This window comes from Anser cygnoides, chromosome Z, assembly GCF_040182565.1.
Source record: "Anser cygnoides isolate HZ-2024a breed goose chromosome Z, Taihu_goose_T2T_genome, whole genome shotgun sequence".
In the NCBI taxonomy this organism is placed as follows: domain Eukaryota; kingdom Metazoa; phylum Chordata; class Aves; order Anseriformes; family Anatidae; genus Anser; species Anser cygnoides.
In genome coordinates, this window is record NC_089912.1 from 957,255 (window position 1) to 1,029,343 (window position 72,089).

The 72,089-nt window shown below is 42.8% G+C and overlaps 2 protein-coding genes across 2 annotated transcripts; both read left to right on the forward strand.

Annotated features, from left to right (window-relative positions):
- Positions 1-3,342: 3,342 nt before the first annotated feature.
- Positions 3,343-6,011, forward strand: LOC136789117 (E3 ubiquitin-protein ligase Topors-like). Its single transcript, XM_066988858.1, has 2 exons — positions 3,343-4,264; positions 4,398-6,011. Exon 2 carries the CDS (start codon positions 4,485-4,487, stop codon positions 5,514-5,516), a length of 1,032 nt encoding a protein of 343 aa, XP_066844959.1. The 5' UTR covers positions 3,343-4,264; positions 4,398-4,484; the 3' UTR covers positions 5,517-6,011.
- Positions 6,012-12,879: 6,868 nt separating this feature from the next.
- Positions 12,880-42,925, forward strand: PCSK1 (proprotein convertase subtilisin/kexin type 1). The gene is made up of 14 exons (XM_048054738.2): positions 12,880-13,182; positions 14,334-14,438; positions 18,170-18,280; positions 20,517-20,663; positions 21,094-21,170; positions 23,269-23,357; positions 27,096-27,268; positions 29,596-29,808; positions 31,018-31,118; positions 32,121-32,354; positions 33,853-34,010; positions 35,767-35,900; positions 37,773-37,934; positions 39,538-42,925. Exons 1-14 carry the CDS (start codon positions 13,003-13,005, stop codon positions 39,898-39,900), a joined length of 2,247 nt encoding a protein of 748 aa, XP_047910695.2. The 5' UTR covers positions 12,880-13,002; the 3' UTR covers positions 39,901-42,925.
- The last annotated feature ends 29,164 nt before the right edge of the window (positions 42,926-72,089 follow it).

Here is a 72,089-nt window from a genome sequence, read left to right on the forward strand (position 1 = left end):
AGCATTAATACGCAGCATGGTTCATCAGCTTACTCTTTGCAATAAAGATCCAGAATCGCTATTCATTCTTACGAACAGGGAGAGAGAGGGAGATCTTGTGACTTGCCAAAGATCATGTAGCAAGTTGGACAATGTGTAGGCCTCCCAAAATTTGGGCCTTGGTTCTATCCAGACAATGAGTTAAAATGAAAATTCAGAGTGGTTTGCATTCCTCTTATCCATTTTAAGTCAGCTTTCAAGCACTGAAATAGCTTACTTAAATTGTTCTTATTGTTTCCTCTTAAAGCAAACTATCTCTGCCCTCCAAGAGGAGGACAAGGTGGATGAGATATAAACTGATAAGGACAGTCACCATTGTTGAGAGCTTTTAAATCTCGTTCTCCACAGTGCACTTTGCCAATACTGAACAAAAGTGAACATATGTCTGTGAAACAGCAGCAGTAAATTCCATCAGGAGTTTGGAAAAAAAAGGATTGGTACCTACTAAAAGTGTTAAGGGACAATTTTGTTTGCAGAAAGGCATGGACATGTCATTAGCATAAATTCCACCACTCCTTTGCATTTACCCTGAGGTTCACTTCTCATTGAGGTAAATAATTGGCAAAGACCTTGCAAACCTTGCTGTTGCAGTTTTAGGCACTGTGGCTTGCTATCCACCTGCCCTGGTCTCCCTGTCACAGAGCTGGCACCAGGGAATGTGTATTGCTCCAGGGCCAGGCTGAATGTCTTGGATTAAATGTCCAGTAAAATTGTCTCTCAGTGAAATGCTGGACTTTGCATGTACATGGACAAGGATCCCTGTAAATTTTCCCTGCTGATTATGCAGTCAAAGCCATGGAGAAGAGGCAGGATAACATGTTCTAAGCCTATTAATATATCTTACTGCTACGGCTCTTTGTAAAGGGAGAGCGAGTCAGAGATCCAGCTTTTGAGACGACCATGATAACCTAGGTCACTAAAGCTCCTTCTTCCTTGTGTCACAATAAACAGATGCGCTCGAGAACCACAGAAAATAGATGTCTGGTTGCATACGTAGGCTATTAATATAGAGATTGCTTTGCCAAAACACCAGTTCAGTTTTGATCCTATTTAAGTACATGTCCATTGTAACGTATAGGATCCTTTAAAAGTCTTCTTTAAGCTGTAACGAAGGCAAGAGGAAAAATGTTTTACAGAGGTTGAGTCTCATCTCTGTCTTTGATCGTGTAGGCCTCATTTCATGGAAAAAGATGAATGTGGTTTTTATTTGTTCTTCTAAATGTGTATTTGCCCTAAACAAAGGAAAATGGTAATCTAAAACCAGGGAAATTTGCAGTTGTGTCACTTTGATAGCAGTCGTGCTCTTTTATTTCTCGGGTGGCCTCAGGAGCAGCTGCTGGTGTGGGTCTATGCTCCAGAGGAGAGAACAGGGGCACCTGAGCCAGACCCCCCCCCGCCTAGCTTCTGGGGCACGTGGCTGGCTCCAGGTGCAGCAGGGAGGTGGGCAGGTTTTGAGGGGGGTGTGTGGTCCTTCACCTCGCCGAGCTGTGCTCGTTTCTCATTTCTGGGCTATGCTGCAGGGGCTGCCATGGAGTTATTTGCTACTCATTACCAGCATTGGTGTTGTGGGGCTAGGTCAGTTCCAGGTTAGAGGTCTCCTGCAGTTCCTTCTTGAGGCAGTTGCGTAATTGCCAGCCTGTTTTGTATCTGCTGCGCTCCTCTAACAAAAGGAGGTGCTTGATCCCACTGTTTGTTTCTCATTTTAAACTCCCCATTGTGCTCTCTCTGAGCTGTTCTCCTATTTCTTCTTTTTCTCTTTCCTTTGATCTGAAACAGATAAGAATCAAGATTGCACTCTGGCTCTTTCTGAGAGGACTCAACACTTCTATATTTATAAGAGCTTGAAAACAACACAGAAGTAGGAAAGAAGATAAAAAAAATGTGAAGGAGCAGAACCCCTTAAGGCAAGATTTTTATGTCAAAACACTTGTTGGCTGCTTGTTTTGAGGCTTTCAATTTAAACAATATATGAAAGGCAGTGGCCTGAATCTTTCCAGTTGAAATTTTAGGGAGATCAAGAAAAGTGCCATGGCTGCTGCTGAACTGTGCGCTCATGATGCCCTTGTTTGATTTTATTTTTAGAGTTGGAAACCTCTTCTCATCTATGATACTCAGCATTGTTGCACCAGGAAGACTGTCAGAAGGAATTTAGCTTATATGCCCCCTTTTTCTGTGACCTTAACTTCTACAGCTGTTAGCTCTGTTTGACATTTCCATCAAAACCTTCTTATCCAGATTGTCTTAATTTTTTTATTTGCATTGACGCCACTCATATAATTTCAGAAAAATATGATAATTAGTGCTGCTTGTAAGTAACTTTCAGGGAAATGTCAGCTGCTCTGCACTCAGCATATGCTGAAGCAGTATTCTTCAGACGCTTGAAATTTCATCTCCAGATTCCTGTGGATGAACAGGTCACTTCAAAGCTCTATTATGAATGAAGGTGGCATTAGAAAATTACAGATGCCGACTAACTTCAGAATGTGTTAGGTGTGAAAAATAAAATTACTACTGAAGGGAATAAGAAAAGTGAAGTGAGATTTCTGATTAAAAAAAAAAAAAAAGTGTTAGTGGACCATATCTCCTAACAATATTTTGGAAATAATTTATTTATAAAAAATGTTGCTAACGGAAGCTATCATCTCATTTCTCATGACACCTCCCAGCAGCCCAGGCTGCCCCCAGCCCCATCCAGCCTGGCCTCGGGCACTGCCAGGGATGGGGCAGCCACAGCTCCTCTGGGCAGCCTGGGCCTGGGCCTCACCCTCCATCAGAGTAGAGAGGTTCTTCTTTCTAGCTCACCTAATCTCCAACTTAGAGACATGGATATAGTGCAGGACTGTGTCAAATGCCTTGCAAAAATCCAGGTAGAGGACAGTTGCTCTTCCCCTATCCACCAGCTCTGTAACCTCATTGTAGAAGGCCACCAGATTTGTCAGGCATGATCTGCCAAAAACCTCAGCTGTGTTAATTGCTGGATAAGTACAGAAGATCTCAGAGAAGAAGCGTTTTTTACTTGCAATTGCAATGGTAGGCGTCCCTACTCAACGCTTCTTAATATGCCCTGAATGTACAATTTTGTTTTATTTGACCACCATAGTTTTTTTGTTTGTTTGTTTGTTTTTTTTTTTTTTTTTTTTTTGAGCCAGAAGGGCCCGTGATTTCGTAGCATCCTGTTCTTGATGATTCTGCGACTGCTTGTTTTTCATGGCCACCCTCCTTATTTTGGGACTTTGGGACCTTCCCTTGTGCCCTTATCTGTGTAACGAACCCCCCACTGTTATGACTGTGCAATCACTCCTGAATATGCAAGGTTAGAAGAATTTTCCATTGCAAAAACACAACACTAATTCCTACAATTCCCCCCTCTTCTTTTCTTATTCCTATGGCTGTTTTTGCACCTCTTCACATCCCCCACACTCGAGGTTTTCCAACGTTAAGGCACAATATTTTTCTTCTGATGTCAAGGGGGATGACAGATACGCAGTGCTGATATTACTACAATACTAACAAATCATTGCTTGAGCCAGTCCCACCCTGGCAACCACGAGGTAAAGGTACGAGGTCACCTGCTGGAGTGCTGTCCGACAATATACAAAAAGTATATATGTGGGGAAGAAATTATTTGTTGTGTCTTGAAACTTTGGAAACTCTTTTTGGAAGTTCAGATGGTGTTTTGGACTGGACAGTAGGAGGCACGAGGGCACCTGCTGGAGCACTGGTAAGACCGGGCCCAGGCCTGGGTGGCTGCTGGGAAGCACCAACATGGAGCAGAAGACAAAGGACGAGGGGAGGGAGCAGGCAGCAGCTTCGTGGCAGAGCCAGTGGGCATGCAGAGGCACGGTGCTGGTGCTGGCCATGGCCCTGCTGGGCTGAGCGCTGCGGGCCGGGGCAACGCAGCAGGTTGTGACTTCACCCAGCGATGGGCTCTGAGGTCACCCAGAGCGATGGGCTCTGAGGTCAGCCAGCAACGGACTGTGACTTCACGGCCCTCGCTGCTCATATTGGGGCGCAGGCAGAGCCCGCCCCAGCCTGGCTCGTGCCTGGACTCCCGCTGAGCGTTTGTGCGAGGCTTGGAGCGCCGAGCAAGGATTTGTTGGAGCTGTGCTGTGGGGCCGTCGGCAGCTGTTCTCAGTGCCCGTCCCCGCAGGCAGTGCCTGTGTTTCCCCGGCCCTGCCTGGCTCAGGCAGCCGGGGCCCTGTGAGGAGCACTTGCAGCAGCGCAGGTGAGCTGTGTGGGGACACGTGCCCCGGGGCGGCCCGCGGGGGACGTGGGACCACCCAGCCGTGGGGCTGGGGCCGGGGGGGTTCCTGCTGAGGGGCCGGGGCACAGCCAGTGACCTTCTCTCTTCCTCGCAGCGTGCGCGATACCCGCTGCTGCAGTGCCGGTGCAGGGGAGCAGCTCGTCACCATCAGCTCTCCCCAGCGCACCTTAACGAGAAGATCATGGCCACGGAGGAGGCGTGGACGTGTCCCGTGTGCCGGGAGGGGCGAAAGGACGTGGCCTACGCGACACCGTGTAACCACCGGTTCTGCCTGGGCTGCATCCAGCGCTGGGCAAAACTGAAGGCGAGCTGCCCACTCTGCAGGACGGGCATGAGGACCATCAAGGTTTCCGTGCGGGGAGACGAAGACTACCTGGAATGCATCGTCTCCCCTCCCGCAGTGCCCGTACCTGTTGGCTTCCAGGCAGGCAGCGCCACCGCCCCCCACAGCCCTGCAGCGCCGGCTGCGTCCTCTGTGCCAGCCGAGGAGAGGGATGCGGAGCCCGATCCCCGCGCTGCTGTGGGCGGCCTCCTGCCCGAGGACTGGGCCGTGCTGTTCAGGGAGCGCAGGGACATCCTCGACCCTGTGCTGCCCTGGCTTCGCCGCCAGCTCTCAGCCATCTATGGGACACGCTGGTGGCAGGCGAGAGCTGCAGAGAGCTTCCTCCTGCACTCCCTGTGTGTGATGGGGCTGGACAGGGACGCCATCATTCAGCACACACAGCCCGCCTTGGGGCCCCTCACCGTGCCGCTCATCGACGGGCTCGTCGGCACCATCGTGGCTCTCTGCGGCGAGGACGCACGGAGGCTGCTGGGCCTCGAGAGCAGCCGCCCTGCCAGGGCGCAGGAGGTCAGACCTGCAGCTGCTTCTGGGCACGCTGCTCCAGCGCAGGGAGCCTTCAGTACCAGCCCCGCGCCCTCCAGCAGCTCTGCAGACCCTGACACGAACCAGATCCCCGGCACATCCAGCGCTTTCCAGCATGGGGGTCCTGGCGAAGTCCCAGCTGCAGACAGCCCCAGGGAGCAGGAAGAGCCCCGTGAAGAGCTGGGGCAGGAGGCAGCAGCAGGTCCCTCTGCCCGGGCCTGCAGGCGCAGACCCTCCACTCCTCACCGCTCGACTCGGGGGTCCCGGCGCCCCAGGAAGCGCACCCGGGCGAGCAGTGCCCAAGACTCTCCCCAGCCCTGCAAGAGGCCGACCCCCCGGCGCTTCTAGCAGGGCTCCTGCGGGTGGTGAAATAAAAAACAATAAAACAGATTAAATATAGCATAGAAAAAGTCTCGGTGTGATTCAAACCAGAGCTGGCACAGCCCCGTGCATGCTGCTGCCTTCCCTCCCTTTTCCTGGTGCCGTCCCCATGCCCTGCTGGCCCCCACTGTCCCTTTGGTCATGGCTGATTAATGTGCTTTGAAATGCCATTGCTTTATCATAGCAGAACCTCAGCTCAAACAATGTTCTAAAACTCTTTTCCAGCAGCGAGTGCTGTTCTAGTAACTCACACTGCAGTACCTTTCCAGCTATTCGTTTGATATAAATCAGCATTTGACCTATTAGACAGGTAGCCCTTGAAAGCGGCCAGAAGCAGTCTGTGTGGCTTAATGTCACTCGGCAATACGGTCAGATAGCACAGGCATCTGAAGGCTGCCCTGAGGAGGAGCAGAGGGCAGGCACAAGCCTCGCCTATCCGCAGTCTGGGGCTGCTTTGGCTAAGTTGGTCAAAGCAACACGTGGGCAGTTTGATTCCAGATTAAGAATGGTTAGATTTAGATTTATTCTTCATTGACCTAATCCAAGCCTGAGTTAAGTGTTTCAAACGGAAACAAGGAAGGCCAGAGAGGAATTTGCCCTGTTTGAACAAACCAGCCTGATTCTTTGCAAGTTTTCTGGAGAGCCAGGTGCCTCTCCTGTGAGGGTGACCTCGGGCACTGGCATGGCCTCCACAGGGCAGCCAGGTGCCAGGACAAGCGGGGCTGGCATCAGGGCCTGGGTGTGTGGGACACACAGCGATGTGGTGGGATCTAAGTGGTGAGAATGGCTTGCTTCCACACCCCTGGCGTTCAGCTGCTCCAGCTTAATAACAAGCAGGTGTGAGCAGGTAGGTGATGGGCACTGCCCTCCCTCTCTGGAAGAGCTGGCCATGTAACAGCAGCTCTTACCTGCCGCCGAAACATCGTAGGAAGTGTGTCTAAAAGACATCTTTCTTACTTACCCTTTTTTTTCGGTAAACTCTGGGCCTAGTACTGATTTTGACAAGAAGAACTTGTAAGTTAGTTTCTCATAGTTCATTTCAGTGAGACTAGCTTTTCTCACACAAAACTTTTTTGAATTTTTAACCTAAAATCATTGCTTGTTGTCACTTATTGATACTTACTCAAATATCATATATGAAATTGCTTACAAATTAAGTTACCAAGACAGAAGAAACCGATAGGCTTTTTCTCTATATAGCTTCTAAATCCTGAATGTGCTTTAATCAGCTTACCTATGTATTTGTTCTCTTATCTCGTGCTTTCATGCTCTGTTCTTTCCTGTCTTTTCCCTTTTACAGCACATTTGAAATGGAACATGAAGAACCCTGTATAACAGCCATTTTAAATTAATTAATCAATGTAGTTAGTCTTCCAACAAGACTTCTACAGAACTGGCCCCTTTAAATTAAATGTGCAGTGAGAATAATGATTTAGAGTTCTCAGCAATGTTTTTACCAACACTGAATATTATTTATATTGTTATTAAAACATCTCAACAACGTATGAATGTGTTGGCCTTCAGTTAGGGATTTATTGCAGATCTTGCAAGTGAGGACAATTAAGTCCCTTACTGGAAGTAAAACATTGTTAAAGGTATACCTCCCCCAAAAGTAGAATTTAAAAATGAAGGGATTTATATCCATTTAGGTGAAATTAATAAAATATTTTCCTAAAATATTTCCCTTTTTCTGATCATCTCTGTTATCTGGATTACTAACAGGGTATGAACTTGCAACTGCTTCTTTCTATTGCCAGAAGAATAATTTGGGGTTTTCTTTGTCTCTTTCAAATATTCATATTATTGCTGTTTTTCTGGGCTTTTCTGTGTCTCCTACAGGTCTGCCTGTGCATTTTCCAGGCTTTTTGCTTGGATTAGTTAGAGACATAGAGTAAACAAAATTAGCCAGGTTTCTACAAATGGACGGTTGTTCACCAACTGCTTCCTGCTTGCATAAGTGCACGCAGCGGGTAATGCGTGGTGTCATTAGTCCCCTGTTTAACTGCACGTATGGCTGGGAGGGCATGTTTGCATTTCATTTGAACAGATATGATTAGCTGTTCTCAGTGTTCGTCTGCAGTAAAACTGAAAATGTGTCATGCGCTATTACCCAAGCAAATGTAATGCCCCCAAAATAAACATGCCCCACTAGTTTGCAGGCAGTAATTGAAGGAAAAACAGGTGTTTCCCATATTCTTTGCGATTGCCTACACATATGGCTTCTTTTATGTTATCCTTCAATTACTTTGTAGCATTGGCTCCCGCAGAAGAAGAAATAGTGTTACCGAAAAAGAGTGTGGTTCAAGAGTATTCTTTGGTCTAGAGCCAAATTGAATACGAGTGGCACAGCACTCTTTAGTATTTAAATAATTAAGCTACACCAGCTACCACATCCACTTTGGCCATCAAACTGTGTTTCCAGCAATTGTCATTTTCAAATTCGGTCCTCTGACTTAGCAAGTTAAAGCTAAATATAACACAAAATGCCACTGAATGTTGTTAAACTCCTCAAATTGGATCTTTCAAATATTCAATAGAATAATATGGACACTTGCATGTTGGATTGTTTTTATACTTTACAGCCTGATGTTTTATTTTGCAGAACTGTTCAGCTCCCAATAGCTGTCTAAGATCTAGTGACCTTGCAGCATTAACAACAGACAGGATTTTGTAATGAGATGCAGGTAGAAATACCAGCAGCCACTTTCTATAGAACGCAATTTACAAGGGATTGTTCTTCTAGGTTAATGCACTTGAATGAGAGACAGAAGGAGGTAGAAGGCATTGTTCCTAACGGATGATATCACAGAGCAGTTCCTCAGCGGTCAGGGTGAAAGTCAGAGGAATTCTGCAAATTTGGCAGCAAGCCTGGCCCTGGAGCCGCTCAATGGCAGCCTGAAAAGCCACTCTTAGATGACGAAAGCTTGTAATACATGAAGCAGTCAAAACACTTTAACTCAAATTGGGATGATCTTTGATCCTTATGCATTAACCTCTTCCCTCCAAACAAGCGTCTCTGCATTGGCATCACGATTTCCTTCAGAACAAGGCTTGCTGTGGACAGGCCACTGTTTGGGCTGTTGGTCACTGTAGGCCTCTCTAGTAGTGAGCTGTGGTCCTGTATTTCATCCTCAACTCAGCAGCAGAATGCAGAGAAGCAGCAACACCTTCAGGACGTGTTCCACCTGTTTCTTATACATGACTTTTCTAACTTACTGCATTGAAGGCTTACAGTTTACCCATGGAGAACTACCCATATTTTAACCTAGTTAAGTTCACATGTTGAAAGAAAATTATATAAGGAGCCAAAATCTCCAAGAATACTAGAATGGCTGAGGTTGGCAATGCCCTCTGGGTCTATCTGGTCCCACCCCTGCTCCAGCAGGGCCACCCACAGCATGGTGCCCAGCACCACGTCCAGGAGGCTTTTGAAGATCTCCAAGGAGACTCCACAACCTCTCCGGGCAGCCTGTGCCACTGCTCCATCACCCGCACAGCACAGAAGCGCTGCCTGGTGTTCAGGGGGAACCTCCTGTGCTCCAGTTTGTGCCCTCTGCCTCTCGTCCTGGCACTGGGCACCACTCAGAAGACCCTGGCTCCGTCCTCTTTGCACCCTCCATTCAGGTGTTTGTACACATGAATATGATCGCCCCAGAGCCTTCTCTTCTTCAGGCTGAACAGCCCCAGCTCTCTCAGCCTTTCCTCACAGAAGAGGTGCTCCAGCCCACCGAGCATCTTGGTTGCCCTACATCGGACTCTCTCCAGTATGTCCATGTCTCTTATGTACTGGGGAGACCAGAACAGGTCCCACCACTTGAGGTGCAGCCTCTCCTGCACTGAGCAGAGGAACAGGATAGCCTCCCTTGATCTGCTGGCAATTTCATTACCTACTGCAGCCCAGCGCACCATCAGCCTTCTGTGCTGCACATTGCTGGCTTGTGTTCAGCTTGGTGTCCACCAGGAACCCAGGTCATTTTCTGCCAGGCTGCTCTCCAGCTGGGTGGCTCCCAGCATGTCGTGGTTCTTAGCTTCATCCTGCAAAATCAAATGGGTCAGCTTTGTGAAGTGACATCAGAAATGACTTTGCTTTCTGGCTTTATCATGTAACTGATTCAAAATGAAAAGTGATTGCATAACACCATTCTTCATCAACAATATTCTTTTGAAATATTAAGATGATAAAATGATGCAGTTCCCCTGAAGCTTCATGATTATTATTTTTTTCTGCAGAAAGCCCAGCTGGGCTCAAAACTGCAGCAAGCTGGGCTCAAAAACATAGTCTTGAAGCTTGAATATGAACTACCAGTTTTCAATATTTCAGCCCTACTAACGAGCAAGGGAATAGGATGTTGTGTGTAAGCGCTTGGCTTTTCAAAACCAGTCTGTCTCCCTTTTTTGTGCATGTATATTTGAAGGATCAGAAATCAGAGTACAAAAAATACAGCTATAACTTAGAACTTATAGAAGCATCTTGACAAGGAGGAAGAAAAACAAACAAAAAAAAACAGTTAAGTTCCTAGGCACAAGAGAGTTGAAATAGTGTCTGTGGTTATAATGGGGCTAACGTCTCATGTGGGGTGTACGAGGACACTTCCAATAACACCTTCTCCAAATATCCTGGAGGAAGCTACAAAACCTCAACAGAAGTTCTTCAAAATATCCCTGTGAGGTAAGTGTGCTGAAGGGGAGGAATCTGGAACATAAACAGATGAAGATTTGTATTTATAATTGCTGAAGCAATTCAAGACTTCAGAACACTTGGCCTTGGGTCCTGATTTTGAGTTAATTTACACTGCTGTCATATAATTAAAAATAAAAATAAAAATAGAATAACTGCTGATTTACACTCATGTTATATGAAAATCAGGACTGGGGGGATTTATTGCTTGTCCTTCAATAGGTACAACTCTTCATGGGCTAGCATAATACAGACATTGTATCTTTGCTCAGGTGAACGTTTTGCACTTGGGCCATAACAAGACGCTTCCAGTTGGGAAATTTAATGATTCCCAATCAAATATCACACACTAAAAACAAACCCAAACATTTCTTTACCAACCTTTCTCCACAAGAAGAAAATAAATCCTTCTCAGAACCTATTTCCCCTACATAGGAGGAAGTCTGTGTTGAATACCACGCTAAACTGAAGTTATACAGTAGAAATCGTCTTTTTATAGTTGGTCTTGTGTTTGTTTCTGAGCTTACACTTAGGCAGAATACCATTAGGTGCACTAAATAAATCCTTCACTGATAAACAACAAATGTGAAGTGCTTATGGACCATGAAACAATTATCATTGACTCCACCTGATGCTGCTGAGCAAGCTGTTCTTTTCCATTGTGCTATTATTAGACGGGAATGCAGTGGGTTGCACAGCATCCTTCATTAATGGATAGGATAACCAAGTTTGTATAGCGCATAGATCATTTTCTATCAGAGCTCAGGACCTTGTACACAGGCCATCTAACCTAAGTCCTGAACAAAATGTTATCCCCATAAATAAACACATTGGAATAAACTAAGACTTTAGAAAAGAGAATGGAGATCTACAAGACAGTCTTAGGGATGTAAATGTTCTACACACCTCTTAAGACTTGGGAATATAAACTGTCACTATACATATACATGTCTTTTGTTTCATTTCTGCATGGAGATATTTCTGCAGAGTTGCTCAATACCGAATGTAAAATGTAAACCAAAGTACAATCTCCATGACATGAATTGAAAGGTAAAAAGCCCTTTGTGTTCTGAGCAGAACAGTACTGATAAAACCAACAGAGGAAAAATCTGCATGGCCCCAGAAACTGTTTGCCAAAACAACCACATTGAAAGGAAGCCTCAGAAACAGTGCTAAAAATGGAACAGAGGGATATTCAAGGCATCCGTCCAGGAAAGTGAAGAAAATACATTTTTGGCAGTAAACACTGAGGAAATCATGTATCGAATGCAATAAATTAAATTGAACAGAAAACACACCCTAGCCCCTGGCTTGACTTTGACAAACCCTGGAATGTCCTCACCATGTCTCTGAAAGTTAGCATTGGTGAATATCAGGATAGTGTTGTAGTGTCATTTTATTGGTAGCTAGGTTGTATACTGATATTTATCAAAATATTACAGGTGCTTCTGGTATACCTAAGACACTCATCCTTCTCCCCCCCTCCCTCGATCCATTCAAACTCTTGTTCTTTTGAGCCCCTGTAAATGTAATGCCCAATAGTTGAGCTGCAATGGTAACAACCCCCTGATCCCTATGGGAACACAGGAGTCCTCACGAGGCTCTCGGATCTGTACCTGTCCTGGTACAACGATTTCCAAGGCTGAGTTTTCATCTATTTCCTCAAAGGCTGGCTTTGTACAATTGCCATATTTTCCACTCCTCATTGTTTTGCATTTATGTTTTCCATCATCTTCCTATGTTAAAAGCTAGTGAAGAGTAGGCAGGCATGTTGGCCACACTATAACAAAGAGAGAGCACAACACCGACATTTAAAATGTCCAGTTCAACAGCTGGAATAAGGAAGCATTTAAATAGAGTTAACTATAAACTGAAACTGCTAAAAGGTTCAGTTTCAGAGGTAGAAGCAAGAACGTTCAGGGAATACTAGGAAATCTTTAGAGAACTTTTCTGACGTGAGGAGAGAAAAGACAACGAGAGGGCAGTAGGAAAGCTAAATAAAACAGAAGGAGCTGGGTAGTCACCCACGGAAAATGAAATTACAGAATTAAATGAGTATTTAGCAAAGCCCGGAATTTGCTGAGAAACAGCAACCCGAAGACCTCCTCCGGGTGCGACAAAAAGTTTGGTTAATGATTATTTTCGAGCGACAGCATTTTGGGGTGAGGGCACCTGCTACGTCAGGGCAGCGGGCGGCAGCGCCCGGCTGGAGGTGCGCGTTCATCAGGCGTTACCGCGCGGCGGGTCCGGCTAGTTGGTTACCCGAAAGAAGTAAAAAAAGGACGAGAAATGTTCCACCCTCCCAGCTCGCACCGACGCCGCGGCTCCTCCCAGCGACACCCGAGGGCCCGGCGGAGGGGTGTCGCCGACGGGGGACGGCGCCACCTTCGCTCCCACCGCCCCGGGGGCGAGCCGCGGGCACGGCCGCGCGCCCCTCGCCTCCCTCCGCGTGGAGGGGGCGGGAGCCCCGACGGAGCCGCCCGCCCCCCGCCCCCCCCCCTCCCTCGGGGAAGCACCCTCCCGGCCCGGGGGCCAGGTAGACTTTGACGTCAGGATGTCTGTCGTCGTTTTGACGTGCAAAACGCTCATTTCCATTCCGGAGACCGAGGGGGTCTGGGCGGCCGCGCGGAGCCGGGCAGCCGCGCAGCACCCATCCGTGCCGCGCCGCGCCGCGCCGAGCCGTGCCGAGCCGTGCCGTGCCGCGCCGATCCGAGCCGATCCGAGCCCCGCCGCCCCTCCGAGGCTCTCGCCTAGCAACGCCGGCCCGCTGCGGCCATGGACGGGCTCCGCTGGTGCGGGCGCTGCGCGGCCCTGGCGCTGCTGGCCGCCTGCTGCCTGCCCCGCGGCGGCGGCGCCGGGCGGCAATTCCTCAACGAGTGGGCGGCCGAGGTCCCGGCGGGCCCCGACGCCGCCAGGGACATCGCCGAGGAGCTGGGCTACGACCTCGTGGGGCAGGTACGGGCGGCGGAGCGGGCGCGGGGCGCGCATCCCATGCGCACACATCCCTTTGCGTGCACGCGCACCCCTTTACCCCGTACACACCCCTTAACCCCATACACACGCACACGCACCCTTTTACCCTGCACACACCCCCCATGCCCCTTTACCCCATACACACACCGCCTCTACCCCATTTCGGGGAGTTGCCCCGCCGAGGACCCCCCCAGCCGCGCACGGAGCGGGGCTGCGGACGGCTCCCCCGCCCCACCCCAGCACGAGGGGCTCCTTGCCCCCACCCCCCGTCGCTTGTGTTTTTTTTTTTTTGGTTTTTTTTTTTTTTTTTTTTTTTGGGATGCCGTGACGTCAGCGTTGTCAGGGATGAGTAACCGCGTAGAGGTGGCGGCTCCGTCCCGGCGCCGGGCGGGGGTCCGCAGGCAGCGCCTGTTCCCACCGCGGCATCCCGGGGCCGGCTGCGAGCGGGGCGGGGGGGCGCCGGCGACCCCCTCCCCAACTCCCCTCCTCTTCCCCGTCCTCGCCCCCTCCTCGCCCACTCGCCGTGCTCACCCCTCTGGCGGTCGCGCCCTCCGCACGGGCGGCTCCGGGCGAGACCCCCGGTCCGGGCTCCCCAAGCCCTCGGTTCCCCGGTGCCGACCCCACGAAGTCCCCGCGGAGTGAAGGGCACCGGGGCTGGCCCGGCCCCTGCGCGCTGCCAGCCAAAATGCCCGCGGGGTGCCGGCTCCAAGCGCCGCGACCCCTCGTGAGACCCCCGAGGCACAAAGCCCCCGGGCACGGCAAAGGGGCCGCAATTCGGGGAATGCGGCTAAATGCATAACCTGACCTCCGGCCGGGACGCGGCTCTGCCAGGACACCTCTGTTTGCTCCGGTTGCTGCTACAGGAGTAGCGCTACTTTGCTGAGCACTGTCGTAGTAATGAGTGCGATTTAAGGAGGTTAAATGAAATGATTCCCCCCAACCCTTCCAGCAGCGTGCAGGCTGTGACAAGCGCTTCTTACTTGAAGGGTGTTCCAGTTCAGATTAACATATTTAAACGTAGTTTCTTGCTCTTTGCTTTCAAGCAGAAGACATTCCATCAGGTTGTGACTGTTGATCTTTGTTTGCGGTAGGGAGATACCTCTCCATACTCACAGCACGCCTCTGTCTTATAGATTGGATCACTCAAAAATCACTACCTATTCAGACATAAAAGCCATCCAAGACGATCTCGAAGAAGTGCCATTCATATCACTAAAAGACTTTCTGATGATGAGCGGGTGAGTGTTACATTTTTTTTTTTATGCCCTCTGTTTATTCTGACTGCTTATTGATTGCCAGCCTCCTAGCGAGGTCACAGGCAGACTTTGCTCGTTTTGCAAGTCTAATGTATTCAGCCATCCATACTTGTGTTGAATAATACTTTATTATTCCATCATTAACAGGCAGACTCTGACCCTCTCTTACCATATTTCTTGCAAGTGCTTTCCAAATTAAGATTTAAAATATGCAGCATTGCAGAGGTTTGGAATTTCAGATGTCTATGTGTTGCTGGTGAAAACATGAATGACGAACAACAGAGCTCGATTCAAAGCAAAAATCCATAGATGCAATAAGTTTAATCAGGCCATGTGTATGCGATTGCCATGGAAATTAGGTTCCATTTAAAGTGATTCAATATTACCAAAAAAAAAAAAAAAAGACTGAGGTTTTGCTAGATTTGTTTTTTCTATGGCAAGCGAAGACCCCCGCTTAAGGGATTCATCACATGACCTACACTTGCAGTCTTTTGGTACGCTGGGATCCCCCAGAAATCAGGGACGGGCACCGTTCAGAGCCATGGATTATACAGTCTAATGCACAATCCTGTAGCGAGGCAGACGCTTCCATTTATTTGACTTTACTTAGGAGAGAAGCATCCCTATTTGTAAACATACTGAGGAAATGTGGTGGGCGGCAAATTTAAGGAACAGAGCAGAATGCTGTCAGCCCCTCTTAAAAACAGCATCTGACACACATCAGAATGATGACATTTGAATTTCAAATCAGCACTATTGCAGCAGCAGTCCAAAACGTCAAGTAACTTCATTGTGAAAAGCAGCGTTTTGTCATGTAACGATGAATCACTTGAGAAGAAGTAATTGGTTATCTGAGTGAAGTTTTTGGATGCAAATGTCAGTTAGGAGGAAACATTTTATGAACAATTAAAGGAGGGGGTGAGACAGTGTATTTGTTTTACATGTTCTGTTTCAAAACTGTCCATTCCTGTCTGTCTCCTTGCAAGCATCAGATTAGCAGTTGAAGTCTTCTGGGTGAAATCTTTCTAAACTGGGGATGCTCAAAGCCACAGCGTTAGTGTAAAAACCACCACAAATAAAGGTTACATGCTGTATTTTATGCCTATACCTACGTTCTGATGCTGTCGTAGTACAGCGTTCAGGAACAGAGATCTGGCTGCAGTTCCTTGCTTTTCTCTCCCTCCCTCTCTGGGGAGAGCGACAGGACCCAAGGGAACAGCGTGGAGCTGGGACAGGGGAGGGTCAGGCTGGGTGTTAGGGAAAGGTTCTGCACCCAGAGGTGGTCGGGCACTGGGACAGGCTGCCCAGGGATGTGGTCATGGCATCGAGCCTGATGGAGTTTAAGAAGAGTTTGGACAACGCTCTCAGACACGTGGTCTGGTTTTTGAGTGGTCCTGTGCAGACCCAGGAGTTGGACTCTGGTCCTTGTGGGTCTCTTCCAACCTGGGACATTCTGTGACTCTTTTTTGTACTTAATACATCAAATGTCTGTTACACGGGAAAACACGAGCATGTTTAATATACCAAATTCTTGTGTCATGAGCAGAGTGGAAGTCATTGCATTACATACATTACCACTAAACATTACTGCATACTCATGTACTTAGACCCCCAAACCAGCTTCAAAGTGCTGCAGGTGATTTGCTAAATCTGCTCCAATTTCCCTTTTATTTACCCTCTAGTATGCAAATTAACTATGTGAATGAACGAGGTGCAATTATGTCATTAGGTAAGTATATAAACAGGAGGCAATCACGTAATGCTTTGTGGTTATGCATGGACTTTTACTCCGAAGAGCTAATTCTGTTAAGCAACAGCCTATTTAAAAGGGTTTAAATTCATTCTTATAAAAAAGGAAAGAGAAGAGAATCCTTCCTTGGTTTTTGTATTGCCTTGATGAATTTTACAATATGTTAGACATGGAAGTTGGGGCAAAACTTGGCTGTACTCTGAATATTTATCTCCTTCCTGTGGCTGTCCAAGTGTTTGTAGTAAAATGGGTAACGCCTGTGAATGTTTTGAAAGGATACAAATATTTGGCTCCCCAACATCTTCCAGTATTTGCACTAGCTTCCAAGTCCACTTTCATGCAAGGGACCTGAATCAAAATCATTTCCAGTGCTTTGTAGATCTGGCATAGGGCCTTCAGCTTTTGCTGTAGATGGATAGCATGAACCTTACCCAGCTGCTGAGTGACAAATATTTGGCTTGTTTGTCTGACATATGTGCTTAGTAGTTTCAGCTCATTTCCCTCAGAGCAGTTGTCCGCATCAGAAAACAACAAGCATGGAAACTGTCAATTCTTAATTACCATTGGGTGATGCAGAGGCCAAGCTTTGCTGTGGGCAGGGAAGAGAATCACGGTAATTGCTCTAACCTGTGCAGAAGTATATATGACCTTGGCTATCAGTAGTGCAGTTTAAAACACTCGTACTTCATGGGTATATTCATCTCCTGAGACTAATTGTGCTTTGTAGGGGTTTCAGTACTAAATACGAAGCAAAGTGAGCTGCATTAGCTTTCATTACATGTGCTTGCTGTAGCTTCCATCTTTAAGGGTTAATGTTCTTGCAGTGAATTTTCATTAAGTTCTCCTTAGAAAAGATGTATTTTAATCAAATCAGTACATTTCTTTATTATAATAATTTCTAACTCACTCTTATGATTTTTTCATATATGGTGATATGTATAAGGACCATAAGGTCATCAAACGACAGCAGGGAAAAGTGCTAAAGTCTGTTCAGATGCATAAAGCAAAAGGTTTAAATCCCAGGCATTCTTAAATGGATTCTTAAAATGTCTTTAAAGCAGGACCTTGGCAACCTCCTGAATCTGAGCTTTCTTTGCCTGTTTGGAAATGGGGATGAAAAGCAGCACCTTGGTCTGTGTCAGAGTGACTGCCCAGGTGCCTGCAGGACCATTTTTTTTCCCATTTCCAAAAGGAGCACACGGCACAGATGGGTGTCACACAGCAGAGTCAGGATTGGATTTGAAGTGGATTAATAAAGCATTCAAAGGACCAAGGGTGGGAAATATTGTTAAAACATAACCCTGTGACTTAGGGAATGCTGTGTTTGTGCACAAATGCCAGGCAATTCAGTGTACAGATGCATTAGCAAAACACACTGAAGCATTGTGGCTCTCAGCAGCCTCAAGTGGAATTATGCCAGTGAGGAATTTAATCCAATATTCCAGGTTTACTAACAGATCACACTTCAAAACACTGGTGGGAAGGAGACTTGAAGGTCCATCTGGGCTATGAGTAACATCGTCGTTATGACTGCTAGTCAGAGATAAAGCCAGAGATAATCTTTCTTCTTTTCTTGCAACTCCAAGTATAAATCAATAGGCATTAAAATGAAAGTATGAAAAAGAAGCAAAGTGTAGTTTTGTTTGTTTCAGTAAACTCCACTACTTAACCTTCTAACCATACTACGCATTTGATACAGAAGTCTGCGTTGTGTGGCATTCACAGGATTTCACTGTTAACTTGTACTTTACATGAATTAATTGTGTGGCATAGTGATTTCACTGAGTCCTCTTTCCTAAAGTACACCGTAGTATGGAATAAATAATCCTCCTCTCTGCATCAAATGTTGCTCGTCTAGCCTAGGCATGAAAGTCTAGCTGGGTGAGGAAAACCCTTGTCCTCTAGGCTAATAGAGTCCCAATGTGTACTGGCTTACGTATCATGTTTTTACAAATAATTTTAGGTGTCATGGGCAGAGCAGCAATACGAGAAAAAGCGAACTAAGCGTGCCACCATGACAGACTCAGCAGAGAATCTTTTCAACGATCCTATGTGGAATCAGCAGTGGTATCTGGTAAGAATTTGTCTCATTGTGGGACCAGGGAAGATGAATTTCGCTTGTAGTACCAGCTGTACTATTCTACTAGTATCACAGCGACTGCACTGGAGGGAAAAAATGAAGAGTCCCTCTCATTAGCATAGCTTATAAAAATCTCTGTGCATAATATTTCCAGGCAACCGTCTGTCTTTTGTGATGTGTAGTTCATGCAGAGATTCCAAAAGCCGATCTAGGCTGCTGCTCAGGCTGGGGGGTGATATTAGAACATGGTACAATAGATAATACCTACCTGTGTTATAACTTTGAAATATTTGCTGTCAACATGTAAGAATTCCTTTAACATGTCTGAAGCTGGCCGTGTGTTTCTTCATTAAAATTGGTAGTGTGGAGTGCATACTCCAGAAGAACACAAAAGCATATGCACACAGATGGCAGTCGCCTTTGGTGTCTTGGTCTAGGGTGCAAGTAGAAGAGATTCTTTACAGCTCACATGTTGAAAACCTCAAGGAAAAGAAATTGGCCTCTCTAGTTTTTGTCTGAGTATGACAAGTCAGAAATACAGTTCATCACCTACGTTTCAGCTGTATTTCCACTGTGCACCTAGGTTTACCTTCAGTCTAGATGTCATGGATTTCCCTCAGAAGAGGAGTGGGATTAAAAATGGTATAACAAGAAAAATGGTCAAGTACAAACATGATCCTAGTGGCTAGAGATACTTCATTTTCTTCAGTTCAGCTTACAGAAAGCAGACCAAACTGTAGGCTGTTTGTACAATGCTTTTGCTTCTCTTTCCTTTTAGTTAGAAAAAGTAAATTGCAAAACACATGGGATAAAATATTTCCGCAAAAATTTCTACAGATTATTTGTCAACATAAAAATAGTTATCTTTGAGAATTTAACATTTCTTTGAAGCTGTGTGTGTATTTTCTTGTTTGCCTGCTTTCAGTAGGAAGCACAAAATATCTAAGGTCTCTACTTTGGACAAATACATAAACACACAGTTCAGAAAAAAAGTTTTTTTTTTTTTTGTGTGTGTGTGTGTGTGAAAAAAGCAGTGCCATGTTCTCCAGAAGACGCTGTTCCTCTTTCCACCTTTCTATGATTTTTCACTCCTTTTGCCTCTAGTTTACACACAGGAGAAACAGAAAACATGATGCTTACTCTTGTTTCCAATGCACATTGATTATATATATTTTTAATTGAATATATGTGTGTTAGACAGTTTCTTCCAAAATGTTATCCTTGCCTTGTAGCAAATAACCTATTATCTGATTTAGTGTCAACAGTTTTTAACTTTTGTTCAGGGTGTCTTCACAAATCACCAAAAAAAAATGTAATGGATTCTAGACAACAAAACTGGAAACCTCAAAACCTTCCTGATCTGCAGCAGTCAGAAAAGAAAGCAAAAAGTGAAATAAATGTTATTCTTATAACATACTTCTGTACCTAATCCTCATATGCTGTCTGACATCCTTTTGGAAACAAATAAATGAAAAACCTGTGATCAACTAATGTAATTATGCACTGAGAAGCACAAAATGCTGGGGTTTAGATCTCTGTTTTTATGGGGTAGTAAGCAAGGATTCTAAATTAGATGTATGTGCTGCATATTTAATATTAGAGAGGAAAAATGACCCACTTAGAAGTTACTTTTCAAAGAACTTGCTGTGGCAGAGAAGGCTATAAATGACTCATACTTCCAGTTGATTTACCACAGGAAAAGTAATGAGGGTAGCAAACAGAAAGTTGTGATTCAGCACAGTTGTTCCTAGCCAAACAACTACCTTAATTGTTTTAGCCATTAATTATTCTGTTCTGGCTAACTTGAACGTCAAAGGAGAAAACAAGTTTGGAGAAAACACAGCTTACTGTACTGTGGGCTACTTAGCGTCTTGGCTCCTCGAAAGGTGAAAATAACAGACATTAGTAGGTCTGGTTATTAACTCAACTTTGCAAGGTTCATTGGTACGTTCTTACCCCTCTTGTATTTATTTCTGTTGCCTAGCTCTAATGAATCAAAGATGGTCCTTATTCAGAGGTGGTTTTCTGGAAGCTTCAAGTGATGGGGGAAATCTTTCAGTGCTACAACTATTTGAACAAATTCATTTTTGTTATATGTTTGCAAAGTTTGCGAGAAATATACTAATTCAGACTGGGATGATTTAGAGCATTTCTAAAATGTGACTTTGGATCTGTGTGGTATAAATGGATACAAAATACTGACACATTTGTAATCCTTTCTGTCCCTCAGCAAGATACAAGGATAACTCCATCCCTTCCCAAACTGGATCTCCATGTTATTCCTGTATGGCAAAAAGGGATTACAGGCAAGGGTGTTGTCATCACAGTATTAGATGATGGCTTGGAGTGGAATCACACTGACATCTACACTAACTATGTAAGTTTGTGCGTTAGATTGCTGTGGAATAAATTAATCAATTGTAAATTTCATATACAGACACACTGTCTGTTCCATAAGGCAGCTCCTACATTGCAGAGACTGAAATATTTGCCTCAGACCTAATTTGGAACCTGGTCTATGTCATAGGAAGTTGAAAGTTACTTAGCAAAGATAATTTTTATTATTTTTTTTTAATCTCAGTGGATTTAGTTCCCAGGCATGTTTGTATACCGTGGTTTAATGCTGAATTATTAAAGCTCCATGAAAAATTTATGGAATTGTGAACGCCTGTCAAATTCTATGCACTTGATTGCTGTCAACATGAGGCACACCAAATCAATAAATACCGACTCTAGAACGCATTTTGTTGCACATTTAAAAATGCATTTCCTAGTTGTCCCAATTATTTCTGTTCTTTTAAATGTAGGACCCAAAGGCAAGTTATGATTTCAATGACAACGATCACGATCCCTTTCCTAGATATGACCCAACAAACGAAAACAAGTGAGTAGCCTCCCCATTGTGTGAAGAGAGTAAAATAGTACTCTATTACTTCATGTGTTACAACATGCAAATGAGGAAATATCCATGTCCCCTATGGTAATTATGTATGAAAGGAAAAATTTGTGTCACAAAACCACAGAAAGGTTGAGGTTGGAAGGGCCTTCAGGAGCTCTTCTGGCCCAACCCCCTGCTCAAGCAGGGCCACCCAGAGCAGGGTGCACAGGACCATGTCCAGAGTGCTTTTGAATATCTCCAAGGAGGAGACTCCACAGCCTCTCTGGGCAGCCTGCACCAGTGTTCAGGTAAGCCTCCCAGTAAAAAAAGTGTTTCCCGATGTTCAGGCAGAATCTCCTGTGTTTTCATTGGCAGAAACACTTTCACAGACACTGGATATTAGGGAAATTAAGTTTTGATGTCTTGAGTTTCTCCATATCTTAGTATGTGTAAAGTCTGACACATTTCTGTAAGCTGAATGGAACAATCTGTTCATGTCACCATATGCATTTGTAGAACAATACCTACCTAAGCAAATTTTAAGTTCTCTGCTTTGCCCTGGGAATTTTAAAAGAACGCATCTGCTGTGAAGGGCTCTGAAACAGCCTGTTTCTTAGCGGAACCTACCAACCTACCAAAAAAAAAATCCCTTTAGACCAACTTTTGTATTTAAGAACACTGTATTCTGGTTTTGGCAGTACCTTCTGGACCAATACAATATTTTGGACAAATGTTTTCTAGCTCAGTACAGATGAGCAAAGGTGAAACAATGCTTCTGACCTCCTCCTCTGATATGGCTATGACACTGGAGGAGGTTACATTCCTTTTCTGGAAAATCTTTCTGTCTCTTCTGAGGAAAAAGGTGTCTGGAAACATTATATAGACCAGATTTGGCCTGGACATCTTCAAAGTGGAAACACAGGAAGTTTCAAAAGGCTTGAACACAGACAACCAGCCAGTTTGCTTAGTGGACTTGTGTGTCTTGGAAGGAGTGGGGAATTTTCCCCAGTGCCCTCTCTAGAGCTGCCAGTCAGGTACTCAGTGGAACATCAGGATGGATCTGTCACACCTGGGAGTATTCATGTAGTTCAGTGAGGGATTTTGTCTGGCACAAGAGAAGAGAGTGGACCTCTTTAAAAGCTGGTGCACAGAAGTCAATTTCTTAAACCAATTGGGATGTCAGTACTCAATAAATACACAGGAAGATACTGATGCACTGGTTCCATATTGTCTATCAAACCATATGGCAGCATTCATAACATAAATCAGTGTGTGGGGGGAAAAAAAACACAACAGTCAATCAACAGATAAATATCCCATGAATAAGACATTTGAAAAATGACATTTCTACTTTACTACAGCATTATTTAAGAGCAAGAGTCCATTATCCTCTTGTTCTGATGACATTATCTCTTAAATTTACCTGTATTATTTCTAATCTTTATTAATATATAAATGGAATTCAGCCCAGAAGCATTAAAACACTTCATTGAATAACAATCTATAGTATTAAATAATACGACTCTTCTACAATTACAGTTACTTGAAGGTTTTCTTTATTGAAGAGTAAAGAATCACCCATGGCAAAAAAAAATTTGCATAGAAAGTAGCTAGCTACAAGAAAAATTCAGCAATGATGAAGATACTTTAAAGGCTAACTTTCTGAAATCCTAATAAAGGCAATCATTAAAAGAAAGAATATCTGAATGTGTGATTAGAAAAAGACTCGTTTGCATTTCTTTCTGAAGAAGTTTAGTAGCTTATTAGCCTTATAATTTTACACTACTCTGTAAAATACAGATGCACTCTGCTAAAATACAGATAACAGATAGTTTCATGGACCTCAGTGTGGCTTGGATTAGGTATTTACCATCTCATCTTGATGATCATTTGATCACTAAATAGGTAAAATTACATTGACTGAAGCCTAAGGGAAACAAGTATTTTTGTGTCACGTAGATACAACTCAGAATTATTCAACAGCTGCATTACATTCAGTTCAAGACATCCACCAAATCCAGAAAGTCACTGATGAGTCTTTGTGTACATTACACAGAAATGTGTAGGTTATGAGACATCATTTATTCTTACTGTATTTATTCAGGCATGGAACACGGTGTGCAGGAGAAATTGCAATGCAAGCCAACAACAGAAAATGTGGAGTTGGAGTAGCCTACAATTCCAAAGTTGGAGGTAAGAGAATGAAGATAGTTAGATGTCTGATGTGAAGGGAAACTAGAAAAATTCTGTGAAATGCTGAATGTTTTCAGATACCATTAATCTGAAATATAAATTACTGTTCCTTCACAGGAATCATCACTCTTGCAGTATTAGTCTACAAAATCCTGACTGGCCACAGGGCAGAGTGATAGATTTTTGTGACACCATTTCTTAAATGCCATCATGTTCTCTGGAATTTGTCACTTGAGTATAAGTAGATGGCGTAATATGTAACAACAAAGTAATAATATAGGTTAATAATAATCTATTTTGTACACAGAGATCTTTTAAGGAATGATGGATTTACTTGTTGTAGCTGGTTATCTTGGAAGGAGATGGCATGGAGGAGGAGAGGGGATTGAGCAGATTAGAAGAAAGAATATCCAAATTAATCCATTAGAAGGTTATGAAATAGTTATGATCAAAGTATTAGTTGCAAATGGTTATTTAGCTCACAGGAAAATACTTGTTGCAGTCTAGTTTTTCCATTACTTCTTTTTTCCTTTTAAACAAAAGGATGATGAGTGGCAGTTGACACCCATAACTGCCATTCCCACCATTTTGGTCTTACGTTTGTAGGTTCCCATTTACTCTACTCAGCTGTCATAGATGTCAGCTTTGCAGTCTGCCTTTGCCATAATGCATTATGCTGTCATGCACTGTTTAAATAAAATATCTCGCTCATGAGATGAAGATGCCAAATTTTCAAAGCAGGGCAAAATGGATGAAGCTGCAATGATGTCTGAATTCCTGCTGTGCCCATAATTTAAGGCACTTGCATCTATAGAGAAGGTTCTTCCACAGATTTCATTTGCAAATGCAAACTAGAAATCTGTACTGTGTGACTTGTCTAGAAAAGGAAAATAACAGGAGGAAAAGCAATCCAGTGCTTCAGATTACCCAGAAATCTCCCAATAACTGGGTGGCAGATAAGAAAAATATACATGAGTTGAAATAAATTGTAAGCCAGTATATATGGCCAGCATGATTGAGGTAGGGGTGTAACAAAAACATGTCCAAAGAGCAACAGAAAATAGGAGAATTCGTCAAAAGATTTAGCTAAATTTGGCCTGGGTAGACACTGGAAGGGTTTTTTTATGTACAAAGCTATGTAGGATTCATTTCTTCACAGACATTCTTTCTTTTTTTCTTCCTTTTTTTTTTTTTTTTTTTTTTTTAAATCCTTGGAATGATGCATTACACACTTGTATTTGACATTAGTTCAGGGTGACTTCTTTAAGCGGCTGTTTGCTTGTATCAGTTGCCATACTGGATAAATCCAGTGGTCCGTAGCCAATGCATTCTCTCTGATAGTCAGCAATATATGCTTTGAGAAAGAGGGAAAGAAACCCTGACATTTGGAATATGCTGTGCTCTGACCTTCAGCATTAGAGACTGGTTTAACTTTGCCTTGAAGTAAAACATTGAATTCAAAATTTTTCATTTTCCGTGAAAATAGTAACTTCAATAATCTCGAGCATTCCTATTAGTACATTAACGTCTGGCCCTGTTCTGAAATCTGTGTAAATCTTTTCAACAGCTTGTGGCCGTGAATCCCACAGGCCATCCCTATGTGCTGTGTGAAACAAATACTTCTTAATGTCAATTTTAAAAGTGACACCTTTCAGTTTCATTTAACATTAACCTCTTGTTTTGTATAGAGCTAAGAAATGTGTGTATTTATCACCTTCGGAGTAAAGCAGAGTGTGTATATCTTTGTGCATATCTAACCGCAGCACTGTGCTACGATATTTCTCTGGTGCTGCCATGGAAATCAAATGATTAAGAAGTTCCATTTCACAAAGGACTGGGCTGAGAGTTCCCACATAGTGATGTGCTGCTAAAAATAGCCTTCTGCCATGCAGATACATGTATGTGTCTGAAATTACCTTGGGCTTTGCCTGCTTTTGAATTTGTGGGACTGATGATGAGAGAAAGCATGTGGAAGAATTTATGCAAGAGCAGATAATTGGAATCTGCTTAGGGAAATATCACTGCAGTCATCAAATCCCCAAGTTGACTTAAACAAGCAGTATTTTTGGAGGTCATAAAGACATGACAGTATTGGTGTTTTTTTTTGTTTGTTTGTTTGTTTTCTACTGAGCTGTTTTTTTATCAGTGCGTTGCCATTGTGCATGTTTTCTTCCTTACTACATTATTTATCAGTGGAATTGGCTTTGTCTTCTTGTTTGGGAAATGTCTCTCCGCATTTCCAGTATCTCATGATATGTTACAACCCAGTGTCCAGAGTGTTGCAGTCATTTCCACACAGGCAGATCTTTGCTTACAGCACACATGTATGACAGAAACTCACAATTCCGAGCTAGCTGAAAAAGGAATATTCAAAATGTTATGAGTTTAAGCCTATTCAGGGCAAGAGGTGTTTGTGGAACCTGATGCACAGGATGCACCTTGATTCTTTTCCCAGCTTTATGAGGGATAGTGGAGTAGCAGTGGTTGAACAGATTAACTCCTTTGTCTCTTTTTTGCCACTAATTGATATGAAATAATAAAGCTCAGCTTTCTTTCAGAGGTGTTAAGAGTCTTAGAGGGCAGCCATTTGGGGAAAGAATTATGCCCTTTCTCCTGCTTAACTATAAAAAAGAATAAAACAGAGAGCTGCAAGGGGAAGGTGTTTTTGTTTTTTTTTTTTCTTTTTGTATAGCACTGTCACATTCTTCCTGGCATGCTTTGGAAATATCCCCATTTTGTGGAAAATGCCAGAAAATCAGTCCTCACAATTCACCAGCTGCCAGTAACGGTGCAGCTGCTGTCATACAAACTTGCCAAGTTTGGGAGAACCCTGACATTTTCATCGCTTGAAAACACGGGCTGAACCCCGACTCCACTAACCGTTACGTTGCTGCTCTTGCTGGGAGAGCCACGCCATGGCAGGGGTTTCTGTCCTCACCCAGCGCCGGATGGTGGTAGCAATCCCACTGCAGAGCTAGGGGCTTGCAGAGCAGGGGGCCAGTGCAGGCGAGCCACTGCCTGCCGCTGAATTTTAAGTACCGCTGTGATTAGGCTTGATCTGGAGAAGATTAGATAATGCAGTTGCTAATAAAACATTAATGGCTAGATATCACTAGCATCCCTGGATCTCTCACAGTAGGAAGAATACGGTAGTAAAGCAACAGTGAACGTTTTTTGTGGTGAAGACTGAAGAGCTTGTGAAATAGCATCACAAAGACAGCAAAATGGCTTAATGACAGAGAGGACGGTGCTTTAGTCAGAACAGTCAGAATTACATCTTTGAACTAAAACTCTTAAAAATTATGTTGACAAAATCTATTCAATTTTAGTGATATTATAGCAATTTGAGAAGAGAATTCTGTTATGGTTTTAAAAGAAGAAGAAGAAGGTCATTACAATGAGAAAGCTCATTGTAATGAAAAGAAAGCAGGAACAGTAAACAGAACATCATCTTCCTGGTCTTCTGCAAAAACAGAGAAAGAGGTAAATAAGGTGCAACCAAATTTTAAGATTTATTATTTTTTAAATGTTTGTAGAGAGCACCAAGCTCTACAAATAAAGGGTAAGTGTACTATTTTACACTGACATTAACTGCCCTGAGTATTATTCAAATGAACAGCAGTAGTCTGTGGTACAATATTTATAGATTAATTTTGCTATAAAATTTACGATCAGGTAACAAAGACGAAGAAGAGGAAACAGACAGTAAATACAGTCTGCTTGTTTTTCTCTGTTAAGGTATACGTATGCTGGATGGAATAGTCACTGATGCTATTGAAGCCAGTTCAATTGGTTTCAATCCAGAACACGTGGATATTTACAGTGCAAGCTGGGGACCTAATGATGATGGTAAAACTGTTGAGGGACCTGGGAGACTGGCACAGAAGGCTTTTGAGTATGGGATAAAACAGGTATGATACTTAAGAAAAAAATGCAATGAAATGTGGCAGAGAACAGGATTTTAAAATGGTTCATATCAGGCAGGAAATGAAAATGGTTTGCACTCTATTCATTTAAACATATTTAAAAAGGAAAAAAGATATTTTAATAGTACTGGTCAGAGAAATTACTAGCTAGAACAGGACTTTTAAAAAAGCACTATTAGAGCCTTCTAAGCCCGTTTTAGCTGCTATTCTCTACAGATAAGCTTTCTTTTTCTGTTGCTACTTTAGCTGCCTTTGTCTTGCCCTACCCCCACTCTTCTCTGCTGCTTGTTTTGCACTGAACAGTAATTGGATTTCTGCACTGAAAGCCTATAAAAATTTAATACAAAATTTCTGCTTTGTGAATATTTTGCTGTGTGAAGTAACTATGCATTTTAGCACCCTGTGGATGGGCTTGTATTGTGCTTATAAATTGGTGCATATCATGATCCAATTAAATTCAAGATAGTAAAAATGCATGATGAAGAGTATTGGAAACAGTGGTTTTACAGTTCTGTTTTACGTTATCCTCCTTTGATCTCTTTGGATGATCAGTAGTGTACAAAGAGAAAGCTGCTGGGGATGTATTAAAAAGCTGCTCTTGCTATTGCCAGTGAAAAGATATCTAAAGAAGGACAGGTACTAATACAGAGAGGAAGTCTGTATTAGTCAGAGACAAGAAAGGAGAGAAAGAGAGAAAGCTTGAAGGACAGGAGCAAACCAAGGGAGGGTATTGAAAATAGAGCGGTTAACATTAGCAGATAAGGGAGGAGAAGAAAGGAGTCTGACAACTGACAAGCATACTCTGAGGGAAGAATGGAGGCTGGGAGGGGTGGGTTGGTGATAAACAGGGATCTAAGTCCATAGGTAGGCAGTTAGTGAAAAGGGATAATTAAAGGCAATAATTAGGAACCAAAGTTTGGTGGTCATACTCTGAAATATCAGGTTATTTTGTGAAGAATGTACCTGTTTTTACAACTTGTTTTATTTACTGAGGGGAACAAATTTATCCACTAATTTGTCAGGCTCCCTCATGCATGGATCTGGATGCTCTCCATCCCTTTTAGTCAGTCAGTGATGGAGCTGCCAATGAGTCTCATCCTTGACTCGTTTATTGCTTGTCCAGTAAAACACTTAAGCATATGCTTACCCTTAAGCATCTGAGAGGCATTGGTAGCACTCCAAGAGAAATCAAATCATCTGTTTACATATACCATTGCTTTTCTGGACTGCAGCCTTTATTTTCAAAAGAAGATATCTCATTTTCTGTAATTCACGTGGGTTGTCCTTCCCATTTTAGCAATTGTATCTCAAAGAGTACAGCCTATTTTTCTGTTTTCTTTATTTCTAATGTTTTAAGTGCTGCAAATGTCGCTTAGGCCACGCACGAATAACTTTAAATCTTATCTGTGGGGTGAGGGTGATAAAAACCTGTATTTCAACTGCACTTTCCAGTGAATATACATATATTAATAACGAATAAAAAATGAACTTTTGCTTTTCGCATGAAACATATTTTCTCCTCTGAAGGATGAGCACAGCTGAAGGCTGAATGGCTGCTATACGCTTCCTCTGTGATAGCTGTGATGGTTTACGTGCTGCTGCAGCATTCTCTTGTCAGCTGTCAGCATCAGTTGTTAGCTGCTGCTACCTCATTACTCTCTGGGGGCCAGAGCAGGGAATGAAAATGGTTATGTCCTGAGCCTGCTGGTGCTGGCCCACGGATTTGTGAGAGAAGGGAGGCTTTTCAAACAGACGTGCTTACTGTTGCTGTTTTTCAGCGAGTGCCAACAGTGAAAGGCTTCATTACAAAAAAAGAAATTGGTGGAAAAGTCGTATTGTGTACATCATTTATACCGTTTGCCATACCTCTGTGATTACAAGAAATGCAAGTGAAATAACTCCTGATGAACTAGCTATTTCTTTTTTAAAAAAAAAAAAAAAAAGGCATTTTTCCTAGAAGTGTTCAGGACTGAAACACTGTTATTTGGGAAAACTGTTCTGCTGATCATAGACTCTGTTTTTAACACTAAAACCTATTTTAAAGAAACTTACTGTCCATGGACAGTAAATGTAGACTAGTCAAGCTAAAAGATACAGACAAGCTAAAAGATTGTACTATAGGGTATGAGGTAGAAAATCACAAGTAGCTGTTTCCTTCTGTCTCTGTCTTCTACAGTGGAAAATTATCCTTTTCTACCTGAAAATATTTGATGTATTAGGCTTTCATGTTGGGGGGAGAGGAGGGGACAGGAGCAGTTGCTAAGAATATATTACGAAATCTCTTTTATAACCACCTGTTTCATTTCCTCTAGGGCCGAAATGGAAAAGGCTCCATTTTTGTATGGGCTTCTGGGAATGGAGGTCGTCAGGGTGACAACTGTGACTGTGATGGTTACACTGATAGTATCTACACTATCTCCATTAGCAGTGCTTCTCAGCAAGGCCTTTCTCCCTGGTATGCAGAGAAGTGCTCTTCAACTCTGGCCACAGCATACAGCAGTGGGGATTATACTGACCAAAGAATTGTAGGTTGTTTTTACCAGATTCAGAACAAAACATAGAAATGTGTTATATATGCAAATAACAAGTGAGAGCTCTTAAATGCTTGGTTTTGACTACCTGTTTTACATGTGTTTTGCATGCTTAGTGCTTTCATTTCGAAACAGTAAGGGATTTGTACTCCAGGATGTGGTTGTATTCTCAGAACATCTACTGTAGAGCAATGGCTAAACAATATCGTTGTATCAAAGAAATTAAATCCGCATGCTTGAAATCTTCTGATATCTGTGTATGATGGAGGCCTCTCGATGGAGATGGTCCCATTCTTCATGAGGAGAGATTGAGACTATAAGCAAAAAACTTGTGGAGTTAGTGTACCCGTATCAGTCAGCACCTCTGGTATACATTGTCACTCCAACACTTACCTTTTGTAAGATTTTTAGCCCCTCAGTTCCCACTGGTGACAGCAACAATGATGCTTTGAAACCTGTGAAAGGTACTCAGCAAGTGGACAGATCAGTCTGTGCCTTCGTTAATGGTGCAAGAAATAACATGTACTAAAGAACTTTGCTGTGATAAAATAATGTTGAAGGACCTATAATTTCTGTTCAGCTCTGGTTGATGGTAATTTTACAGTAAACTACATGGATGGGGATTAAAACAATGTCATTCCAAATTAGCCATGGATCAGTACTTCCTAGCTGACTAGTCTTCATAGCCGAGATGTGAAGGTCTTGGTGTTGCCTCTTTGCATATCTAGAGATTTGTGGACAGATGAGTTTGGTATTTAATTGCCAAATAAAGCATGTTTCATTGCAAATTATAGTTCTTCTGCTGAAGAGGGAGCAGAACACTAATACTAATCCTATGAGTAATTTTCCAGCAAGCAGTAATTTTAAATGTTCTAGGCCCAACACAATGATCTGTTTTTATGATTCACCAGTAAGCCTGAAACACTTATTGTGAAACCTTAGAATAAAATAAGATATTCGGTGTGGGAGTATTTTGTTCCAACACAAAGCATTTTGATACAAAAATTATAGTTGAAGTAAAAAAGAGAGGATTGAAATATGAACAGATTTAAACATCCATCACTTTGCTGGTGAGGAATGTATTAATACGCACCAAGTAAAGGATACGTAGTTATGTTTGTGAGCATGGATTGACTGTATTTACAACTGTTTATTCATGCAATCTTAATATTTTCAGACAATTTTTTGTTGTTTTTCTGTCAGACAAGTGCTGATCTTCACAACGAGTGTACAGAGACTCACACTGGGACCTCTGCATCTGCACCACTGGCAGCAGGAATTTTTGCTCTGGCTCTGGAGGCAAAGTAAGATGTCACAAAATTACTGTTGAAACTCGTCTTCTTCAGCCGCCCCACTATCTTCCCTCAAATATTGCCTTCCTGAAAGTTACACCATCTCATGCTGCTGCTCCACTTTTTGCCAGTCGGACTTGCTCAGCCTCATGACAGAAATAAGCAGCTACTTGCCTCAACACCTTCCTAGCAAGTCAGAACCAACGCAAATAAAACGTGATGACCAAGTAATTTTAGTCCATTTAGTGCGCTGGCAACAATTGTTTGCCGAGCCGGTCAATTGCACTTAAAGGCAGTGAGGGTGCGCTTCTGCCAAGGGAGCGTAATTTGAAGACAATAGGTTGCAGGAGTTTAAGTGAAGTGCTTAGTCAATTTGCAGAACCTTTCCTGCCGGTGATGAGACATAAAATGGAAGGTACCGAAGCTCAGCTTTCAGAGCAGGCAGGGAGCAGGCAGGTTCACACCCTGCAGGGCTGGTAGCCAGAACTATGACTTAGAGGTGGAGGTAAAGAACAGGGCAGGACAAGACAATGTTGGCACATTGTTGACAAGACAATGGCCTTTTCACTTAGACATGGTGTAGGCTTAGCACTTGAATGGTGTGTGTTCGACTCCCTATTCTATTGCATACTCCTTTAATGACATAAGCCAGGGACCATATTTTAAAGGGTAGAGTTAATCACAAATGACTCAAATGCCCAGTGAATTTTCAAAGTTCCCACCAGTTTCTATAAAGACTGGTGGGAAATACTATTTTTGCTAGATAAATTTAAGTGCCTAAATAGTTTGAACTAATGGACTCTGGTCTTGCTAGACAGCAGTTCTTCATTTACATAGTAGTCCTGTTTACCTGAAGAAGTATTGGAAGAATATACATGCAATGTGCTCTATATTTTAAAATAATAGGGTACCGTGTACATTTAAAACACTTTCTGTTGCAAACTAATATTGCAAACTAAAGAGAAATATGACAGATAGTCTCGAAACAATTAACCGGGCACATTTTCTCAACAGTCCAAATCTAACATGGAGGGATATGCAGCACCTGGTAGTCTGGACCTCAGAATATGATCCACTGGCTGGCAATCCAGGATGGAAAAAGAATGGAGCGGGACTGATGGTAAACAGCCGATTTGGGTTTGGACTACTCAATGCCAATGCGTTGGTGGATTTAGCTGATCCCAAAACATGGAAAGGTGTACCAGAAAAGAGAGAGTGTATTGTGAAGGACAAAAGCTTTGAACCAAGGTAAGAATGTGTGTTAGTTCTAGCTAGGCTTACATCTGTTTTAGTAATGCCTGAAGAATAGTATTGTGCATGGATCACTCGAAAGCAGACTAAGAGATTTCTTTTGATTCATTTGGTTTTGTCCTACTGTATTCCCCCAGGGACAGGCAAGCAGCATTTTCTTGCTTGCTATTTTTTAGTGTAAGACTGATGAACATCGATAGCATGAACTCTCACAAAAATGAGATCATTATCTCTGCTTTTACAGACAATGCGTGTATGAACGATACTGTGAAACTGACCCTGATCAGATAAGAATGTTTAGACTGCTATCAGCAGATGATCAAAAAGATGCCAAAGTCTTTCAGAGATTTTTTTTAAAGGAACATCTGTAGTAGTCTTAGCAACTCTTCTCCTGTGACATGCATAGGGTATGTTGAAATCAGGGTGGTATACCTAGCTTTAGTCACATCCATAGCACTGCTCTTATGAAACACGTGTTTCAAAGGTTCACTGAAAAGAGTTACAAGCCATATTCACAAGTGCTCATAGTACAGTGAGCCTAAACTGAGCTCAACATACAAGCTTTAATCACAAATCACTAACCTGATTAATGAGTAAGGATATCTAGAATGTTTTTGTCTCTACTTGTTCATTTATGTGTTTGTTCTTTAGAATAAATACAGATATTTCAAAGACAGAAATTATACCATGTGAGTGCACTAAAAGTCTGTCTGTAAAAACATATTATGGTGTTTTGGAGTGTCACTGCTTGGTAACCTTGCAATTTATGCTGTTTTACTATCAATTTGTTTTTATGAGCCCTCTCCTTTCCACCGAGTGTTGATCTAGTTCTGGTATATGCAATACTTGCTGCTTATGTATTTTTATTGCAGTCTTCTGTGTGACATTATAAAAACAAAGATCCCAATATTTTGAGTTCTGAATGATTTCTGTGGAGATTTAGATACCCTAGTCATTAGATCATTTAGATACCTTTCTCATTAGAAGTAAAGGAAATTGTGCAGAGAAAGCTATGCGTGAGCACGTATGGAGGATGTAAGCCTTTTTTTTCTAGAGATGGCATTAACCACAAAAGATAAAAAGCACTATGCCTGATGCAATGTTTTAACTTTATGATAACAGCTCTATTGCATATTTCTATGAGGAAGCTAAGTCTAAGTCTGATAGAGTCATGTGATGTAGCTGACTGCAAAGACTTTTTTTTTGTAGTGTCTGTGGAACAGCAAAGTGCTGACAGAAACTCAATTACCCAGACTTGCTTGCTTCCAGGGTGGGTTGCAGAACTGTAACTTATACAGTGCACACAACTTGATCCACTTCAGTATTTTCCGTACATTCAGAACTCCCAGGGTTTTCATGGGGACATTCAAAAAAAACTTTTTTTTTCCTTACTTCTTTTCCCACCATTCTTAAATGATTGTTATTGTCTCTACGCTTCACATAATGATCCAGAATCTAGAGTTTCTGTCAATAATATTTACTGTAATTTTGCCAGATTATTAAGAGCAAATGAGGAAGTCATCATTGAAATTCCCACAAAAGCCTGTGAGGGTCAAGAAAACTCAATTGCATCCCTGGAGCATGTGCAGCTTGAGGCAACAATTGAATATTCCCGTAGAGGTGATCTTCATGTCACCCTGGTGTCTCCATCAGGTATGGGAAGCTAAGACATCCTTAGTTTCTGTCGCTGTGGTGTGTAACATTTCATTAAAACTACTTGTATGTTTCTCAGTGGATTAAAAAATAGTTAAATACATCATTAGACAAATCTAGGCACAACCAACAGGTGAATGTGAGGACAAAGCATCCTGGGAACGAGAACTAGTTCTTTGAATGCCTTTTCCATTCTTCTTGCATTTTGGATTATTTTTGTAAGAAGACGATTACTTCAGAAATGAAGGCACTGTTTCTAATGTGTCACATTCTACCACCAGGACCTGTGAAAACAGAGAGTTCCTGGAGGTATCAGATTGTAATGCTTACCAGCCTTCCTGTGGTTTAATGACCTAATGGAAAACTCAAGAAATCTGACTCCCTAGATTTCACCTGTATCCCCATTGGTGAATGTAAAACGAAGTCTGTATTTGGCACCATAATACAACTATAATAGGTATGCTACAACATAGCAAGTGATCTTGACAGTGCCCTGAAATAAGGAGAACGAAAAGAAAGAAGAAAGAGTATAAATAACTTCGTAGAGAGTAAGATCTTCTGTCAGATCTGCTGATATTATTAAAAAGCAAAACAAAACAAAAAACAGATAAACTTTCAGTTTTGAATTTAAACATTGGCCTAATCTAATTTACTGATATTAAAGGGTAATCTAAGAATTTGCATATAATAAACTACTAATGCCTTGTTCATGTGATTGTTGCATGACCTCACTTCAAAGCAGGCTTAGATACTGTACATACAGTATTCTTCCAAAGCCTACCTTGTCTGGGATTCCTTTTAACCCTATCATTAATTCTTCATTTTCTGAGTTTAGCTTTTGTCTTATGGGACCAATGTTGCTGTAATCTGTTTTCCCTTGATTGATGGTGGTGTTTTCTAATTTAATTCCATCTTAGATAAGTTTTGGGTTGGGACATATAGATGGACTGTCTCTAGGCACTTCATGGAGCTCTTTCTACTTTTACAGAGATATTTTCCTCCCTCTATTGCTAATACATAGGAAGCCTGGCTTCATCTCAGTAAAACACCCCTTTTTGAAAGACCGATGACAGTAATTTGTTCCTCATCTGCATATGTATATCTGTGGGTTTAGTTGAGGTAGCAATAGTCAAGTATTGCTGCCCCCACAATACTACCATGTTGCTATTATGACTGAGCTATCCTTTAGTTATTGCTGCTTTTTTTTTTTTTTTACCTTCCTGTAAAACATTCCTACTAAATATATGTCATCCCTTTTCTTTATTTACAGTGTTACCTTTAAATGTATTTATAGCTTGTGATCAGTCTCCCTGGGGCTTCTCTTGTTCCATATTACATAAATATAGCTTCCATGCTCTCTCCTTATATGCAAATAAACACAAAAAAATCTTCTGCTCTGCATTAGAGTCTCTTCTGCTGCAGAAATGCTTTTTGAACTGTAGCATTTTGTAATAATAATAACAATACAAATAGTTTTTGCCCTGTTGGAGTTCTGGGCTGTAACATTTTACATTCACTCCCCCCCAAAAAATACAATGATGAATTCAGGATAAGGCTTTGGTTTTCAATTCTGTGTGAGCTGGTTTTGATAAAATACCCAGTGACCAGAGGTAGCATGTTTCCCATTCCCCAAGCCATGGCTAAATGCTGTTTTTCCAGGTTACCTTTGCACTACATAGTTTGCAAACCAAGCTAAGTGACAAACAGAAGCGTACACATATGAACACTCACTGCTGTTGATCTTGCACTAACACAGGGACCAGCACTGTCTTACTGGCTGAGAGAGAGAGAGATAAATCTCCCAATGGCTTTAAGAACTGGGACTTCATGTCTGTTCACACGTGGGGAGAGAATCCAACAGGCACCTGGGTGTTAAGAATTACTGATGTGGTAAGTATGTTTGTTAAGTTTGAGAGCTAACACGGAATATGATCACTAGCCACTATCAAGTATGTTGAATAGTGAATCTTCTCATTAAGGAAGCTACAGCAAGAGTTTATTTAAATGGAGCATCCATCTGGATTGAAAATTAAAGACTGGCTCATCTGTAGAAACTGCATAAAAAAAAAGATAAAGTCAGATTTTCTTGTTCTAACATGAATGCAAAGCACTGTACTCATTCCACTGACATGTACCTGTCAAAAGGAGTTTCATGCCTATGTTTTTCTCACATCATATGTCACTGAAAGAAGTCATTTCTTAATATAATTTTTTGTGATTCATGAAGTATGTAATCAAATTTACATATGATTAACTGCAAATTAGTTTTTTTTTTTTTTCTGCAGAAAAGAGCACATGATAGACGATAGTCTCCTCTTGGTACATGTGCATAATTTTCATTAACTCAAACCCCTTGGAATTAATGAATTTCTGGTGACCTTATAGAGCTATTCTGATATATATCTTTCCCTAACCTCTTTCTCAGAGTAATTACTGCTGAACGACCTTTAAGAATTAAAGCCAAGAAATCTACAGGTATAAAATAAATAAGTTTACTAAAAGCGCTTGGGAATATGGATTGCGACAGTGAGACAGAAGAAATCTGTTTGATAGGGAACTGAAAAATCATTCTCTTCAAAGTGAGAGTGATCAGGCTCAGTCATCTCTGGAGAATTTCATTGAAGTTGTCTGTTAATCAGCTTGTCATTAAGGATCAGATCCTGCAAGAAACCGAGTGCTTCCTACCAGACACTGAGTCTCCAACCCTTACTGGCCTTGAATTGTAATCAGGAGGATGATGCTGAATACTGAGCAGATGGACAAGGCAGTAGAAGTAAATATTATTATCAACAGTGTAGTGTTAATACTGTAGGCTTATAGATAACCCCATGGTTACAGATATCCTGCTCTTAGTAACTTAAATAATGCCTTTATTCTATTTTTGGGGGGGGGGGGGGGAAGGAAGGAAGCTAAGAAGGCATTATGTATGTAACTATCTTTTAGTTTTCATTGTCAAGATGGTGGTTCCTGAAATCTACAATAAACCAAGTTTTTGTCTGCAAGAAACAATGGATTTTTTCCTTAGTTTATAGGGTTTTGTGATTCCAGAAATAAGTTTTCACATTAGTGCCTTCACCTGAAATCAGGGATCGGCATGCAGAGTTACTGATAATTTAGTTGCCACATAAATTACATATGTAAACCTTGGCATAAACTTAGTAAAGAAGAGCTTCAGCAGCTCTCTTCAGTCAATAAACGACCAAGCAAAAATTCTGGAAGAAGCTTTGGAAAAATAAAGTTTCACTGTCCTCTGTACCCTTCTCTTCCACTTTCTTCTATTTAAATACCATTGACAAAACTAATGGACAAAACATTTGTAGCTCACCTCCACAGACTGTGTTTTAGATGGCTATTGTACACTACCGCAGAATATTGTTCCAAACTAGTGTTTCAGTGGTAACTCTTGTGAGAAAATTGCAAAGGAATGGCTTAGTGATCTAATACCAATAACACAAACTTATACTTCAGTAATTTTGTGTTGTGTTTTGAAATTCCATTGATGATTACATGATCAATTAAAAATTACATTACCTCAAAATATGAATACTTGGAGCAGTCAAGCCATTGCATTAAATCCCACCTTCTGATATGTTCTGTCTCTAATGTATTAGTCTTTTGGTGCTTACAAATCATGCTCTAAATTTAGATATTGAAAGCTTTATTGTTTATTTTACTGAATTCTCTCTGCTTTTTGAGCGAGTGTCCTCTGTTTTTTCCTCTTACATCCTGAGAACCTATGCTAATGCCGTGCTTGTCCTTTAGTCCAGAAGAATACAAAATGAAGGAAGGATTGTAAATTGGAAATTGATTTTGCATGGCACTACTACCCAGCCTGAACATATGAAGCAGCCACGTGTATACACATCCTACAATGCTGTGCAAAATGACAGAAGAGGAGTGGAGAAGATGACAGACCTCATAGAGGTAGCGTCACAGTAATTGTTTTCTGTATGTATTTTTAAATTTGTAGGAGAATCCTGGCTTTTTCCCTAAGAAGAAGACACATACTCGTTCTGTATTCATTTCCTCTAGCCCCTGAACACTTGTGAGTTTTGCAAGTTCTAATTTTCTCAGAGTCAGCAACTGGTGTTTTTATTAGTCTCTGTTTTCATGTGCCAACACCTAACAGTTTTAGGATTGAAAGAAGGTATTGATACTAACGCTATGAACTCAACAGCTAATGCAGTTGAGTGGTACAAGGAGGGAGGAATGCACCACTGACAGACACACTAAATTTATGTAATTCTAGTGAGAACAAGTGTTTGATCCCAAAGGAGCCTGCTGGAGTGCTTCAAGGGAGTTTGGAAGCAGGTTTGTAACAAAGAAGCATCACAAAAGTCAGGAACTCACTGACTGAGATAGTTCAGTTAAGTGGACCTGTTGCTGCCAGCTCCTTTTTCATCCTTTCCTTACCTTTAAGGTAGAGTGCTGTATGGAAAACAAATGTATTCTAGGCTCCCAAGAATAGCAGCGATTTTCTGGATGCTCATGATGATAATATTGTATACTTTCAAAATGCTTGATTATGTTTTTTTCTTCAGCATACTTAATCACATCACATCTATTCATCTCCCCATCAGGTAATTAGGATGTCTGTAAATAACAGAGAGACTAACCTTCTTCAGCAAGGTTACAGAGGAGAATATTGAGGGAGACATAATTATGGTTTTCACATGCATAAAATTAAGTGTCCACAGTTGTAGCAGCTATGTGCAGTAAAATAAGCTTGGAAGAAAATAAAACTGGATTCAGGAGGTGCTATAGGAGAAGGTTGGTAGACACATACTAAAAAACAGCTCAAGTTCCATTAGAAAGAGAGACCCAGTGTAAATGAGGACGATACGCAGCCATATATTGCTGCATGGGAGGCATAACAGTGTTGAAATGAGGTTGTGCCTCAGCAATTTCTCTGTACATCTGTATTTGGCAATAGTCTTCCGGAGTTTGCTAAGATACATGTCATGTCCATGGGTTAGCCATACATTACTTGTCATTTCCCAGGTGAAATGATTACTACAGAGCAGGTAATACGGAGGCATTAGTTCAGTCCTTTCCACAAGGGTATGTGGCACATCCAGAGTTGCCATCGCCACTGCAGGTGCTTGCTCCAGACAGACAGCTGAGGAGCTGTCTCCCACAGTACAACCAGGAGTATTTGTGAGACTGGGACAAATCTTGCTGTAAAATGACAAGTTGTATCCTGCTGCTGCTGTGGGATCTGAATTTGTAACTTCCTAAGTTATCTTCCTGAGTTATCTTACCCTAAGTTAACTTCCTAATCTTCCTGAGGGAGATTTCATACTATATGCAATGCAGTCTGTTTGAATATGAATACTGACAGTCTGAATGAATAATGACAGTCTGCTTTGGAATAAAATGATCTAGTTCTTTTCTAGATGTTAGTGGCTCCTAAGTGAAAAAAATTATATCTACACACACATACATGAAAATCACTAATCGGAGGAAATCTGAATCCAGACAGTTTTGCTTTGACACTTAACCTCTCTTATGCCAATCTGCATTCTAGGACCACACCACACAGGAGAACCTGAGTGAAAAAAACAAAGTCACAGAAGATACTAGTAGTAACAGTGACAAAGCAGAAGATAAAATCCCATCGGAGGCTATGCTACACTTACTGCAAAGTGCTTTTAGCAGACAGATGGCTGAGAAGCGACTGCCAAAGAAGACTGCAAGTGAGAAGTTAAACATTCCGTTTGAACATTTCTATCAGGCCCTTGAAAAATTAAACAAGCCCTCCCAGCTAAAAGACTCAGAAGAAAGCCTGTACAGTGACTACGTTGATCTTTTTTACAATGCCAAACCATACAAGCATAGAGATGATAGACTGCTGCAAGCCTTGGTTGATATCATAAATGAAGGAAACTAAACTATAGGGTATGGCGCTGAGTTGGAAATATTCATTCTCCCCACCCCACCTCCATTTTTATTTTTTTTCAGAAGTCTATTGTATGCTCTAGTTGTGTAATTGCTGCTTTGATTGCTTCATATTTAACACAAATATCAAGGAAGGAAAAAAACAGGTGTGGGAGGATAAGGCAGTAAACTCATGCTTTTTAGTAATAGCTTTTTTCAAAGACTTTCTTCATTACCATCAGAGTAGATTTGCCCCCTCAGGCATGAAATGCAGCAGTATTCCCCTGAAAATACTAATGCTCTATTTTAAACAATTTTCACGTTACTTATTCTTCCACCCTATTCCCTTAGCATGAAGTAGGATTCAAAAGCTGAATTACTAAGCAGTTTTGAACTGAACTGCCAAAGCTTTGGGGATATACTCTCATCCCTGGAATTGTAATGAATAGTGTAGTCTTTCTTATATTCGGCATGTATTCAAGATTTAATACTTGCAGCAAGTACCTCTTCCCTCACAGTTGTTTTTATTTTTTATTTCATTTTTGTTCCTTTTCCAAACAACAATGCACTCTTACCCTTCTGTTCTCCTGCAAAGGAGCAGCTGGGAAACTGGAATTGGATTGGAGCATCAGTGAACACTGATGAGGTTATTAATGATTTAGACTACAGACAGACATACTCTAATGTAAAAGAGCTCCAAACAACACATTCCAGACCATGGGGATTCTCACCACCGAACTTAAACTGCCTAAATGAAGTGCCTGAATTATGAGCTTAGTTTTTCTAGGCTGCATGTAGCTAATGAAGACAGATAGCACTTAAGAGCACTTGACTAGTTTTTGCACTGGTTCTGAATTACCTGCTGGAGTACTCATTTATTTTTATTGACTGGATGAACTTTGGGGAAACAATCTCTTACCTTTGGAGCCTCGGTTAGATTTCTAAAGTTGAGTAATATAAATGCCTCCTCAGATGTCTACATCTGCAGCAATCAGGGCAACAAAGCCAGGATCGTTTTGCCCCTTCCTTAAACTGTGACCAAAGCAGTGTAGAAAGGGAAATTATACCAGCAGAGAACATCTAATGAGTGCATTTTGGAGTATCTGTGGTGAATTGTAACGTTTCCCAAATACCTAGGAAGGTAAGGCAAAATGAATGGGGGGGAGGGGGAAGGAGGTGTATGAATGAAAAAACACCCAGGAGAAGGGAGTCAGAAACGGAGGAAAAAACTGCGTGGGTTATGAAGGAGGGAGAGGAAAAGAAGGAAGGGGAAAGTGAAAGAGGAGGAAACGGAGTAGCTTCGGAGAGCAGGAAGGGCAGGTTTCTGCCTACCTTTAGCAGTCATAAGAGACTAAAGATGAAAAGTGAGATGACAGGAAAATGCAAAATGGTGAGAACATGGTGAGACCCTTTCAGAATATAATAAAAGTAGTGAAGGGAGAAGCAGAGTGGCCAGAAAGGTCTATCACCCTCTCCCAAGTGGAAAAAATTATACATGGTATCATATACAGTAGAATGATAGGAATGGCATCATATGGCATCTAATGACAGTTTTCCACACATACCTCTTTAAGGTTGGAGTCAAGATTGATTTACTGTTTTGCTGTTCATAATTAAAAAGAAACAAACAAAAACAGCAATGCGTGGCTGGGTGCTCAGAAATAGGAGAGGATCTACTACAAGGAAATGAAAATTCCTAGTGTCTCAATGCAGTGCTAAAGATAATACAAACAAGTGCTGACTAGGTTTTACTTTTCTCTCTCTCTTTCTCATCTACCGTTCAAATGTAGAAACGTAGAAATGTAGACTAGACATTTTCCAGACATTCTAGAAAAAAATGTTCCTTCTTCACTGTCTATCCCTTAAAATGATCCGACTTTCTCTTAAAAAAGAAATTGAATATTTTGTTCATAATTCATCAGTTTGGATAGAGATTTTTCAAACTTCACACTAAATTCTATAATTTCTGCTTGAAGGCAACTTTGAAAATTATCTTACCAAACTTAAGATTTAAAAATCTTTGCATATTCATTTGATTTTAGTAGGTTCATGTCTACCTGGGGCTCAGTCTGTGTTTTTGCCAGCTTTAGATAGATATGGCTTAGTTGATTTGAAGAATTCTTCCATATTTATACTCCATGCTACAACAATAACAACTGCAAGAGTGAATGTCTCTTAAACTTAAATCGCTTGCTCTCTGCTAAGAAATTTACTTAGAACAAGAAGTGAAAAAAGAAAAAGTTACTGAAATCAGAAAACATTTTTTTTTAATGTTGTCCCTTCAACACACAAGCTTTCTGGCAATACATAACTACTGAACAAGCAGAATGTGAAATTGCTGCTACTGCAGCAGTTAGTGAGAGCACTAACTTATTTCCACTAAAATTCAATTGTCAGAATTGGGAGTTTGTCTCTACAATAAATATTCCCATTTGGTGAGAAAGGACCACTGTTAGTCCTGTGCAGTGAAATTCAGGGGCTGGTTCTGTCAGATAGTGGTGTTTTTTGCCAGTTGTCAATCCAGTACGTTAGTGAGGAAAGTACTACAAACACTCAAATCAGCCTTTGAAAGAAGTTTTCAGATATAGATGGGTGGAATACATAGGACTTTGTTTTAAGATCGGTTCCTATGTTGTAGCCAAAGTTTCATAAGAGGACAACTTTAAAGTCTCTCTTTTGAATGTTTCCAACCCAGAGTAGACTGTACAGGAGTAAATTATTTTTATTGTTAGTCTTTCCTTGGTGCCTGTGTGGGTTCTGTGAAAAATGTAAAAGGAAAATAATGTTTTCTCTCAGAATTTTAAATTATATTTTCTTTACAGGTATTTATAATGTAGCAAAGATTTTACTGAACAGACAGAATTTTAAAAGGTATAATAAATTATATTGAAGAACCAGATTTTTCTTGGGGAAGAGACAATTTCATCCAATAAAGGTATTTTTTAAAAGGCATGTTCCAACAGCAACTGCAATATGTATGTGATGTGATGTTAAAATTTGTCTACTAGTAGCATAATACAGTGTGTTAGCAGAGCTCAGATTGTGTGGTCTTAACATTTGTAAAGAAAACAATAAGATAATGTCAAACCACTGCCTTAAAACAACAGGGAAATACAGTTTAGAATTGAAAGCAAGAGCTTGAGAAAGTAATGAGGGGCTGGGTGAAGAAAATGTGTAATTATTGAATAAGAAGAACCGCAAAGGATTTCTCCACAAGGAGGAACACTGCACCTTGCACAACTGCAGCTGAAGTGAGGTTTGCTGCTGACAGCAGTGGTATCAGTGTTTGTCTCCCTGGGTCTGAAACACAGAATTGTGCATGTTTCACATACTGACGTGTCTGAAGCACTACAATGACATAGCAGAGAAGAATCAGTCATGGGGCCAAATTAAATATACAGGTCTTCATTTTCTTGCATCGAAGTCTTACTAGTTAAAAATGCCATTTTTTCCCCACTGCTCACATTTCAACACAATAAAAAAGAAGCCCCCACGTGCCGGCAGTGCCTGTGGAGAATGGCATTTCAGGGGGAGATGTTAGCTGCTCCACACTACCTTGTGCCTCCTGCTCTGTCTGCCCCTCTGCGCCCCGCGGTGGGTGCTCGTGGTCCAGGGGCGAGCCGTGCCATGTTCGGCATGCAGGTCTGTGGGGACCACCTGGCCTCTGTGTACAGCCTGCGGTGTTGGGTGGGCTGCTCTGGTCAATGATGATGCCCAGGGAGATGAAGCCACCCCTGCAAAACCCCCTTCTCCCTCTGTTAGGTGTGGTGCCAGGGTGAACACTGTGCAGAGAGGGATGAGTCTCTGCCTCCCAAAGCCTTACCCTCGTGGGGACTTAGGAATCGTTCTTATACTCGCACTGAGTTCACTTCTCAAGTCTTGGGTAACTACTGCTTGCCAAGCAAAACATGATTTTTCTGCATTGTCAAAGTACTACTTGTGCTTTCAATAATCTATGTTTGCATAGCAGAAATATTTTTAGTAAATGTGAACAGAAAATAGATTTGTAAGGTAGCATTAAAGAATCATGGAATCATAGAATATCCTGAGTTGGAAGGGACCCACAAGGATCATCGAGTCCAACTCCTGGGTCTCCAAATGACCACCCAAAAAGTCAGACCATGTTTCTGAGAGTGTTGGCAAAATGCTTCTCGAACTCTGGCAGGCTCGGTGCCATGACCACTGCCCTGGGGAGCCTGTTCCAGTGCCCAACCAACTCTTAGTGAAAACAAAGAAATCTAAAGTCTACATTCATGTAATATTAACTTATTTCCACACTAAACAATGTGTTTTCTCTTAATTTGGCTTGATTTTTAAAAGTCATGTTGCATTTGAACTTTCCAATGTTAGCTGGTTTGAGTTACAAAGCAGGTATGTCATAGCCCCAAACTCAGAGAATAAGGAGTCAAAGACTGCATCCTCTTTTTTACCTCTCCTGAAATCATCTGAAAACAATCATAAGCATTTTCAGTGTAAATAAAACTATTTTAAAAGAGAAAAGGCTTCTTTACAAATATATTACCGACTTTGGAATTATGTTAATATTAGAAAAGATTGGATATAGTCTATTTATGAAAAGAATATATTCATAGGAAGGGGAAACATCTGAACACTGCTGTTGAGCTATTACACATCTTACATACAGAACTAATCCTACAGGAGTGACAGCCATGTTTATCATCACAGTACATCACAGTAGCAGAATGATCAGTGCTGTACCTGCAAAAGCAAACTGACCTCTACCACTGCACTTTTTCAAATGTTACAAACTCAAGGGAAGTTGGCTTCCAATTAGTTCAGTTCTGAAAGCAGCTATAGTTTAAAACTTACAGGGAAAAAAAACAAAAACAAAAACAAACAAACAAACAAAAAAAACTTTCTTCTCATTATTAGGCAACACCCCTTTTGTGTTCCTGCAGATATATAGAATGTCTGCACAGCTTGAAACCTTTCTATTTGATCAAATCTTTTCTTTCACAAAGTCTATTTCTAAAGCTCCCACCACAGCGGCATTTTAGAAGAGGACAACTCTACAAACAAGCATTTTGCTCTGAATCAGTTACTAAGCTAGCTAGCATTGCTGACTGCAGACTGAAAAGGTTCAAACTCCAACTCTGCTAGGCACTAATAGAAATCATTTCAGTAAATATTTTTCTAGTTAGTGACACAAACACTCATTAAAAATATTGTTTCTCTCATTGCTATTTATGGAGATAATATAACCAGAAAGAACAAGAAATTTTGCTTCCAACAACTCAGTAAATGCACAGTGGAAAATAATATGTCAAATACATTCCATGTTTCATGAAGATATCAGAGAAAAATAAATAGGTAATGTTTGAATATGGGTAGTTATCAGGAAAATAGATCTTACCGGTTATATCGTTTCAGTTATTTGACTACTCCAATCAAACTTAGCTGAGCTATATATTTCTTTCTGATATCGTATTCTTTCCTCAAAACAAATGAATTGGTTGCTGATATATGTACCGTTTTGTTTGAGTATGCCTGTGTTATCAGTCAGTGTTTCAAATCAAAAACATGCAGCATAATGTAGTGCCATATATTCTGATAAGGAAATGAACTTAGAGCTAAGGACGTGCAGCTTTGCATATGCTGATCCGTGAAGTGCTCATGTGAAATGGACCTATAAAGGTTAGACAAATAGCAAAGTCATATGTCAGCTCCATTAGACATAGTGAGTTAGTCTTACATTTAAGAATAGCTATAGTGCAATGCAGAGCATCGCAAACATCCAGGAAGTAAAGGCAATGTTCGATACCATGGTTTGACAGGTAACTCAGTTACCTGCATGAAAATTCACAGTCTGTAGGGGATATATTAAAAACTGGGCATCTAGGAAAAAATATGTAGCTACCAGTTTTTCTTTCTTTACCCTGTATTTCAGTTACTCTGCCCCAACCTTGAATGAAACTTGTCTGAAAATACATGTAGATATTACTCTGCCCCAACCTTGAATGAAACTTGTCTGAAAATACCTGTAGATACTGAAAACACCTTTTAACCAGTGACTACATCAAACTCTTTGAAATCAATGCAATTCATTGCTTTTTCCTTTCCATGATAAATTTTTACATACCTGTTCACATGATTCTGTGTAAGCACTTATTAGTGGCAGAACAGAGAAACTCTTAGCAGAAACAGGAAGAAAGAAGAAGATGCAGATTGCAAATGCTAGAACAGAGCTTAAAGTTAAACTTCTACTCAGATTTTGCGTCAAAGTAGTATTAAGTAGGCTCCTTTTGACGGTGGCAGAGGAGGAAGGAAGACTGAGTTATCTGATGATCCTTTTAAAAGCTGGAGTACAGTTTTCCAGAGAATCCTGTATTCCTGTATTTGCACCGAAAGAAAAATAAACCTAGTCTTATGCAAAAAATAGACATAATGGTATAGGGAGTTTTGAACAATTCAGACAGTTAAGTAATACTGGCTTTGAAAGACAATAGGTAAGCATTGTGTCAAGTGCTATAAAAGATGGATTTTCATAGAATTAGAGAACATTTTGGGCTGGAAGGGCCCTTAAAGCCCACCCAGCGCCACCCCCTGCCATGGGCAGGGACACCTGCCAGCAGCCCAGGCTGCCCCCAGCCCCATCCAGCCTGGCCTTGTGCACTGCCAGGGATGGGGCAGCCACAGCTCCTCTGGGCCTGGGCCTCACCGTTCTGAGTAGAGAGGTTCTTCTTTCTAGCTGACCTAAATCTACCCACTTTTAGATTAAAGTCATTACTCCTTGTCCCGTCACTACACTCCCTGACACAGGGTCCCTCCCCAGCTTTCCTGTAGCCCCCTTTAGGCTCTGGCAGGTTGCTGTGAGGTCTCCTCAGGGCCTTCTCTTCTCCAGACTGAACAATCCCAGCTCCCTCAGCCTGTCTCCACAGGAGAGACACTCCAGCCCTCTGTTCACCCTCATGGCCTCCTCTGGACTCATGCTAACACTTCTGTGTCCTTGCGGAGGGGCCCCAGAGCTGAGCGCAGGGCTCCAGGTGGGGCCTCACGAGAGGAAAGCAGAGCAGAGCAGAGGGGAACAATCCCCTCCCTCGCCCTGCTGGCCACCATGCTGTCGGTGCAGCCCAGGCTACGAGTGGCTTTCTGGGCTGCAAGCACACATTGCCAACTCATGTCGAGCTTCTCAGCAACCACCACCCCCAGGTCCTTCTCCTCAGGACTGCTCTCAGTCCATTCTCTGCCCAGCCTGTATTTGTGCATGGGATTGCTCTAATTCAGATGCAGGACCTTGCACTTGGCCTTGTTGAACCTCATGAGGTTCACACAGGCCCACCTCTCAGGCCTGCCCAGGTCCCTCTGGATGGCATCCCTTCCCTCCAGCGTGTCAACTGCACCTCACAGCTTGGTGTCATCAGAAAACTTGGTGAGAGTGCATTCAATCTCACTGTCCATGTCACTGACAAAGATGTTAAACTGTGCCGGTCCCAATACTGACCCCTGGGAACACCACTCATCACTGGTCTGCACCTGGATATTTAGCCAAGGACAACAACTCTTTGAGCGTGACCCTCCAGCTAATACTTTACCCAATGAGTCCATCTGTCAAATCTATGTCTCTCCAATTTAGAGACAAGGATATCATGGTGTACATTGTCAAATGCCTTGCAAAAATCCAGGCAGATCATAGAGTCATAGCACGTGACAATAAATAAATAAATAAATAAATAAATAAATAAATAAATAAAATGTACATGATTTCTTTCTTTAGCTGGTCTTGAACCTGATCTTCTCCTACACTGGGTGGCTCTTCATTTTCCCAATCCTTTGCCTTCAGAGACTTGAACTATGTGGCTGGAGCTCTTATCAGTAAAGACTGAGGCAAAAAAGTTGTTGAGTACCTCAGCCTTAGCCATATCCCAGGTAACCAGGTCTCCCGTTTCCTTTAGCAAAAGGATCACTTTTCCCTTGTTTTACTTTTACCATTGTCCCACTGGTGTACCTATAGGAGCCTTTCTTGACCTTGATGTCCCTTTCCAGATTTAATTCTGTCAGTGCTTTGGCTTTGCCCAATTTATCCCTGGCTGCTCACACAGTGTGTCTGTATCCCTCCCAGGCTACCTGTCCTTGCTTCCACCTCCTTTAGGCCTAGAAGGCCTAGGAGGCCTAGTAGGCCTCCTTTTTCTGCTTGAGTTTGGCCAGGAGCTCCTTGTTCCTCCATGGAGGCCTCCTGGTATTTTTGCCCGACTTCCTCTATGCTGGGATGCATCGCTCCTGAGTGTGGAGGAGGTGATCCTTGAATATCAACCAGCTTTCTTGGGCTTTTCTTCCCTCCAGGGCTTTGTCCGAGAGCAGATCCCTGAAGAGAGCGCAGTCTGCTCTCCCAAAGTCCAGGGTAGCAAGCTTGTTGTGCTCCTATCCTCCCTCCTTGCTTCCCTCAATATCCTAAACTGCACCATTTCATGATTACTGCTGCCAAGGCTGCTCTTGATTTTCTCATTCCCCACCTTGTTGGTGAGAATGAAGTCCAGCGTAACACCTCTCCGCTGTCACTTGGAGAAGGACATTATAGGACATAGAGGGCTACAGACTCTCCCCTTCCTGTCCTTCCTAAAGAGCCTGTGTCCTTCCATCTTGATGCTCCAGTCATGGAAGGCATCCCACCATGCTATATATGCATACGTAATGCCATACATAATGCCATACGTAATGCCAGTGCCAAAGCCCTGCAGGTGTGCGTATATCTCTAACTCTTGTTTATTCCCCATGCTACGTGTGTTAGCATAGAGACATTTGAGCGGGGCCCCCGATGAAGCTGACTTACTGGCTGCAGTGGCTGGACTTCCTTTGTGTTGCTCTTCAGGTGCTCTCCTGCTGACCCATGACCCTTCTCCAGGCTCTGGGCATCTGTCACTGACACTGGCATCAAGCTGGGAGGGGCGGGTTGGATTGAGGTTCCCCTCCCTCGGCAACTCCAGTTTAAAGCCCTCTTCACCAACTTGGCAAGCCCATGGCTGAAGATGTACTTCCCTTTCTCTGACAGGTGGACCCCCTCAGCCCCCAGCAGACCAGGTTTCTCGACGTGAGTCCCATGGTCTAAGTAGCCAAACCCCTGCCTGTGGCACCCATCTGCTGATTTGCCAGATTCAACTGGCCCTTTCAATTCCCTTTCTATCAATTTTATGTATCTTATGAAGATGCTGCAGTGAAAATTCCTTCAAGGCTTTTAAAACTGAAATAGTTTAGGGAAAGTTATTCATAGTACTCTGAGTATTCTTTTAGATTTCCTCTAAAACCTAATAGAAATAGCCTCCTTTAGAGCTTCTGTAAGAGTAAACTCTGAATCACACCACGGAGCCAACTGTCTTGCGAGTATGTAAGCAGCTCACTTCTGATTCACAGGCCTAATTCAGGCACTGCAGTTACACATCTAAACTTAGACATAGTGAATGTTGTTCTCATCTCTCTCCATCTTTTGCTCCCAAGTCTGGTACTGGGTCATGCTGAGCACATCTCAGTGCATCTGCTCAGCACTTTTGAAAAGCTAGGCTGAAGCTGTGCCAGACTGAGCATCCGTTCAGACAACAGTGCTCTCCAATCCAGTGACAGCTACAGAAAATGTTACAAGGATCTCAGATTTCAGCCGAATGTTTTTCTCTATAAATACCCTATGTGACACTCAGACTCGAGTAAAATTTAGTGGGGGAAGAAAATGGCCTTTCGTGTCTTCAGTTTAGAAACTCATTTAAATACATGCTGTAGGTGATGTAAAACCATTGAAGAAATGCTAAATCTTGCTCACTTCCTTAAATCACTTTCTTGTCCTGCGTTAACATATACGTAGGATTAAGCACTTGATTGAGTGCTTGGCTGAATCCAAAAGGATTGCTCCTCCGGGGTCCCTTTGCATGGAGCAAGGGGATGTGATTTTAAAATTCTGCTTAGTTATCGCAAATGTCTGCTTGCAATTCTATACAGAGTGTCGTGAGTCATGCCTGGATTTCCATACAGCATGCAACTGAGTTGCATGAGTTGCTTGCGTTGCAGTGTACTGTGTCTCAAACTAATACGGTGAATCACTTTCCATTAGGAAAGTGCATGTGGGTCCTTCTTTGTCAAAGAAATTGCATTGACAAAGCCCCAGGCAAGGCCTGTGTACATGGACATCTTACTTCTATGCAGATCAATTTCATGGTGCTACTAAATATTTCAGGTGTTTGGAAATTTAGAACCTATGTGACCTCAGCATTCTTATGAAGTTGAGAGAATTCCATCCCTTTAAGAAGAAGCTAGTTCATAATGTATTACCATAATTAATTAGTTTCATATTACAATGCAGTTCAAATGCGTCAGGGCTGAAGAACTGTCTGAAGACAGACACTGTTACTTACTTAGACATAAATGTTTAATGACTCCACTGTCTTTATAGGCTTGTTCCAAATGTTTTCACATATATGAGTAATGAAGCCATCTGAAAATAACTTGAGTCAGGTGTTATCCCACAGCAAGGGAAAGGAAGAGAAAAGAAAGAGATGGTAGATTGAAAACAGGCCCAGACAAGAAAGAGTGAATTTTGTGCTTTTCTATTCTCTTTATTCAAGCAATTTTCAATTGCATTACCCTGGCTTAAAAGGACAAATTATAAAGATCTTTCTGCTGCTCATGCTGATGAGTCAGATTTGGTTTGTTTTGTAACAAAATTCATTGCTTTCTTGATCTCTCATATCTCCCTTTTCCTCCCAGAATTCCAATTATAAAAGCAAAAGGACAGCATTTCCAGCTATTCAGGGTTCATCAGCTCTGCAGTTTGTGTTACTCATCTCAGTTCCTTGATTTCATGCCTGTAATTTCATATCAACTGAGGGTCTAAGTCATTACCCATTTTCAGGAACACTCATCAACATTTTCTTACCTTTAGAGATGCTCGGTATTTACTTCTCTCAGCAAGGCAAATGGCAGATATGCCAGCTTTACATGTTCCACTGTTCAAAAGGCCTACACCCACCTATCTGAAGCATGACCACAACACACTATTCTTAAAAAGTGTGTTGATGGAGGAGTGTGTCACGGCTTAAACTTTAAAGGCAGACACAAGGAAGTAGGGGCCCAACTTCCTTCGCCTTTCAGTGGCACCTGGCTGCCTAAATGCCTTGGGATTTTTTTTTTTTTCAAACTCCAGCCCATATTGCATCTCTCTAGACAAAATATCCCTGCACAGATTGTGAAGTGTGGCTAGGGGATTATGCACTAATATGAGCATAATTATTTTTCTGTTAACGCAAGGATGATGCTCAGCCTGCAAATATCTTCTATTTGCCTACTTTTGCAGCATGCAGAGTCATACAATTAGTTTCTTTGTGTGGGTGGAAGTGCATGAAGAAGAGATTTAATTTACTGCATTGCACCTTGCACATAAAAAACCCTGACGTTTAGCTCTCCCTGTCTCCCCCCAGGGACCGATCAGCTTGTCCTTTCCAGAGTCACAAATGGAGCTGATCTGTTCATACTCCTCATTTTCATTAGGCAGTACGGTTGTCACACAGTCTGTTCAAAGAACCAAATCAAGGAAAAGAGTTAACAAACTGTTAGGTTTCATAACTTTAAATAAGAACCATCTTTTCACTTCAGGGAGGAATCCTCCTTGACCTCAAACCCCCAGCGGCTGATTTAAGGTAAATTTTCCATTAGAGGCACCTCTGTGGCACTAATCACATGAAGTACAAGAACCTGGAAAAGCTTGGATAACCTGTGAAACCTGAAGTGATTCTTGTGGTGTCAACAGAATCAGGCTGGTGTTTTAGGTGGGTCCAGCCACAGGCCCAGCCCAGCCCTGTCCAGCCTAAAGCCTTCTGCCCAGACAAAAATGATTTCTTTCTGCTGATCTCCGTCCTACCCTCTATGATAAAACAACTGAGATTTCACCTGTGCTGGACAGTGTTTTTATGGTATGGCATTTCCAGGTGCACTTATTGTTATGAAACAGCGATCCTGTCATTGTGGTTTATACTGATTCCTCAAAAAGAACAAATTATACAACAAAAGCCTTTGATTTAGAGGTCTATCTTTTCACCAAGACATTTTAGTATCTCAAACATTTCTCATCTCTTATACATTTAAACAGAAATGTTGTATTTTGGATGCTAGTACATTTTTTGATGCAGTAAACATAATTACAAAAATCAGCATCTCATGCAGTAACTCCCATTGCTGTCAATCGGATCTACACATTGTGTGGAAGCTTTGCAGGTCCCATAACATGTGGGAATTTATTGATTTCAGAGCAAGACCCTCATGGGTACCAAAGCAGATACCAGATGGTAACCAGCCTGAAATAAGGGCATCCTTAGAACTGGAAAACTACAAATTAGCCAAGAACTGTGAGAATTAAAACAGAACTACCCAACTATCCACCCTGAAGATAATTACTTGTGATAGTGGACATTCTCCTCTAGAATCATTGGATCATATATAAACGTACACGTATCTATACATAAAACAATACAAACTTTATAAAGTTAAGCATCACTAACTTCTCTCATGGGTGGCATTGGTTCTCCTTCGGGGACAGTGCTTTACCCTTGATTTTAGACAACACCTGGAGAGCAGAGTGCTGCAGCTCCCTTTTTCTACCAGCCGTCTTAGGTTTTAATTTTTTCAAGTCTGCAGATGGCCAGGAGAAAGATGAGCACTAGTAGCACTTCAACTAGCTGGAAAAGTAATGCAGGAGAGCCAAGATCACCTTTTGTTTACCCTGCAGGAGGGGAAGGCTGAGTCATCTTCGTACACATCTCATGCTTAGTACCTTGCTGTGCCATCTGTGTGACCACTGCTCAAAAAAAACTTCAGATTCTGGGTTATTCTTAACATGCTGTAACTATTATTGTCAACAAATGGGTCGCTTAGAAGCCCCTCAACCAGATTATGATGTGTCTGTGATATTTTTAGGTTTAGCTAATATGTGAATCCGTGGCAGTTATTTCCTGCGCTTAATAACACGCTGGGTTCATCAGGATAAATACAGTGTGATGAAGATAAAGATGTATTGTGTGAGACAGCTGGCAGATATGTAGCACAGCACAGTCCCTCGTCAAGTGGATTGCAGTCAGAAGCAAAATGCAGCAAGATGAAGGGTGAAGGGAAGATATGGGTGTCAGAAATCAGTGGGATGTTTTGGCGTAGATTTCTCTGTGCAGATAGGTCCCAGTCAGCCTGGCAATTGTCACAACAATCACAACTCGCCATGTCTGGCCCATTAACCAACAGCTGTTCTTTACAATTTGGAGTGGCAAAGGCCACATCTGTGATTATGGCATTCACATTTGGTGCTCTTGTCGTGATCCTTCACGTGCAAAGAAAATGTTTTTCTTTTCTGAAGAATCGCGGTCAGCCCAAGGAACCCCATTGACCAAAATGGTTTGCTTTCTCCTGCCCTGAACAGAGAGCCTCCATGGTTTGCAGGGAGCTGCTCCTGCTCCCTGGATGCTGCTCAGCACCTTCCTCTGTACAGCTGCTTGCTGCTCAGGACGGGTGGAAGAACGGATAACCCACTCTGGTGTCCAGACCCAAGAGAGGCGCTCACCTCCTAGCGAAGGGGCAGGGTTGCTCAGGTACTTCCTTCCCTCCAGGGAAATGCCAGCACGGCATTTGCTTCCCCAGAGCTCACTGGAGCTGTAGCTTTGCCCCCAGCCAGGTGCCCATGAGGACGTGGCTTGAGCAGAGTCCTGGACTTGACATCAGTGCTGGAGAAGCTTTGCCATGGCCGGTCTGCCTGATGACAGGGGCTCAGCCTGCTCCACGCAGAGGGAGCCAGGAGCGGGTCGGGCTCCTTGCTGGCACTGTCCCACACCTCCTGATTGCCACCGCGCCGCACAGGAGCCCGCACAGAGATGAGCTGTGGGACAGGCAGCTGTCAGGTGTGTATCTCTGGCATTGCAAAGAACCCTCTGCACCGAGGTATTCCTCCTTGGCCAGGGTGTATGGATAAAATTACCTCCCTGCATTGCCTATTTTTTTTTTCCTGCGAACATCAATGGATTATTTTCTGTAGGCTTCAGTTTCATTTCTGCATGTTTCTTGTGGAGTTAAAAAGTTCCCCATGGGTTTTCTGCCTTCTTTTCTGAGATGCTAAGAATTTTATGTCTTATTGCAGGTGAATGGGCATGAGGAATATCTCCTGAGGTACTCCTTTCACATTGCTGTACTGCTATGACCCCGCTGAAATTAAGAGCTGAGTCAGTTTAGGTGGGCATATGAAAAATGAACTTGCAATACACCCTAATTATCTAATAATGCTGTCAGGAAGAAATTACTGAATTTGCCTAGATTTTTTTTTTTTTTTTTACGTTTTTTACAAGGGGGATAACACTAATAAAATGGGATAGCAACATCTAATTCTTGTTTCAGCTCAAATTCCGGCCCTGCTGAACCAGCAAATTGCCCATGATGTCTCAGATGCTCTGTGCCTGCAGTCTGCTCTTCCCAGTGCAGTCCTGTGTGTTTGTGGGTGCTGCTCAGTGGCATTTTCAAAACCACTCTTCCAGTAGGGTTTTACAGGGCTGTGATGGAGAGCTGCAGGATGTGCTGCAGCACACAGAGAGGAAATACATCTTAGCTGAAATCCACAGCTCCTCAAAGGATTTAGCATGCCCTGTTTCATAACAGCAGCTAAGGCAATGCTCACAAGGCATCTGAAGGCATTTACTATGCCTTTTGCACTACTGGAGCCATATAGTCAGACTCTAAGCACCTGTAATTGCTTAGAAATTCCCCTTCCATTCCATATGGCTCCACCTTTCTGAGCTCAGACATATTATGAGTCCTACCTGCATAAGGCTGATTACTTTCAAGTAGGTATTAATGTTGCATTATTACCCTCTCATCGACCACATGAGATTTTATAGGGTTTTGCCTTAATTAGAATTCACTGAAATTGCTCTTGCTTTCTGGAACATAGGAATTTCCGTGCACGGTACAGCCCAAATCGTTTGGAAAGCTTCACACTGCATTTTGCTGGGCTGGCAGCCGAGGCTGTGATTTCAGCCCTCCAGGCTGCACTTCGCCTTCCTACACCTGCTCTGATGTCAGTGGCAGCCCGGGCTGTGCCAAGCCGCAGCAGCAGCCCAGCTGCAGCAGTGCCAGGCTTCCCCCAGGACCAGTCTCTGCGTCCTTCCCTCCCACCTCCGTCGCTGCTCTGCGCACTCCAGTAGCAGCGGGGATGCGAGGGATGGATCCGGTGGTGGTGGCGGGGGTGCCTGGGGTGCTGCCCGCCTGCTGCTGAACTCACTTTGCCCTTGCCCAAGTGACGTTTCCTCTGGCTTTGGTTTTCTCACGTTTCTCTTTATTAGATTTTATTTCCCGCACATGTGCCTTGTGGCTTTTGTTCTTTTCTGCCCGTGATTCCCACGTCTGCTTCTCCGCATCAATTTGCAGCTCTCACCGGTGCTTACTAATCCTCCCAGGTATCAACCCTCATTACACGCCATTTGATTCTTCTTCTGCATCATTAATGAGGATGTTAAATGGAACAAGTCCTGACACCTACACCTTTGCTGTCGTATTGAAGAAACCCTCCCCGGTTTGCTATATCGTCACTCATAATTCTGTTTATGGTCTTTCAGCCGACTTTAGAATGAGAGTGTTCCTTCCAAGCCCGATTTACATTCATTTATCAAAAGGAAATTTCATTAGTATGACAAGTGTTTTACTGCAGTCCAAATCTGGTTGTTTTTAGCTCTCTTCCAGCCTTGCCCTCTAGTGCTTATTTGGTGATTCTTGCAAAATAAGAAAATCAATAATATTGTCAGGCAACACTTGTTTCTCGCTGCTCGGGGGGGTTTGGCTGTCAGAATTACTGGTGGTACAAATCACGGAGCAAAATCTGTGTTTCACTTCTGTGCTGAGATTCAGCCAGTCTTTCCGGTGACAAAGACTATCAGGTACAACCTATTGTTGCCTAACCACAGCCTGGCACAGGTGTAGTATTTTCACAGCTGCATGGCAATAGAGGACAGCATGCATCTTGAACGGCTGTTCATTTCTCAGTGCGTTCAGCTGCAAACCCTAAAACATGTCCCTTGCCACCCAGGTCCTCTCCTTTGCTGCTGTACCCGTGACCAGCAGATGTAGCGGCAGTGCCCATGCTGTGGGCAGGGTACCCATCATCTTCCTCCCTCTCCAGAAGAACACCAGACTTCCCAGGCACAGATGTCTCTACCACCACCTTGTGCATTTAGATTAGGATCACTTCGTGCTTTATTTCCAGGCTAGTTAAGGTTTTCATTCTGCAGTCAGCATGCCGTAAATCCTGAGTAACCTGGGTCGTATTGCTTCTCTGCTCCTGTGAGACCAGGCGGTGGGTTTGAAAGGAGAGGGGGTCTCCCAGGGTTCCCTGAGTGCTGAGCACTGTCCCTTTTCTTCTGCGCTGCACAAGAGCCGAGCACTGCCTCTCCCCGTCCTGCTCCTTGCATCCAGCGGTTTACCCAGGCAGGGTGTGCTGCGCGTCCACCTCGGCCTTGTCCAGCTTTGTGCGACTGTAGTGCCGGTGCTGGCTGTTCCTGCTGAGTCGTGCAGGGCTGCTTTCATTGGGTTTCATCCAGCGTTGTAATCAGCACCTAATAACGAACACGGTTTCTGAGTGGAAAGTGACTCGAATAACGTTTGTTTTGTGTTGTGGTGCGTGAAAACGGTGATGTCTATTTTACAGCCAGCAAGATAAAATGTGCTCAACTCCTATTTTCCTAGTTAACAAGAAGACCAGGTAAAATTAAAAGGCTGGCAGGTGCCTTCCTATTTAGCATGCTTATAAACCACACAGTGTGTTCAGCCTGCCTTGAAACTCACTGAGCTTGTTAAAATGTAAAAATTGTACTAAATAATTGGACAATTACCAGTATTGAGAACATCCTTCATTTTAGCTCTAGAAAATTACACCCTTTACTGAGAAGGTAATTTTGATAAAAATCAACACTTCGGTATAAGAATTTATTAAACAAGTAAAGGTTGATTATCACTACTCAATAAAAGCTTGAAATAATCAATGGTAAAGTAGCAATAACGTGAAAACCTCTTGCTCATTTTATTTACCAAATCATCTTATCTATTGATGTAATAATTACATCATGCGAGATGAACAGTGGTGCCTATTCTGTCATCAGTTAAATAGCTAAAAAAGCAATATTACTGTGAAGAATTACAATGTATATTTTTTTAATTTCTTGTGACCCTTGGAAAGGATTTCTCTGTAGCATTGCCTGTTTTTCCTCAGCTCTTTGAGATGTTTTGTTCCTAGTTAAAAAGGGGCCTTGCAATGAGGATGGCAGTCTTCTTGCCATTAGCTACGTGAACTGTTCTTCCTGACTTCCACAGGTGCAGGACTGTCATAACCCGTTTAATGCATCCATAACTCTCTAAGACCAACAAGCCTCCAGACAGATGAAACTTTTTTCTCTTTTCCTTCAGCTGCACTGATCCAATTCTAAGAACACGCTCTTTAAATTCCCGTATCACATTATAGTAAAACATACTTAAACTTGCAGGCTGGGGTCTTAGAGGCTTTTTTTTTGGCATTACTTTGTGAAAAATCAAAAGCAAATTAAATTTGTTTCAATACCATAATTCCATATTTACTTGCAAATATTTTATAGTTGTGCTGGGTTTTCAGATCATTTAACAGTTTGGACTGGCACTTACAATAAAACTGTGTTTGCATGAGAAAAAGGAAAATTTTGATCGGATAATGGGGTACGAAGGAACTACTCTGTGTGTTCCATTCACAGCGTGTTCATCCTGTGAGCAGGATTTTACAATTGGCAAAAGGTTTTGTCCCTGGTTGTCTTAACACACAAAGTAAACACTTCCTTTAATAGGATCAAAACTTTTGTTTAATTGGCTAATATGGCAGGTATGAAGATGGTAGTAATGACTTCTTACCTCGGCCCTGTAGTCCATTCTTCCTGAACAGGTAATCTCTTCAACTATTATTAGATTATTTTCTCAAAACTTCATGTTGGTATATTTAAAACAGGTTCATAAGTAAGGATAGTCAGGAGTTCAAGGTTTAGCTTTTAGTTGTTGTTGTTTTTTGTTTTGTTTTTTACTTTATGAAGTAAAGTAAAAAAAATGCCGTTATGAAAACCAAATGCAAACAACCCGGAACAAACAATCAGAAAATTGATAGCCACTGGTTTATACAAAATGCATGAGATTTTGTTTCCACAGGAAGACCTAGTCATTGGTCCATGAATTGGCATTAACAGGTCTGTAGCAGCTCACCTTTAGGTTGGAGATCAGCGATGACATGGCATGAATATCACAGTGAACACGTTCTTCAAAAAACTATGCCAAGAAAAAAAAAAAAAAGCATGTTAGGAAAAAAATATCTTTTTCCAGAGGGCTGTGCTGCCTACATCCTGTAGGAAAAATAATGATTGGTTTTGTTCTTAGTTAGCTAGTATGAGGAAAAATCCTTGTGAAAACAAGGCAGCTATACATTGGACTAATTAGGGCTGGATCCTAGGAATCTGCATGTTGACATGCTCAGCAGCTTACTCTTCATCAGCCAGCTCCCAAGGCAGAAATCACACAGAAATCACAGCTTTGGATGAGACACGGGAGGAGAATCGGGGCAGGGAGGTGAGATGTCTCAGAGTCATCATGCTGAGCAGAAAATCACGGGGAGGGTTCATCTGTAAATCCTGCCATCTGGGAGCGAAGCCACTTAATCCTGGTCTAGAGGGAGGTGTCCGATGTTGGCCAGAAACTCTGGGATTTGGCACCGAGAAGTTCCCAGACCGGCATACGAGCCCTCCTGGCAAAACGCAAGTTAATTCAAAGCAATTAGTGAAACCCGTGCCTGAAGAGCAGGCAACCTCTTGCCCTGTCATTGGGCTCGCAGCCCAGAACTGCTGCCGTTCCTGCCATGCTCTTATGGTCGCCCGAGTGGAACCCATCTGGGGGTCCCGATGCACAGGCTGAGCAGCAGGAGGGCCTGTAACAGACCCTGGCCCCTGCCCGCAGACCCACGCCGCGCTGCACGCGCTGAGCAGGAGGAGAGCTAACGTCCACATGGTCCACATGGCCTCTGCACAGCCACAGAGAGGGCAGCACGCCTTCCTCCTCGCAGGCAGAGCGGGCTGCCTGCATTTTTGGCAGCCAGAGAGGGAGCCAGGACTTGCAGGGCTACCCAGGACCTGGCTCTGAGGGGAGGGCGAGACCCCCCTGCTGGGGGGTCAGCTGCACCCTCTGGCTTGCAACACGGACACGGACCTGAGCAGGAAGCCCGATCTGTGGAACTGTTTGTGTTAGAGTGCGCATGAATATGTAACTTCAACAACCTGCTCCATGAATGGACCACCCTGGGGGAAGCTCAGCCCTGCAGTGGAGAGGGGTCGAGCCTGTGCTTCCCCCGGTGCTGTTTGCCCAGCTCACCCAACAGCACCCTCGGTTGTACTTGCAGGCATGAAATCTCCATCACGGCTGCAGGTCTCAGTCCTTGGCTTCATTCATAGTCAGCAACAGGAAAAGATGCTTTTCTGCCCCCTGACCTCGCCTCTGTGTGGCCACCTGCGTTACTTAGAAGTCACTTACCGGTACTGACATTCAAGGGATTTTTTTTTTATGTTATAAACACACAATGTAGCTGCTTAATTAGAAAATGTTTGGTCTGTCTTAATCTTGAGATACGTACCTTATGTAATGCAGGATACAAGCATAAGCGTAAGAGATACAGGGATCTTTTGTGCCCATGCTTTTATATTTCGCCTTCTGTATTTGATTTCTGACTGAGCCGAGTTTCAGTGGTGTTTTTTAAGCACTTAGGTAAGTTTTGTGGTCATGCCCTCAGTAACTCCAGGAGGTCAGAGAAACAAGTTTCCAGTGCTTTGCTTCATGAAATACTCGATCTGACAGCTGCTGTACTGGGTAAGCTTCCTCCGCAAGACTACCTGAACATCTCCTGATGAGTAAAACCTTAAGAGCTCCACGTGGGTGTCCAACAAAATGCAGTGCACCAAGGGCCAGCAGTGGATGAAGCTGGTCTCTAAGGATCAGCAATGCAGGAGTGCACCCATGCAGCTGGTGGGCTTCAGTGGGAGCTGCCAGGTACAATTCTGCAGCTATGTTCCAAACCCGAGAGCAAAGACGCTGGGGTCAGGGATGAAGGAGTCCAAGTGTCCACCATGAGAGATGACTGGATTTGGGGTAACTGGTGGGCAGTGGGGCTGTCTGGGCCAGGAGGCAGGACTCATGGTGAGAGCTGAGGCACTGGTCAGGAAGAGGAGTTCGTCAGGTGGGACAAGCAGACGGGGTGGGAAAGGTCTTGTCCAGAGGGCAAAGCCTGCCTTTCTGCAGAGGCTGCAGTAAATTTTAATGTTTCTCAGCCATTGAAAATGGAAGCAAATTAGCACCCAAATTAACAAGCTCTGATGGGAATGTTACCAACGCTGAGGCACCATGTACTAGGACTCTGCTTCCCTTCAGTGAGTCACTGCTCTCATAACGGGAGGTCAAAGCCAGATGACGAAAACACAGTTCCTGTTTTAGCTGAAGGAGTCACTCATCAAAAAGCAGTAGGAGAATCATCACTCCGGTCCAAACAGCAGCAGCGGAATTTAGGCACATCTAAATGGGCAGCGAGCCAGAGCGCAGGCCACTGCAACGAGCAGAGGTCCTGCTTCAACACGTCCCTGGCATGAGCCCCATCTATCCCCGTTCCAAGGAGTGGGGTCTGTGTGTGTTTGGGTGCTGGTGCTGTGCAGCACAGTGGTTTCCCACTGCATTGCAAACAGGCTTCAGTCAAACTAGCTCCTACTTTGATGCTATCTCTCGTTACCAGGAGGAAAAAGCAATGCGCTCAGAGTTGAGGGTCTTGCTTCTCTGGTGGTTTACCGAGAAATATGTTGCTACTAAAATGCTGCTGTTCGGGGTAGAGCCTGTTGGGGTGGAGCATCTGAGCCAAAAGTCCCCTGGGTCTGAGCTCAGTGTGCGGACACAGACCCCTGTCCAAACTGAGCTGCTCTCAAAGCCCCTCTGCCAGGGGCAGTAAGAAAAAAAATCACAAGTAGCACATCTGACTCAGGCAGGGCTGAGTCTTAAAGGCTGAGCAGGGATAGAGAGCACTCGTAACACTGCTCTCAAAAATACTTGAATTTTTATGTAACTGTCAGTAAGAAAGATACCTTTTTTCTTGCCTCAGGTGACACCAGAACTGCTTCTCTTGACCATATGAGAAAAACAAGCAAAAATCTCCTGAGCAAACAGTCCCTTTTAAGGGTGGGTAAGATTACCCTAATTGCTATTTTGTTTTCTTTTTGTTTATTTTTGTTTCCTTTCTTCTAAAGTTACCATGACCTCTTTGTGCCAGAACTGATGAAAAGACATTTCAATTCCTCCCACAGTTACAGAAAAAAGGTTAGTTGAAACTACTTCAAAAATTTCAGAGAAACACTTAGAATTCTTAAATATGGTTCTGCCCGTCCATTGCCAATAACTGTCATTATCTACCACCTGACTTTGCTTATAATCTCTGCCATCTGGAGCTCTCAATGTGAGAGTCAAGTGAAGCTGACCTGACATGGTTTGTTCGTTAGTATGGCCTATTTTCCTAATAAGAAAACTTGTTCTTTTCTTTCGTACTAAGAGGTTCTGTGATTGAACAGGAGAGCAAACAGCTATAAGATAAAGTCAGAGAAACAGATAGAAAAGAAAAATCACAAGATGACTCTTTAAATAAGCACTCATTTCATAGGAAAAATGGAATACTGAGCCGTAGCTCAGCAGTCCTGTGCCAGGAAAGAGCAGTAAATGAGTGTCATGCAAGACGTAGTGTCCTAACAGGGCTCATCTTAATGTTTGGAGCTCCACCTCGTGGACATTAGCCACCAGCAGTGGTCACTGGCCTGGGATGCTGAGATCTGTCAAACCTCTCAGGTAAATCTGGAGCCTAATCAGGTTGTCAGAGACACGGGCGCTTTTCCTTGATCTTCTTACTGTTGTTTTTTAAAGCAGATCAAGGTAGTGCAGACGCTATTAAATCCGTCTTAACTATCCACATAGGAGATACTGGTAGACCTACTTCACAGAATCACAGAATCATCTAGGTTGGAAGAGACCTCCAAGATCACCCAGTCCAACCTCTGACCTAACACTAACAAGTCCTCCACTAAACCATACCACTAAGCTCTGCATCTAAACTTCTTTTAAAGACCTCCAAGGATAGTGACTCACTTCCCTGGGCAGAATAAGGGCTCAAATCCCCTCAAGCAAAGGAACAACCCAACAGTACAGACGGGATTCCTTCCACACGCTCTCCGACTTAGTTGTTACAGAAAGGTTTGTCTGTTAATTCTTTCTGCTCTGGCATGACACAGCTGGACTAAAAATGATTGCTTTGTTTAATTAAAACAGTTAATATACAAGAATTTGTCATCTTTACGAAGAGATGCTTCTCAGGTCCTTCAAAATGCATGTTCATCAGCCTGAGGTCTTTTAAAGATGTTCAGTGTTAACAAGTCAGCTATGGAACGCGCTCCAGTATATGTGTTGTAATATATGCTAGTATAATCTACAGCATCACGCTTCAGAGGACAAGGTCATTGGCAGGAGTGAGGTAGTCTCCACCAGCTGTGTGTGAGCATGGGGGAAGAAGTCAGCAGTAGGCTGTCGGATGAACCCAGCCTATGATGATAATGAGCATCTTCTGCAGTCCATCTTGTGGAGCATTGGCAACCCTGGCACAGCTGTCTGCATCTTTGCTAACAGCCGACGTTGGTGGCCACTGGGAAGTAGCACTGGGGAGATACTGGGAAGCTTTGCCACTGGAAATGGCTGGGAAGCTAAAGAAGAATGTTTATGAGGTTGGTGCTCCTCAAGGTGAGGGGAAAACACCTGCAAAAAGAGTGCATGTATGTGCTGTGTTTGCACCAGGAAATGTGGGAAGTGTGACGCTGGAAATCTGTAGAAAATAAGGAATCTTTTGGTGAAATGAAATATAAATATCTGAGTAGATATTCAAGACAGAAACACAAAACTAGTGGTGAGTGATGTTGACTTTGGGGCTCTGTGGCTGCAGTGAAGAAACCCTGCACTGGAGACAATATATCATTTAGTCCTCTGGACAGGTGAGTACTCATTGTTAAGGCACAGTCAAGCTAAACTTGTCATAGTGCTTTTACAGAACCTTTAAACTGAACCATAATAAATATTTAGAGAAAGAAAAAGGAAAATATCCCTCCTCCTAGAGCACAGTTAAGGATGCAGAAGCTAAGATTTTAATAAGAGATAATGAATTCATGGCAAGTACATAGGACAGATCTGGCTTGCAATTTCTGGCTGCTGTTCCCTGCCTTTCAGACAACAGTTTTTGCAGAAGATGCTGGAGCAAAGTTCACACACAAAAGCCATTGTGCTCTGTGAAAACCAAGATCTTGTTTTGCCATGTCATATAGATCCTTGTCTCTACCAACCAAGCACTAGATAAAACCTTTGTTGAAGCCACCTGGACACTTTCCAAGACGCTCTCCACAATCAACTGATGCAAGAATATCCAGTTAAATGCCCTATCTGAATGCCCCCCAGATTTGGTAGCCCTGAGCTGCACTTTCCAAAGCCTGCGGAGCTGATGGTCCCTGCATGGAGCCCCAGAGTGCAGTACATCCAGATTACAGCTGTCAGCTTTGCTCAGTCAGTTATACTGCAACCTTTCTCCTGAAAACAAAACAAAACAAAACAAAACCAAAAAGAGGAAAAAATGCTACAACGTGCTAGGGCTGGAAAAGGCATTCAAATGTCACAGGGCACTTCGTTTCACTGACTTTTCTCCACTGGAAATTGCAATGATGGATGCGCAAAATCCTCTGTGAAGGGGACAATTCTTAACAGCCCTGTTCACAGCCACAGAAGGTAGTGGGTGAGTTGGCTTGCCACACAGGGAGCTGATGAGCCAGTCCACCTCGCTGGTTTCTGTGAGGTTTTCATGGGTCTGGATGTGATCTCTGCTTCAACTCCACCGAGTCAGCTGGGCAGGGAGACTATCTGTACCTGACAGCTGCGATAGCAGAGGCCGTGGACTCAACTGAAACAAAACCTGGTGCTGATAAGCAAGCTCCAGAACGAGCTGGTGCAGCAGCACGGTGTGGCTGGCGTGTAGAAACCCCAGAAACATGCCCATCATTCAGTGACTTTTTAACTTCAATCTTAGGCTCAGTGTTTATTCACATGGCCAGTGAGGGATGCCTGCCATCTCCAAGTGACGCCGTAGATCTGAACCAAATGCCTATTGCAGCCCCGATGCTCTAGAGGGCATCCTGCTCTTAGAGTACCTTGACATTTGTCCCGCCGGTGGGAGCTGGCTGACTGGTGACTCCCCATTTAACATGTCACTTCTCCGTTCGCGATGTGTGGGGAGATTCACCACTGCTGAGACAGCAGTCGTCCTTCCTCCTGAAAGATTTCAGCTCCTGACGGGCGATCTAAAAGGAGACTATTATTACAGCAAAAACTGTCTTTGCACTTACGATTTTTATCTCTAAAGCGGATTTAGCTTCAGTTCAAAGCGTGTCAAGGCACTGCCAGGGCCAGCCACGAAGCAGAGCAGCAGGGGGGCAGCCAGGGGCAGCCCCAGACCCGGGCATGAAGTAGATATCAGCACTGATTGTATAGCTAAAAGCAAGTAGGAAAAGTGGTACGTAAACCTTAAGTTCCATGTTGTGAAAGTATCCTATAAATCAGATTTTTTTTTTTTTTTAACACATATAAACATTTTCTTGATATCGATCTTCTTAATAGAGTTTGCTAGGAGTTTTCCTGTTTGTTTATTGTTTCATTTTCATGTACGTAGCCTCAGTTCAGGCTAGCAGCATTTACTTCTATGATGTCCTTAAAGCAGAGACTTGTGTATAACCAGGGTTTATCAAAGTTCAATTGAAAAACGAAATGTTGGCTTCTTCACTGTTCGGCAGACCTTCTTCTCTATAGACAACCTCCCCCACCCACCCCCCATTTTCTGTTCCTACCTGGAAACACTAACAGGTTTTAGTACAGTGCCATCATGAAGAAGACAAGTAATTTCATTACAAGTAGTCTGTGCAGTTTCTCTCTGATATAGATATGAGTTTTGCTTTCTGCATGTCACAAAAGGTAATGAGGAGGTGAAGAGGTGGTTTCTTGTTTCTAAATCTCAGAGGAGCAAGACGTCCAGGGAGTAAAATAAGCTTCCAGCTAGTACTAGGTTTATTCAGACGAATGTCTTAAGTCAGAACATTTGAAAGTTTGAGAGTGGGATTATCGATTGAAAAAGAAACATATTATGAAAACTGCTCTGATATTAGTGGAGACCACATCCTTTTCTTTAATTTGGCCCATAGTTGAGCCATCGACTTGTAAAGCTGCCATTTTCAATTGATCCTTTAAGTACTCACGTCAGGTGCTTTGTTAATCATAGCTATGTTCTGACACCATTAAAAGCTGCTTTCCTTGTCTTCAATGCAATTTGAAGTGATGGAGTGGTTACCTTGGGATGAATATCCTTTTCAGTTCCTCTCACTTATTCCCTGAAGAGATTATTTCTTTCTCTTGCAACATCTGAAAAAATAATAATGAACAGGAGAGAGGTACACTGGTTAGATGTAATGCCAGGTCAGTCAAATAGCAGATGAAACTCACTGAGTCTTGAGAGATATTGGACTTTACAGTGTAAGAGCTTCTTAACACAGGAAGAGGAATGGAGCACTGGACGGTGCTTTTACCTCTCAGAAAATTACAGTAAAGCTTCCAAGTTTTATAGAAAAAAGATGCAGGTTGGAAATCTATTTTTCCTCCTCAGCTATCGGGATTCAAGAGCTGCCTAGGGAGAAAGGAAGTGCTCCAAAGGAAAGAAACAGAAAGAGGAGATGGAAGAGGGGATCCCAGAAAAGCTCATGCATCTCCACGATGATCGATGGCAAGATTGGTATTTCTGATAGACTTCCTTTTCTTTGAAAGTTTCTTGTTCCATGCCCAGTGGCCCATGCAGGGAGTGTGCCCCAGGGAGCACGACACACAAGGCTCTGGGTGAGCTGTCACGACACTCGTCATCGCCTAACTCCCATTAACAAGAACTCAGGTCAAATAAGCACTCACTAAACCTCCAGAGAAGGATTTTTACCAGGGTGGGAGACAAAGTCTGGCAGGATGGAAGGCCACCTGAGTGCCAGTCCCCTGCCCTGACCCTCCAAGGAGACTTCCTTCCCCAGCAGTGTGCCCATCACCCTGCTCGGGTAATGTTTGCTTGGCCTCAGTCCTGTGAAAGCTTGCACAGTGCCAAGGGACGTAATTCGGGAGGTCTGTATTCGGCCTTTGCATTGTGGTTCACGGCTGGCAGCACGGAATTCAGGTTCAATCAGGTCAGTGGAGTATTAGCATTTTTGTGCTAAGAGACGGTTTTATTACTTGTAGTTAGGTAACAGCTGGATGTTTGCTCGCACTTGTTGACTGTCTGGAAGAGATGAAGTCTGGAGGCAAAGCCAAATGAAATGAATAACAGGCAAATGCGAGTTCGACTGTTTATCCACAAAGTTTGTGTTTCATCTCGAGGCTTATCATTTAAAGTTTAAACAGTGCCTATAAATACAGTGAGGCTAGAATCCATAATACTGTTGTGTTTAAAACCAATTTGCTGGGAGGAATTCATATCATTTGCTGGGCAAGACAAAGCTTTAAAGTGACTTTGATTTTTTCTTGGAAGAGTAGCACAGAAGCTCAGCAATGATCAATAATTAAGAATTTCCTAGACACTAGGGGAATATGAAATGCAAAATTCCAAGTCAGCAATACTCAGGTCTGGGAAGAGCCACAAGGACAGGCAAGGCTGTGCTGGGGAAGATGCTGGCCGTATCATCAGCAGCAGAGAAGAGTTTTGGGTGTCATGGTGGAAGTATCACAGTATGCTGCTGTAGAGACAAGGGACGCTGTGATCCTTAGCAGTATAGACTGAGGAAAGATAAAAATACAGTGGCTAAGCGGTTTTGCTCCGATGTATGGCATGTGTTAGACTCAGCACCTGTCGGTTGTGTGTGCAGATGCAAAAGTCACCAAAACTGTTTTGTGTGCTGGTGGAGGTGGGTGATGGACGAAGTGGGGGTCAGCTGAGCTGCAGGAGGGTGAGGCTGTGTCAGCAGCTGCAAAAAAGGTGAGGGTCTGTGCCTGCATGACGAACTTGTGCCCATAGCTCACGCTTAGTGGAAGAGAGAATTTGTCTGCCCCAGAAACTCAGCCGTGTTCCTGAGTTCTGCTCAGTGTGATAATGGCTTGTCAGGGAGAAGATAAACAGGTGCCTCAAGTACAAACAGAAAGTATTGATGCAGGAGGAAAACAGCTGTCCTGAAGGATTCTTTGATGTGATGAACAGAAAAATAACATGAGGCTACATGTTCTAGACAGATAAATGATGAGGCAAAGAATCACAGGAATAAAATGTCCAGAAGATGAGGTATTCCAGTGAAGTCCTCAAGTAAAGCTGAGATCTCTCTCTCTTTTTTTTTCTTTTCTTTTTTCTTTCTTTTTTTTTTTTTTGGAAGACAGGTAACTCAGAATAAATATACAATATACTTCTCCCCCTCAGCAGAGGAGTAACTGGATGCAACAGAGCAACATGAAAGTCAGACCAGATATCCTCAGTCTCCTTTACCTTTGAGCTGGATGAGTGCATTAATCCAGCAGTAATCCAAGTAACATCAGAATCCCCGGGAAAAGGAAACCTAACCCTGGCCAGGCAGACCTCAGGAGGGTAACCCTCAGTTCAGCTTTTTCTTCCACGCTTTGACAAACAACACACAGAAGCACTAAGCCTGTTATACTGGAAAGTCACCCCATGGGTCAGATAATAGGCAGCTGTATGAAGAACTCTGGGGGAAGATAGCGATCTTGTTTGTATCTGTATAGGAGTGCAGGAAAGTTGCAGGTGCTGACCTATCCAACAGGAAACAAAGCTCATGCATGGGCGGAGAGGGATCACGTATGTCGAGATCCCAGCACAACTGCCATGTCCCTTAGCCAGCTGCAGTTACAGGAAGGTTAATAAGCTCCTGCAAGATGCATGTGAGCAGCCGAACAGAGAAGACTTTCAGAGCTGCATTTACTGAAAAAGTTATAACACATTTAATTTTCTAATATCTCGGAGAATTCACTTCTAAAAAGGACAAATTTTCTAATGACAAGGTAAATTTCAAATGCAGCTCTTGCTTCCTTTCAACATCAAAGTCAATCAAGCAAGAGATGCAAATCTGTGGGCAACCTGGTTATGTCAGTTCTGGGGCTCTTGAAACTACTTTTTATCTTCAAACAAAGCAATTTCACCCAACACACTATGTATTATGTGGGTGGGGATATATTGTAGCAAAGTACTTATCCCTTTAAGAAAAAGGAATTTGAGCTGAGCCTTTCCATTTTATTTTTTTTTATTAAGATTTTAAAGCAAATAGTTTTGAGAGGGATTTTCTTCACTATATTCACCCAAGCGCATAAACGGTTCTCTGCAGTGACCTGTGAGCAGATGTGTCTTCCTAGCAGAAGTGCCCAGCAGAAGTCTTGGGTCAACAGGTATTCAGGGTACATCTATAACTCGAAGCCCGAGTAAAATCAGCGACCAGGTTCCAGATCTGACGTAAATCCAGGTGGGTTTGGCAAAGACAGTGGGTCATAATCCAGGTGGAAAGGGCTTCCTGGGCACTTACAGTGACTAAGAGGAGGTTTCTGAGGGTTTTGTGGGCAAGGAACCCCGTGAGATGCCAGAGCTTGAACTTAAAATTTCCAGGAGCTCCAGTTTTTGTTTTCAAAACTGATTTAGGCACGTTTTGACGGTTTGGCCTATTATCTCCACCAGTTCATTTTCATACACAGCTCACATTCCTACCACCCCCTTTAGTACCAGCAATAACTCTTTTGACTCTGAATTTGGTTGTATACAACTGGAGTCTGACTTTCTCCAGTTTCAAAGTAGGATGACCACCACCATTGCATCTCATCAACATTAACTGATTTTGTAAGTGTTTTCCTCGTTTTGCAACTGTGGAGCTGAGAGAGCTTCACCCTATTCTTCAATGGATTTTCAGGAGAAAAGTCCTTCACTTAAGTGCTTCTTTGTTATTCTTTGTGCGACCGGCTTCTTGTGAAGAGGAAAATAGAAAGCTGAACATTGTAATAGTTTTGTAGCCTGTGAACTTGTGAATTTTTTTACAAACAGTTTACAAACTATGCCATAAGACAGCCATGGATCCTTACATTTTAACATGGTCTGACATCAGTGGGTCTTTAAAACCAGAGCAATAACTTCTAACGGGAAAAGTCTCAGAGGCAAAGTGCTAATATGGACCTGCTGTTGCCATGAGTGCTTCCTCTGCAGTAGCAAGGAGATTGGGCCACGTCACTTTCTCCTTCTCTCTCAATGCTCCTGCTCCTCTGTTCCTCCTGTTTCCTGGGGCAGCAGCTGCGTGAGGCTTGACATTTCCTGGACTTTACACCCCATCCTTGCAGGGCATCTGTGAGGAAGCAGAGAGCCTTGCAGGAAGACTTCCTGATGGTCAGAGAGAGAAATGGGTGCGTCCAGTGGGCTGCAAAGCAGAGTGTCAGCACCGGCATGGAAAGCAGTCCCTCAGCTTCCTCCAGAGGCTCACAGAGTTGGCCTGACTGCACCCTGCCATGTGCATGCAAAATCCACAGTGACATTAGCCAGGCTGGCGTGCGCCTGCTGAGGACCTCCTCCAGCTCCACTGATCTGCATCCCATTCAACATCAGCCCTACGGGCTCCGTGGCATGCCTCGTATCAGTCTTCAGGCGTTGCACTGTGGCAGGATCATCCTTTTTGTCCGTACCTTATTTCAGGTGCCTCACTTGCATGTGCTCCTGTAGGAATTTGGCATTCGGTTCAGGGGTGACTGGATGCTAACACAATGAAGCTCTACACTCTGTCCTGCATCTTTTATTTCGGGTTCCCCACTCCACTTCAGTTTACATTACAGAATTACTTCCATTCCAGACTGTATCAGCAACTTTTCTGAGACTAGTTATGAACCAAACAACAACAACAACAACAACAATGAAAATGCATCCTCAAGGAGATGGACTCTAACCAGCTTCAGATATTGCAATGAGAGTAAGCCATGTTCCATTAGGTGGAAATGCAGACAGTATCACTTTTACCAGCTTTGGTGTAAGTACAACACCAGATTCCATCTGTAGGTAGAAAACCAAATGCATAGTAACTTCATTGGTGTCCAGCACTTGACCACATATACCCCAGTCTTCAGCGAAAACCATGTGAAATAATGTAAGGAGCAAGAAGAAGAAAATAAAGAGAAATTTAAGTTTGTGGCCTTGCAAGTGTTATTTTTAAAAACTGCACTTGTACACCTAAAATGTCTGTATTACAAGCAGCCGTGATTTATTATGTTAACAGTGTATTCTCTGTCTACTTTTCGGGGGGATTTTTGCTTTGCAATCAGTTTTACAGGTCTATAGCCCAGTCTGCATTATTGCTAGTCTGCTTTGACTGCACAAAACACTGGTTCCAGAAGAGACGGTGCACTACATACTGCCCATAAAGAGTAATGCAGATAACGCACAAGTATCAGTAAGCTTCTCTCTATGTGTATAATAGTTCGTTATTGTAATCACAGGATCATCTAGGTTAGAAAAGACCGTCAAGACTAAGACAGGTCTCCTACTGCCACATCCACACCCCTCTTAAACACCCCTCGTGACAGGGACTCCACCACTTCCCTGGGCACCCCGTTCTAGTGACCCCCCCACTCTGTGAAGAAATTCTTCTTAACACCCGACCCAAATCTTCCCTTGCACCACTGGAGACTGTTTCTGTGCAGGGAAATTACTGTTTTGCAAGGTATCTTCATGTGTCCTCTGGTCAGAGCAAAGGTCCTCTGAGAGGGGGAAGAGCACAGAGACATGACTTAATTCCTGCTCCCGCCTGCTATCATTCAAACCAGCTCGTCTCTTTTAGTGTTAATATTAGAAGGCAGAGTAACAGCCGGCAGCCTGAAAGCGCCGCCTTGAATGAATCCTGCTGAGGACAAGCCTAATTACACAGCATTTAAACTGGTGTCACAGCATCCTGGCAATATCAGGGCTCCTAAACTTGCTGACAGCAGGATTTTAGTTTTTAATATCCCTTCTGAAGACATGGCCCCTGAATCCTGGATATGTTATTATTCCTAACATGGCACACATTCTGGTGTCATCTCATTAGGATAAATCATTTCAACTATTACAAATTATGTTCCTAACATATATATATATATATATTTTAAGTTTCTTATTAAGGAAACTTTCTAGCTTTTAAAGACATCAGTGGATAGTTAAATACTTGGTAAAGCAATTTCAATGCAGCCACTTTTTCTTTTAACCCCTAAACAAAGAATAAGATTAATGCAATGCCAAAGCAGTCATTGATACAGTTAATTGTAGGGTAATGTAAATAGTAAACTGGTGATATTTTTTTCTCTTTATCTTATCTTATAGATAAATATATCAGTATATCTATATAGATATAGATATGGATGTGGGTATGCATATATAGATGTACAGATGTTTTCTGAATTTGTATTTAGTGCCACATTCTTTAATAATAGCCACATGACATAGTAGATGTAACTACAATTTGTTTTCACTTGGGCTGCATCTCTTTTCTCAAGAAAAGTAATTTTAAAATAAAGCAGGAGGCAAACAAAACTTGTTTGACTGCACCTTTCAAAACTGCAGCAATGATGTTCATCTGCAGATCATTCTGATTCAGTTGAATTAGTAGGTGTAAATGCAATTTCATATGAAAACAAATCTATCAGGATCATTTCCAGCCTGTCATCCAGCTCTCGTCCTGAGCTCTAACACCGGAGCAGGCACTGGAGCTGGCTTCCAGTGCTCCGCAGGCAATACCAAGCTTGCTAAGGACATGCAGAGAAAAGATTTACTGCATGGCATTGCTCCAGGATCCTTTAATCTCCTGTAGCTTTTATTTGAATCTGTCTGCTCCGGGCAATTTCCAAATTCTGCATTCTTGATCTAACGATCTTTTCATGACAAGTAAGTGTGCTTTCACAGGCCTTTGCATGTGGACACTCTCTTGCAAGCAGACAGAGATGCTGCTGCAATGCTGAAGAGCTGACGTCCCTGCAAGGTGGGAGAGAGAAGCGCAGCATCCCTGCCCACGTTCACCACCGTAGGGTTAGGCAGCCCGTTTGCAGATAACTGCGGCG

Excerpts from the sequence above, each read along its gene's own strand:
- LOC136789117 (XM_066988858.1), top strand. The coding sequence starts at position 4,485 with ATGGCCACGGAGGAGGCGTGGACGTGTCCCGTGTGCCGGGAGGGGCGA.
- PCSK1 (XM_048054738.2), top strand. The coding sequence starts at position 13,003 with ATGGACGGGCTCCGCTGGTGCGGGCGCTGCGCGGCCCTGGCGCTGCTG. Across the intron at positions 18,281-20,516 it reads GGAATCAGCAGTGGTATCTG|CAAGATACAAGGATAACTCC; the intron begins GTAAGAATTTGT and ends TCTGTCCCTCAG. Across the intron at positions 20,664-21,093 it reads CTGACATCTACACTAACTAT|GACCCAAAGGCAAGTTATGA; the intron begins GTAAGTTTGTGC and ends TTTTAAATGTAG.